At 42.0% G+C, this 72,089-nt stretch overlaps 2 protein-coding genes across 2 annotated transcripts; one reads left to right on the forward strand and one right to left on the reverse strand.

Moving 5' to 3' along the window:
* Positions 1 to 33,484: 33,484 nt before the first annotated feature.
* Positions 33,485 to 35,140, forward strand: LOC311044455 (E3 SUMO-protein ligase ZBED1-like; the record flags this gene model as incomplete). Its single annotated transcript, XM_084056057.1, has 2 exons — positions 33,485 to 34,242; positions 34,504 to 35,140. The coding sequence occupies 2 exons, from the start codon at positions 33,485 to 33,487 to the stop codon at positions 35,138 to 35,140; spliced, it is 1,395 nt and encodes a 464-aa protein (XP_083912183.1).
* Positions 35,141 to 38,792: 3,652 nt separating this feature from the next.
* Positions 38,793 to 45,347, reverse strand: LOC311046262 (uncharacterized protein). The gene is made up of 15 exons (XM_084058475.1): positions 45,293 to 45,347; positions 42,658 to 42,863; positions 42,190 to 42,301; positions 41,953 to 42,047; positions 41,814 to 41,867; positions 41,573 to 41,656; positions 41,428 to 41,481; positions 41,118 to 41,147; positions 40,920 to 40,958; positions 40,700 to 40,759; positions 40,540 to 40,599; positions 40,386 to 40,448; positions 39,880 to 40,118; positions 39,594 to 39,753; positions 38,793 to 39,002 (listed from the first exon to the last, which is right to left on the reverse strand). Exons 2-15 carry the CDS (start codon positions 42,860 to 42,862, stop codon positions 38,878 to 38,880), a joined length of 1,380 nt encoding a protein of 459 aa, XP_083914601.1. The 5' UTR covers position 42,863; positions 45,293 to 45,347; the 3' UTR covers positions 38,793 to 38,877.
* Between the last annotated feature and the right edge of the window lie 26,742 nt (positions 45,348 to 72,089).

Raw genomic sequence — 72,089 nt, forward strand, 5'->3', positions numbered from 1 at the left:
TATAGCTGCAAGCAGCGATAATACGGGGCCAGTGAATAGAGAGAGAGAGAGACATGGAAACGGAATAGATTGAAGAGAGAGAGAGTGACATGGAAACAATAGATTGATGAGAGAGAGAGATGGAAACATAATGGTTTGATTGGACATCTCAACCTACTGCCATTAACAGGATTCGAACTCTCAACCTTCAGACTAATAGGCTGCAACACTACCTATAGTGCTATAGCTTTGTCCGGGCTGATATTGTCTGTTGAAGATCATAAACTCTTGCCTTCTTTCATGAACCAAGCCCCTGTTTCACTAACACTAAGATCACTCGTTCACAAACCATTTACCAATGAAGAAATTGTACATCTCCTCAGAACCAAAACTAGTGAAAGTAGCCGATCTACAAGCTCACAAACCATGAAAAGTTGTGAGATTGTAGATCAGCTATTTTCAGAATGAAGTATGTCATACGTTGAAAAAACGTACTCTCAAATAAGCATTTCAGGTTATCTTTACCATTTGCACATGTATTCATTGATACAGTCATGTTGTTTGCAATTCAACTTAAATTAAGTCTGCATCAAGTGAGGCTTGAACTGGCGACCTTGAGATTGTGAGGCATTCATTTAAGGGAGACGCCATTGGCCCAACAGACAAGTAACTGTGAAAAAGGAGATCAGACAGATGATACAGTTTCACACAAATAGCTGAAAAATCCTGGGTTTAAGTGTTTTTCAAACTGCTCAAAATTGCGGACAATCTAAGGGCGGAGCTTAATGGTCAAATCGATACGTGTGTTCCTCATGAGTCAAGGCACATGTGTAAGCAAGTTTCACGACTTTCGGCCAAACGAGGCATGACTTATGCCTGTTTAAAGTCTGCCTTTTCAAAAAATTGCTATAGCGCCCCCTTTTGGCCAATTGGAGTGAGATTGGTTTCAGTGATATTTGGAATGACCCTGTACATTTCTGCAAAGTTTCAAAGAAATGTGAGTCTGCATGAATGTTTTAGGCACAGATGAATAATTTTCATAAAACTGTAATAGTTAAAATCTATCTCCTCCTGGGAGTTTTGAGCAATCTGCACGAAACATTTTACACATGAACTTTGGACCACTGCCTACAAAAATTTCCAACGGATTTTCCATAAGTGAAAAAATGCAGAAGTTAGGAGCCAATGACTGTTTTTCATATAATTCAAAATGGTGGGCGATCTAAAGGTCAGAGGTCAAAAGTCAGACCACGAAAGTTGTCGGGCATGAAGAGACGCATTTGTGTATCGAAGTTTCATGGTTGTAGGTCAAACAGGGCATGAGTTGTACCTGTTCAAAGTTGGCACTTTCAATTGAGTGCTATAGCGCCACCCTTTGACGAATGAGTGTGAGAATTATTTCTTGGTAGTTTTTCATGAGCATCTACCATATGGCCGCGTTTCGTAAAAAGCGTATGCACGGTTAAGCCAGAACTGGCAAAAACAAGTATTTTTCAAACTGCTCAAAATTGCGGAAAATCTAAGGGCGGAGCTTAATGGTCAAATCGATACGTGTGTTCCTCATGAGTCAAGGCACATGTGTAAGCAAGTTTCACGACTTTCGGCCAAACGAGGCATGACTTATGCCTGTTTAAAGTCTGCCTTTTCAAAAAATTGCTATAGCGCCCCCTTTTGGCCAATTGGGGTAAGATTGGTGTCAGTGATATTTGGAATGACCCTCTACATTTCTGCAAAGTTTCAAAGAAATGTGAGTCTGCATGTATGTTTTAGGCACAGATGAATAATTTTCATAAAACTGTAATAGTTAAAATCTATCTCCTCCTGGGATTTTTGAGCAATCTGCACGAAACGTTTCACACTTGAACTTTGGACCACTTTCTACAAAAATTTCCAACGGATTTTCCATAAGTGAAAAAATGCAGAAGTTAGGAGCCAATGACTGTTTTTCATATAATTCAAAATGGTGGGAGATCTAAAGGTCAGAGGTCAAAAGTCAGAGTGTGAAAGTTGTTCAGCATGAGGAGACGCATATGTGTATCCAAGTTTCATGGCTGTAGGTCAAACAGGGCATGAGTTGTACCTGGTCAAAGTTGGCATTTTCAATTGAGTGCTATAGCGCCACCTTTGGACGAAAGATTGTGAGAATTATTTTTTGATCGTTTTTCATGACCATCTACCATATGGCCGAGTTTCGTAAAAAACGACTGCACGGTTCAGCCAGAACTGCGAAAAGTGGCAGAAGAAGAAGAAGAAGAAGAAGTGACAGAATAATGCGAATAACAATACGTGTCCAGAGCAGAGCTCTGGCCCCGTAATGAGACTCCATTTCATTTAATCACACATGATGTCAAATAGGCTCTATGCACAGCAGCCATATTATCACTTCCTTCACAGGTGTTACCAATGACACTAATGAAGGCTCTGTTCCATTTAGTGTAGCACAGTGGTTCTCAAACTTTTTAATTTCAAGGACCCCCATAACTCTGAGAGTGTACAAATGGAACCAAATGGGTCCATTTGGTTCCATTTGTACACTCTCAGAGTTACACCCTCTCAAGGAACCATGAGGGTCCCTGGACCACACGTTGAGACCCACTAGTATTTCTAGTGTGCCAACATACACAATATCAGCACCCTGACTCTGTTTGACCAGAATGGAACAGAGCCTTCATTAGGGCTTGTTGATTGTTGCAGGTTTTAAGAGTATTTCCCAATGTGGATTTATGTTTTTATGCTACATGCTCATTGCTGTACGCTGCTATCAGATTTGTACATGATGTTGTGTTTCAATATTCATGCATGTTGATTAATAAATCAAAGCTAGTGGATGTTTTAATAATGTAACTGATGCCTGTATGCTGGCAAATCATTTTGTAGACTAATGTATATGTCTACTCATTATACATTATGTTATTAATTTTGATTACAGTGCTACCCACTGAGCCATAGTCGGCTATTAGACCTCCGTCTAAAACAGGGTTATAATTGGTCTAACAGTGTAACAGTGTAGGCGTATTTTAGACGTCTAATAGCCCGAAAAATGCACAGTGGGTAGGCAGCTGCTTACTGGCAGCTTTTGGAAATACTGTTACCTAACCACAACAACACCAGACAATTAACACGTTGATATTAAAATGATTTAATCACATTTTATAGGGGAAGTCATTTTATTGTACACTTACATTAAGCAGAATAGGTTATTTCACATCTCTGAAGCAACTGGTCATTTAGACATGTCAGACATGAACACAGATCACAGAGATTATCATTTTGAATTTATTGTTATGCTTTGTCCATTCTAAAGAGTACATTTTGTCAATTAACCCATTAAGACTGGGAACACATCTGTGTGTCGTTTTTAGATTTCTTTGGCTATTCAAAAAAAGCTCATAGCGCGGCACCGAGTGCCGTGCTATGAGCTTGTAGAGCTGCAATTTTTAAAAAATCCTGAAAATATGTGCAAATCTTTGAATGTATATTCTTTTTTTAAAGCGATTTTTTTTACTCAAATCTTTGCTTCTGGTGGGTCCCTGGAACAACATATTTTGAGATGGGGGTCACACGGCCAAATACATATCATTTTGGGGGTCCTTTTTAAACTGTTAGGATTTAGAAGACATTTGTAGAATCCCCCAGAAGCAAAGATTTGAGTTACACATGTTTGCTTTAAAAAGAAATATTAAAATATTTGCAAACATTTTCATGATTCTTCAAATATAGCAGATATACAAGTATATCTGCTATTTTTGAATAGCCAAAGAAATCTTAAAATGACACAGATTTGTTCCCAGTCTTAAAGGGTTCATGCTAATTAATTGACAACATTAAATATGATGTACTCTTTAGAATGGACAAATGTCTTTGAGCCCCTCAGACACTGATGCAGGAACCCAGCCAACCAAATGTAGACTTTGGTGAGTAAATTATGCAGACCATCTGTCACTCTGGCCGTCACACTGTATTTCCTACATCTACTGGAGAGGTTTTGCAGTCACAATCTGCTAGATGCTGTGCTGCATGTGTGCGTATACGTAGTTTCCTCAGTAATCAAAGTGCATGATTTTTGATACTACTAGAGGAGGGAGAAATGTGTGTGTGTGTGTGTGTGTGTGTGTGTGTGTGTGTGTGTGTGTGTGTGTGTGTGTGTGTGTGTGTGTGTGTGTGTGTGTGTGTGTGTGTGTGTGTGTGTGTGTGTGTGTGTGTGTGTGTGTGTGTGTGTGTGTGTACACGTGTGTCAGTAATATGATAAATATCCATAGTTATGTTTCAGTACATAATAGTTTATGTAAAGTAACCCCCCCCCCCTCTCTTTCAATTAAATTAAATTCAAAGGGCTTTATTGACATGAGAAAACAAAAGTGAAACAATTACAATCACAACCAAATAATGTAAGTACAATTGAAAGGGAATAAAAATGATGTGTACACAGAGCTATTGCATTGCAACTTAGGGCATTCTAACTTCCTCTGAACTCATAAGAATGGTGCATTTGCTGTCAGAAACAGTTTGCCTATATCCACATAGGAAAGGTTATTGTATTTACTCCACTGCGCCCTCTACAGATCTGGTCAATGGTAATTTATATTGACCAGATCTGTAGAGGTAAGACCTCTTACCTCTACAGATATAACTTTTAGTATTTTCTGCCCAAAAAGTGTATTTTACAGGAAAGGTGAGGTGCTGAGAGGCTTTCCACCTCCGAGAATAGACTTTCAACAACAGCACAGCTTTTGCAAAGTTGTGCACAAGTAGCAGGAACTCTCGCTCTCGCTCTCTCTCTCTCTCTCTCTCAGTGAGTGTTCAGATACGGAAACAGAAGTGAAACCAACCTTTATTTAGAGTCTTCAAACAGTCAGACAAAAAACATGCAGTAATCCTAGTCTCTATCCACAAGTGTCCTAGGGCATGGTGGGCATCACTTCCTGTCGATTTGATCAGGTATCAGGGATCAAATCGACAGGAAGTGATGCCCACCATGCCATGCCCTAGGAAACTTGTGGATACTGCGTCCCCCTGGTCAGCCGGGGCGCCTGATGGAGGGGAAAGGAACTGGGTGAAAACAATGGGGTTGCAAAATCGTGGGGATAAAAATGTAAAGGTAAAAAAGAAGTAGGTGGTCAAAGGTCAAGTTCACTGTGACAAATATCATTCATTACATTTCTTCAAAATCTTCATTCACTACATAAACTATGAGTCTGGACTTACACACATGTAAACGGCAAGTTGTTAGAATAGATGCATAGATACACACATGTGTTTCTACTTTTTTCACGGCTTCACAGAGGTATTCACTCCTAACCTTGTAACCTCTTACATGAACGGTCAATGATGACCAGTTCCCCTTGGTGCTTTCCTCGGATACATAACTATCATATGTCGTACTAGAATTCATCTATACTGTGATAATGTGAAAAAAAACTGTTCATGCTGAGTAACAGAGGAATGGGTCTGGGTTTGTCTAGACATGGCTGGCTGTGCTTTTGGAACCAAGCTGAGTTCAATGAGCATCTCTGTGGCAGTGGCGTAGCCAGAAAGCTGGCAGCAGCTGGGCATGGGGATTTGTGGGTGGGCACTCATGCACGCGCGCGCAGCGTGCGTGCATGAGTGCCATGCGCGCGCGCGATTTTTTTCGGTTATTATCGGTTAAAATCTTACTTTTTTGCGCAATTTGCGGGTCTTTTGCGGGTTTATTATGTTATTTAATTCTTATTTTTGCCTTCATTTTCATGAAAATATTGACAGGTCGCAAATAATGCCCCGTTGTCCGCCTCCTCCGCGCGTCCGCAGTCCGCCTCCACTCACAGAGCACAGGCACAGTTCACAAGCAGAAAAATAAAATCAAACTACTCGTTCAGTTGATCATATATCAAAAAAAAATTACAATTTTTTTTTTTTTCTTCTTTTTTTTTTGGGGTGGGCACAACAGCCAGGTGGGTGGGCCCAGGCCCACCTATGCCCACCCGTGGCTACGCCCCTGCTCTGTGGTACAGAGCATGTTTCATATCATTTGAATGCTTTTGAATTAGTTTGATTGGTTTGTAGCTCTGTGTGTTGTCCAGAAACCCACCTGTCATTTTGATTGTTTTGCATGAACAAATGTGTTTTAATACAATCAGTCAACTGCATCATTGATTATTGAAGACTATAAACTCACTGTTTTTAAATCTTTAATTATTGAGTCTGTGTTCTTGAGACTTGAAATGTCATCAACACATGATTGAACAGTCCTTGGCACACATTTTGAGATCAATTAGTTACTCATGTGTTGCCAAGTTTCATCTAATTCAGAAGCTTTGTGTCTGACTGTGAAGCTGCTGTTAATTTATTCAGACTAAAGTTAATAAGATCTCTGAACAGCCTTGCAAACGCTTGGCATTAATTAGCTGTTAATTGGCCTGCTAGCCAACTGTCAAAACATCCTCATGTTGGGACTCATGAAACACTAAGGCACATACATAACAAAGATGCACACACAGCTACAAATAGAGGTATTATAAACTAGAGTCCGACCGATAGGGATTTTTGTGACCGATACCGATAACCGATTTTAGAGAGGTTTGGATTATATCGGTCACCGATAACCGATATGCAACCGATATTGTGAATTTTATTAGCTGGAATGAAAATAGGCCTTTTCTGTTTTGTTTTTTTTACATTTACTCAAGTACTGTACTTGGAAAATTTTAAGTAACATTTTGAGGTATTTTTTTAAATTATTATTATTATTATTATTATTATTAGTAGTAGTAATAGTAATAGTAAAGTATTGGAAAGTATTTCCAATTTTCAACACTTTTACTTCTACTCCACTACATCTCAGAGGCAAATATTATACTTTTACTCCACTACAATTATTTGAAAACTTTAGTTACTAGTTACTTTGTAGATTAAGATCTAGAATATTATAAACAAAACACACATTAACCACTTCAGCCCTATATACATTTCTGCCATTTGAAAATAGCAGATTTACAAGCTTGTAGATCTGCTATTTTCCAATGATTTTTATACATTTGAAATCTTGTTGAACAGGACATTCTGCATAATGAGTAGTACTTTCTACTTTGTACTTTAAGTCAGAGTCCTGCAATCGTTTGACGGGTGAAAACGGGTGTAAAATATACTGACGGGCGGTTCTGAAATAAACGCGGGTAGGTAACGTTTTATTGTGAAAATCAGAGAGCCCTGTCTCCGCAAAAACAACGTCACTTGTGTAACTTAACACAGCACAACGGCATGGAGCACACTGGTCAGTTATCTTAACTCACAAAACACATTGAACATCCTGTTAAACCTTCAAATTAAAACCATCTGAGACGTAAACAATGACACATGCTTACTGCGTATGTGCGCGTTCGCGCGTGTGGCTAAAGCTCGCTCCTCTGTCTTCACTTGTACACTGAATGTAGTTCTATTGTTGAAGGCTGCTATCTATCCTTTTCAACACACTTTTAAATTGAGTGACTGTCTGTAGGCTATTTACATTTACTCTGCATGTAATCATGGGTAAACGGGCGGACAACAGGTCCATTATTTGACGGGTGGACGCGGGGCGGTTCTGGTTCGTATTTTGAAAGAATCACGGCCAGGGTGACGGGTGGGTCTACTCTGCAGATCTGATTATTGACGGGCAGCGCGGGTTCTCAACATTGGACCCGTGCAGGACTCTGCTTTAAGTACATTTTGATACCAAAACTTTTGTTCTTTTACTTTACAGATTTTTACTTGTAACAAAGTATTTCTGTATTACAGTATTGATACTTTTACTTAACCTCAAGCCTCACCTCAGCCTATCATCATTATTATTATTATTATTATTATTATTATTATAGGACAATCCACAATTATTTATACTGGCATGTTTTGGGCTGAACCAGTCATCAGATTTAACTAATTTACCGTCGCATCTGGGAAAAGTATCCGCTGGTTGAAGCTGCTTTGGTCAACGAGTAGTAGAGTATGGTAGGCCCAGAGCCTTCTATTAGATGGCACTGGGTAGGCCTACTGAAAGTAGCAGATCTACAAGCCCAGCGCGCTCTGCTGGACAAAATATATCATTACACCAGTAACGTGCTTTTTGAGCAAACCTTTTTTTTTCATATCGGTCTTTTTTTTCATATCGGTGAGAAATTTCACCGATACGATATGATCCGATATAACCAAATAAGGCCATATCGGGTACCGATATATCGATGACTCTATTATAAACTAACACATTGAAAAATGCTGTATATACACAACATTGTAAACATTGGTGCCATGTCATTGGTGAACCGTCCATTGTTCCGAAGTACCATTGTTCTGCGCATAATAACTACGCCTAACCCTGACCTTAACCTAACTAAAACTAACCCTAACCTCACACTGCATATTGCATCCTCAACTTTTTTCGATGAATAATTGTAAAACTTCTTCACCTTAACACATTACCCGCAAAGATATTAAACATCTGGTCCCCATCTGGTCCCCATGCCAGCGTAATTACCTTAAATTTACGATCTTTCAAACGCTGTGGAAGCCATGTTTTGTACAAAAAGTCCCCGTGGGTAGGCGGAGGGATCCGTGTATCCACTGGGACAATAACATTCCAAACGCGAGCAGCCATTTTGGTGCTATGGTTGAAAACGGGTGGTTTTCATCACAAAAAAGAGTGTTTTTCAAAAAATCCTCTAGTTGGGGCGGATGGAAGTCTGTTTTTTAGGAATGACGTCACATCCGTCTTCTGCTTCTCTGAGTGTCGAGGGATCATTCCAAAGCCGTGTTAGGGCGCCCCGTGTGGAATATATATATTTTTTCTCGGCAGGCAAGTGATGCATTTGAAAGAACGCATATATGCGTATGCGTACGCATATAGCACACCATGATGTCATATCCATGTATCTGAGCAACCAGCATACACTTCAGTTCCTATAGGGAGGAATCAGGTCTTAGGACTTCATCTCATTATGCAATGTTTAAACTCATAAACTATTAAAAAAACAAACAGTACTGGGTTTGGTGATGTTCTATATTGTCTGAATCAGCTTTGTTCGTGTTCGTTTACGTGCTAAAAGAGTGACTTTGAGAGCTGTTTTACCGTACAATGTAAGTCAATGAGGAGCAAATTTAGAATGATCAATTTCTAATCAATGGACGCGTTGCGTTGTGAGCTTCTAGATCGGCTATTTTCTGGGCTGAAGTGGTTAATGTATGTATCATAATGTAATCATTTATATCTGCAAAGTAACTATTAACTAAAGCTGTCAAATAATTGTAGAGGAGTAAAAGTAAAATATTTGCCTCTGAGAATTAGTGGTGTAGAAGCAAAAGTATTGAAAATGGGAAATACAGCAGTAAAGTAAAAAAATCCTCAAAAAGTGTACGTAAGTACAGTACTTGAGTAAATGTATGTAGTCACTGTGTGTGTGTGTGTGTGTGTGTGTGTGTGTGTGTGTGTGTGTGTGTGTGTGTGTGTGTGTGTGTGTGTGTGTGTGTGTGTGTGTGCGCTTGCGTGCGCACGTGCACGTGTTGCCAGCTGCAGCCACCAGATGGACTGGCTATTTAATAGCGTACAACATAATCCCAGCAGAATTCATTTAATCTACACCTGTGTAGAAGCACAGGTGTTAGGATTATTTTCCAGATAATGATCAGGTTTCTGAGTTCATGTCGTATTTACATACATATATAATAGTAGCATATTCCTCATACATCTTATTATCTGTACCATGATATCATAGTTATTATCCTGTAATATTCACTTTGTTTGTTTGTTTGTTTGTTTAAACAAGTACATTCTATATCGCTCTCTACTGTATCTATCTTTTATGGTGGCAGAGATTTTGATCTATTTACAGTATGCCTCTGGCCCTGCTTGAACAACATGATCTCACAGCATGAAATACATGCACACACACACACACACACACACACACACACACACACACACACACACACACACACACACACACACACACAGCCATATCATTCATATAAAAGTTCCTGTCAAGTTGTATTTTCTTTATTGTATTTATATAAAGGAACAAGACATCTCTCTCTCTTCTTTCCCCCAACACGGTCGAGGCAGAAGGCCGCCACCCTAGAACCTAGGGTCTGCCTGACGTTTCTTCCAGTTAATAGGGAGTTTTTCGTTGCCACTGTCGCAAAATTGCTTGCTCAGGGGGTGGGATTGTCGGGTCTCTTCTCTACATGTAAAGTGTCTTGAGACAACTTGTTGTGATTTGACACTTTAATAAAATTGAATTGAATTGAATTGGTGATCATTTCACTTGCAACAATATAAAAACAACTATTGCCTGACTGCCTGAGAGCGCACTCTACTAGGGGTGTATCAACGTCCTGGGCCCTCTTCAGAGGGGTGTCTATTCAGGACGTCTGCATAGCAGCGAGTTGGTCGTCTCCTTCGACTTTCGCTGTTTTCTACAGCCTGGACGTGGCGGGGTCTTCCATGGCGCACGCAGTCCTGGGTGTGGCTTCCACCTGAAGGTGGGTAGGTGCATAGAACGGACGTAGGATCTGTTCATGCCCCTGTGCCTTAGTGTATGATAGGCCGACGTCTGGGCCTTAGATCAATAAGGCGGTCTTCGTCTGTCAGGGCCCTCCACTAATATAAACAGGAAGATACTTTCCGGGGGTTTATGTCTCCCATATGTGAACAACGAGAGAGCAATGCAATAAAACTATGGGTTACTTGCGTAACCCCGTTTTATAAATTGCGAACGAGTTGTTCACAATAACACCCTTCTTTTTGCTCTGCAGAAGGAAGCTGGTGTGAAAGAGAACGATGTCCGCTTTCCGGGTCCTATTATACCCTCTGGGGGTAGGGACTTCCGGACAGCGACTGACGGCCCACCGGACCAATAGGGATTGGCCCGAGGGAGTGAATGTGAAGCTTCTGTATCATCGCCAGAGGGCGCTGATTCCCATATATGAACAACTCGTTCGCAATTTATAAAACCGGGGTTACGCAAGTAACCCATCGTTTTTAATGAACAGAAAATGCATTTTCAGGTGCATGTCCAATTAGTTGTTAATCGTTTTAATAACCTCCAGTGTTTAATCACTAGTTGTTTATCCTGTATCCCGGGGATGAAAATGAACTAATGTTCTGATTAAATAGCTGGAGAGATGAGGAGATCCCTGTAATTAACAAACACTCTATATCAATGATTGCAATCAAAATATTTAACACTTTTTCAATAAAAAAAGATATCACGCATGTCCAATTAGTTGTTAATCGTTTAATAACCTCCAGTGTTTAATCACTAGTTGTTTATCCTGTATCTCGGGGATGAACATGATATAATGTTCTGATTAAAGAGCTGGAGAGATGAGGACATCCCTGTAATTAACAAACACTCTATAGCAATGATTGCAATCAAAATATTTAACACATTTTCAATGAAAAAAAAGATCACGTATACCCCTTTCCATCATCAACACAAGTACTAGTTGAGTGTTGAGCATAGATTGAACTGGGCTGCATGTGTTTTCTGAGTGAAGTGAAGAGGTCTTTGCAGATGAGTGTTTGTCTACTGATTGCTGCAGAAAAGGCTGTGAAGAGGCTTTGCATCCATTAAATTCACAATGAGTGCGTCTTTCTGATCCACTGGGCCCTTTTCTGTTGCTCTACTAAACATGTTGATCCATGAAAGCATGATCACAGCTTCTATGAGCATGCTTTCATTTATGAGCAACAGCAAAAAAGTGCAACCATCCTTTATTAATTTTCATTATCTGTTTTTTGCTTAACCAATTAAGGCCAGGAACGCATCTGTGTAACCACTTAACACATCGGGTGCCAGAGGTTTATTAACATATTATACGTTCAGTGCCTGCTATTCTTCCATCCACTTACGTTGATACGTTTCGTGCTGTAGAAGCCCCGACGCGGAAGTGCATGTAAACAAAGCCTGCGTGCGAGACGGCGGAGGGTCCCGACTAACGCCTGGAACAATAATATTTCTAACACGATCCTCCATTGCAGAGTGATCGCCGATCGAAAACGGCTCGCTTCCACTACGTTAAAAAGAAATGGAGATATTAAGCTTTTAGTCAAGGAGTTAACATTGGAAAGACCGACCGGAAAGATTTTTGACATGGATCCACATCCGGCCTCTCCTTCTCAGAAACTTCTTGGATGATCCCAAAGTTCCGTTAGAGCGCCCCACGTGGGCCCCACGTACAGTATAAAAATAAAATTGGGTCAAAAATGGTCCGGACCGTTTACAGCACTTCTCGTTTGGATTCTCTAAAACGGTCCGGACCGTTTTTGGCACACAATGTGTTAAACCATTATTTTATACTTTGGCTGTTCAAACATAGCAGATATACAAGCTCATAGCACGGCACCAAGTGCCGCACTACGAGCTTGTAGATAAAAAAATCGTAAAAATAAAATTGCAAATCTTTGAATATATATATATATATATATATATATATATATATATATATATATATATATATATATATATATAGTACAGCTTGTAGATCAGTGTATTATGGCAAGCAAGTCTCTTTTATGAATGTGAATAACGTGTTGCTCTCATGTAGAGATGAGGAAAAAAGAGTGAAAAAAAAACACCAACCTCTTCATCCATCTCAATATACTCAGACTAATGTCTGACCTGACACCTGAATCCAGACAATCAGGCCTCTGTGCTTGGCTGAATGTTCATTCTGATAAAGCATTTTAGACATCCATTATCCAGACAAATCCAGATCGATTCATCCTGGCTAGTGTTACAATTAAATATAAATGGATCTTCAACCCTCTGGACTAAATCTTTCTTGAAATGTAACTTCTCAGATGCTGCGGGAGACCTCAGAAGGAAAACACGATAACAGATCCCAAAGAGAGACACAATACATGCTACTTTTTGCACCGTATGTCCAGTGGTGGAAAGTAACTAAGTACATTTACTTAAGTACTGTACTTAAGTAAAATGTTGTACTTTACTTGAGTATTCCAATAGTTTTACTTCTACTCCACTGCATCTGGGATCCAAATATTGTACTTTTACTCCACTACAATTATTTGAAAACTTTAGTTACTAGTTACGTAGATTTTGATTATTATTACAAAAAGGTCATTTGAAAATAGCCAATCTACAAGCTCACAATTGTGAGCTTGTAGATCTGCTATTTTCAAAAGATTTTAAATACATTTGAAAACTTGAAATGGGACATTTCTGCATAACGAGTTATTTTACTTTTGGCACTTTAAGTAGCATTTTTATGCCAATACTTTTGTACTTTTACTCAAGTACATTTTGAATTCCGGGCCTTTACTTGTGACGGAGTATTTCTGCATTGCAGTATTCATACTTTTACTTAAGTAAAAAATGTGAGTACTTTTCCCACCACTGCTTATGTCTAACCTCACATACACCTGCAACTTAAAAAAAAAGAAAAAAAATCTTTGACTTTCCTTTTGACTCGTTTCTTTTCTGTTTTCGGCTTGCTCTCCCTGTCTCTTCCCGCTCCTGTTTTCCTGAAAACCACAAATGATGGCGCTTGCACAGAAATAATTGCACCCACTTACCCATGTAAATCTATGATAATAAAGTTGATTTAATGTAGTTGTAAGACGGAAGATATAAAGGGAAACAAGGTTATTGTGACTGCGGAAGTTGTTTCAGGAGATTACTTATTAAGTTTACTTGAGTTTGAGTGGTGTTGTGGAGCAGATTGTTCCAGTATAACACTGGGAGCTGTGGTGCTGTAGAGCAGATTGTTCCAGTATAACACTAGGAGCTGTGGTGCTGTGGAGCAGATTGTTCCAGTATAACAAGAGAACAAAACATTCATTAATCAAAGGCTCTCAGCAGAGTCACAGAGAATCAACTGGGGCTCCTGTGTGATGGAAGTCACTGGGGCAGTGTCACTAGAAATAGACAAAAGAGCTGTTTATTCAGGACACTGAGCAACAACAGGGGAAACTATAGTCATTAGTATCACTGTGTGAATACTGCAGAGGATCTGTAATTTTACTGTAAATATAACTGTTTTAGAGGTCACAGCGAGATGATGAAACACTGTTGAATTCCATATTTTTAGGATGTTGGAAGGGACATTCTAGAATGTGTCCTCCTATTGGATGGATGACGGCAGTGTTTGTTGGAGTGAAACTGACCTCATGTAGAATAAATATCACCCACGTACAATCTGTGTTCGATTTAAACCCACAAACAAGTTCCTGGCAAATGCAATATGTTTACATCCAATTAGCAGTAAGCAATATTTCCATCAACCTCTCTCCAAATGAAACAGAGTAGAGTAGACACTGTATAGACTTGCTTATTTATCAAATTCAGATAAACTCACACTTTAATGAGAGTGTATTCTCAGAAAATTCACATTTTTACACGGAAAAGACTTAACCACATAATGGTTAACTCAACACCCACTAAAGAATTACTGTAAGTCAACCACATCCCGTGTCTCTTCATTTCTCATTCAATGAGTGAAACACGCACACAAGCACGCACGCACGCACGCACGCACACACACACATATATATACATACACAGCTTTTACTGTCAGACTGAAAACCTGACCTTGAATGATGATCTAAGGATGGTGAATTCAACATTCAAAGATGAGCTGACATGTCAAATTTCTGATTATAATTATGTATGTAAATATGGAATATGTATATGTATATGTGTTGAAGATGTGGACACCAATCTGGTCACTGTTGTACCCTCCAAAGGAGTACAGCTTGTGTCCTACTACCACAGCACTATGGTTGTATATATTTTGTCCTCCTTTCAGATGTACTGTCCACCGAAACAGATGTACTGTCCACCGAAACATTTCACACAGTGCAACTAATTTACAGAGATGCTGGTAAAGGCTGGTAAATGCTGGACACTGTGTTGATACGAGTTGCAAAATGATGTTTAGTTTATTGGACAAATCATTTTAAAGGACAATTAACGTTTGTTGTACTGACGATTTTGTGATGTCATTGTGTGATGATGTCATCTTGTAGAATTGTTACTCAAACTGAATGACCATAAGTTGGCAAAAAGAGTATTTAGAAATGTGTTAGTATAAGATTTGTTATTCAGTAATATGACCGCATTCAATATGCGAGAACAGACGGTATGGAGTTTTGGAGCATAATTACAACGCATATGTCTCATTTTAAAACCAAAGGTTAAAGAGTTTAATATAATAACAATAATAAAATGCTGGTCGTCGGGTCTCGCGGGTCCATACGGGTCCATCCATTTCAAATGAAACGGATCCGACCTGTGCCCGAGGGCCAAGTCAATACCCGGCTCGGTTCTTCGGTTGGGTGCAGTACGTTAGTCCGACAGCGCATTCCTCCGACAGCGCAGCGCTCCGACGTTTCAATACTAAACCCGAACCAAACCCGCACCCTAACCCTAACCGCACGCGGATGCCACATAGTCGGAGAAAAGGTCTGTCAGATTAACGCATGCCTCCCCTTCGGTTGCGGGCGAACCCTCTAGCACACAGTCATATAGATGTGACTGTCTTCTAAACAATGACAGAGTAAAAGTGCATTACGGTGACACAGAGTGAAAGTACACGTGTCCTTTGATGAATGTGTGTCTGCTAGGTGTGGGTAGAGCTCATTGTCGCTTGCGTTTGGACAGATGGACGTACATTTAGCAAAGAACAGTCTTCAGTTGAGTTGTGTGTTATTTGGATGTGACTGATGGTGTCAGTAATGTCGTCAAGTCATTAGCCATGCTAATGTCTCTGACTGGGCTCTCTGTGGTCATTAATGTCTCTGACTGGGATCTCTGTAGTCATTAATGTCTCTGATTGGGATCTCTGTGGTCATTAATGTCTCTGACTGGGATCTCTTTGGTCAATAAAGAGGTGGTGCCATGGTGTTGCACTTTTTCTGTTTTTCATGTGTCTATGAATTGATAGAACTTTATTAAGCCCCCTGGTGGTGTTTTATGTCTTCTCTGACTATTTTGACTTTCTACCTGGAGGCTGAAACCTTGAGGGTCAAACGTGCCAATAGAAAAACAGCGCTTTAGTGACATAGTAAAAACATACCCTCCCCCTCATTATCATAACACAGCAGGGGTGGGCATGAGGAGGAGGAGGGACTAGGACAGGTGGGTGGTGCTAAGGTGGTGGAGGAGGTGCTAAGGTGAGAACCAGGTATACTTAATGAACTGGAGGTGTGTCCACATAAAAACATAATTTTAACACTTTCTGTACACTTTTTTGAAAAAAATCTTCCTCCTAGTATAACCATAATACCTGATGATTATGTTTTAGAGGGGGGGGGGGGGATCATTGAAAATCACGGCACCCCGTCTTTAAAGTCTCTGACTGGGATCTCTCTGAAGTTAATTCATTGGCTTGACATGAATCATCATCACAGAAGGAGATGCACCTCTATATACACACGCACGCTAAGTCAACTCCTCTTGGAGAATCCATCATCATTGTTTTTCCCCTTTTACCATATTCATGTTCAGATAACTCCGCTGACAATATTAAAAGGTTAGCCTATGAGTGAAGAGAATGCCAAGTAAAGAGAATGCTAGCAGAGACCGAGCACCGAGAGAGAGAAAGTCTGTGCGTTTATTCCGTGAATATATTCCTCAGAGAATAGGCATGTGTGCTCAGCAGAGCAGTAAATAATAATAGCATAATTATAACCTCATGAATATCTTCTCATAAGGAGGTCTGGTCTGACAAGTGTTGTGAATTACTTTTACAGGTCCATTTTTCCTACTTGTTTACATCCTGTCCATATTTTATGTTAAACGTCATGTCCATATGTTATGTTAAACCTCCTGTCCATTTGTTATGTTAACCCATTCAATCCGGGAACGCATCTATGTCATTTTACATTTTACAACTTGTAATGGTAACTGCAGATCCTGTATGTAAAATCTTTATTTAAAAAAAGCGTATAAAACAGCGCGATCTGTAGCGGTACATTCAACACTTGAGTGAAACATGGATAGCCTATATGAACCACTGAAGCCTCTGTCTAGTAATTACGTGACTGTCTCCAACTCTCCATTGTCCAAAACACATGGATATCTCTTGACAAACCAATATTATATTATATAAGTAAGCGTCTCCTCTCCTCCTTTCTATCTCACTGCAGCGCAACAAGTGAACACATCAGTATGCTTCACACATGTGCTCGATCCTGCTCTAGTCTACTGCTGCGCAAACTTTCTGATCTAGAAGCATAAATCAGTCGCCGCGTGACACGTTCTACGCTTGTAGATCACACCTGTTTACAAAAACAAGCCCAAAGTCGCTTATAATAAGGAGAGAGAGAGAGAGAGAGAGAGAGAGAGAGAGAGAGAGAGAGAGAGAGAGAGAGAGAGAGAGAGAGAGATTTATTTCATTATTATTAGGCCTAGAGGAGAGAAATCGCTTGGCCAGGCGGACAGTGAAATGCAAATCATCCATTAACTTGAACAATGACAATCTCTGGGTGGTCTGTAGGTGTGAAGCCTCTCTGCCTGGACGAGAGAGGGTGAGTACAGTCAAAATAGCTGCAGAATAACGTCTGAGATGGTATATTTGTAGCTAATTTCATATTTAGAAAACGTTTCAGATGAAAAATAAAAACAGGGATTATTTGAATCGAATATTTAGGAAAAGCCAGCGAAGGGGAACTTCCTCAGAGCTTCATGAGAGAAGATAATCCACTTTAAATTCTCAAAATCGGTCAGATTGACCGGTTAGTCACGCAAGTGTTAAAGAATATACTGTATAAAGATGTGCATTGTTTTTTCTAAAATAGCAGATCTACAAGCTTGTAGCGCGGCACTCGGTGCAGCGCGATGAGCTTGTAGATCTGCTATTTCTGAATAGCCAAAGTATAAAAACAATGGTTAAAGTGGTTACACAGATGCGTTCCCGGTCTTAATGGGTTAAACATCCTGTCATGTATTTCAGTGTAGAGTTTCACCTCCCAGAGGCACTGCTCCCAGAAACCGTCAAATACAATCTGACAGGGTCACACCAGGCCAACCATATAACCTTCTAAAGCTTATAAAACAAGACATGACTCAGTCATGTATACCAACTTGCTTTCTTTTTTCTGTGTGTGTGTGTGTGTGTGTGTGTGTGTGTGTGTGTGTGTGTGTGTGTGTGTGTGTGTGTATATCGTATCGAAAATCTACCTTATATATATCGAATCGTGACCTTAAAATCGAATCGAATCGTGGATTAGGCGTATCGTGACACCCCTACTGCTAGGTCAGAACGCACGCTACGTAGCTCGTATGCAGAGGTGTAAAGTAACAAAGTACATTTACTGAAGTACTTTACTTAAGTTTTGTCCTATATTTTGCCACAGTGATTTGAACCGACGGCAGGCGTGTATAGTAGCCATAGAGGCGAGAGGCGTGTCTAGTAGCCATAGCTTGGGAGGATGAGACCGCCCGTTCAGAGTATGGGAAAGTATCCCCATTGGCTTAAAGGGGGTGCTCCTTCCATTCCGACATCTCACCACTCCGACTAGTGGCTTCCGCGTGCGGTTAAGGTTAGGGTTAGGGTTAGGTATAGGGTTAGTCAACGTCGGAAAGGCGACATGTCGGAAAGGAGAAATGCACCCGGCTTAAAGGACAGCCAATGATCGAAAACCTGTCGATAATATGTCGAACACGTGACACTATAGTGGTCAGTCTCTTCTTAGACCAGCTTGCAAGCTGGTAAAATTATGATTAACCAGCAGCCCAGGTCTCACTCTGGTCTCTTTGACCCTCTCTTATTAACTGTCAGTCCTGGATGCTACTGCATCTGGGAAAAAACATTCAGAAATACTTGTTTTTGGTATAGTAGATTATTCAAATTCAATATAAAAATGTACGTACATTCACTGTTATTCTGTGAACTGAACAATACTACTATGTATGTAAACAATGATATCTCCAGATATCTTCCAACATGTTGAGGTGAAATACATTGATTCTATGAATGGTCTTACTCCTAACAATGTGAATAATCACACTATGATTGTTGTGTGGTCAGATGTCCTTGTAAACATCTAGACAACATTATTCCCAGATATGGAGAAGATCATTTAGATGAGGACTATGACTTTGGACTGTCTTTCTCACCTCATTACATGCTAAACACCACAGATGACATCTCATTACATACAACTTGTTGAATTGTGGTCTTAGTCTCCTCTGTTGGTGGACGATAAGCCATTAAGAAGTTTAACATGGAGACAAGTTTAACCAAGTTGGTTAAAATAAGTCAGTATGGATGATAAATAAACTAAGAAGTTGAGCTCAGCTCCTCCACCTACACACAGCCATGATTAAAATGGAAACAACAGCTGGTGAAAGTGGAGTTTTGACAAAGAGCCATTATGTTATTTTATGCACTGATTGTCCTGTTGAAACAGCTGTGTGATAGACTAAAGACAGCATGCAAAGAAAGGAGATGGAAAAAGGAGGAAAAAACTGTGAATGAAGCAATAACTAATGATTATTATTTCAGCCTTTTAGACACCGTACTGCACCTACCTTAATTCATGTTGGTTACAGCTGAAAAATAAAGCATCAATCTGTAATCAGTCCCAGTCCCATAGACACGTCACTGAACTTGACCTTTTGTCAGTTTGCAGGTTTCCCCTGATGGTTTATGAACCAACAGAGAACTAATAGGTGAAACAATCAATAAGGTAAAACTCTTGAACCTTTCTTCTTTTCTTTTATTTTCTTCTAGCATCGTGGTTGGTCTGTCATCCTCTTTAAATTGACTAGATAGAGTACATTGGACCGCTGGTGGCTGGGGGTGGGAGTGTGGGCCTTGGATGGTGTTTTTGCTTCTCTGTTGTGACATTGAAGGGTACGTAGGTGCGTGGTGGATGGATTCTATTGATCCATCACAAGGGACTGAGACTCCAGTAGTTTGTCTGTGAACCAGTGTACTGCTGTCTTTGATCTCTGACAACTATAAATGAGAGAGAGAGAGAGAGAGAGAGAGAGAGAGAGAGAGAGAGAGAGAGAGAGAGAGAGAGAGAGAGAGAGAGAGAGAGAGAGAGAGAGAGAGACACAGAGAGAAAATCCATCTAACAAAGCAGATTTCCCCCCTTTATTTATCTAGGGCAGGTGAGCACAAATGCTCTTTTTCAGCAATGCCTCAATCCTTCACAATCACACCTGGGAACTGCCCAGTACAACCACAGTCCTTTACTGTTGGCACTGAGCAGTTAGGGGTTCAGTGTCTTGCTTCAGGACAGTGTTGTTGAGGAAGGCCCGAGTATTGGTCCTTCTATCTGACTCCAGGCTAACCCACTGTGTCACATGAAAATGTTTGAAAACCACTGACTTGTACAACAGCAATAAATATGGTACTTTATTTCCTACACACATTGTTTCATATATATATATATATATATATATATATATATATATATATATATATATATATATATATATATATATATATATATATATATATATATATATATATGAGATCTCCATGGTGCTGATTCTCTCTCTCTCTCTCTAAATTCTACACTTGTGTTGTGAACGGGAGTGGTGGTCATAAAGTAACTGTGGCCGGTCAGAAATGCTGAAAATGACCATCGTGTCAGAAATCCAGCGGGGGAAGACGGGAGCAGGATTAAGAAAACCGTCCTGTGCAGGGCTCTGACTGGAGCCATGTCACAAGGACAGAAGCACCATGTCCCTGAAAAGGACAGAGAAGAAGTTTCTAATGACATAACGAGCACATGCGTCATATGCGTGAGTGGCTGTCAGTGAAACCAACAGTAATCACTGCCAGATGTCAGCACTGTCACTTAGCTGCTTCCACCTGCACACATGCGCGCACACACACACACACACACACACACACACACACACACACACACACACACACACACACACACACACACACACACACACACACACACACACACACACACACACATGCACAAGCACACACACATGCACATGCATGCTTGCACACGCATGCATGCACACACACACACACACACACACACACACACACACACACACACACACACACACACACACACACACACACACACACACACACACACACACACAGGAACCACAGGATGCATGACTGGCCAATAAAATAGGCCTTGTTACATAGAATATGATATCAGCCTCAACTTTATGTCCCCGGGGGGCAATTAGATTTACAGTAAGACATCGATACAACACTAAAGCATACATAAACACTGGTCTCAAGTTGACCTTTCCAATCGTTTTGCTTACAAAACCTTTCCAATCCTAAAATATTAAAGTGACAGTGCTTGACATCATTGGTATTCTACTTCAGGTGTTTAATACAAACACATTCTGATAGGAATTATATCACTAGGAATGTTCCCTGGTGAATAGAACTAACAATAGACAGTGAGGAAACAGCAAGAGAGAAATGTGCTCAAACAAAGATAACAAACATAGTCAATCCTGTTGTACCATAGATTAATTGTTGTGTTTGCAAATGGAGGATTATTGGATCTGAAAGACAAAGAAATAAGGCTTTCATGACATGATAATGAGAGGACTCTTCAGCAAACATAAGGAACATTGTATTATAAATATCACAACATATCAATATATTGAGGCTCCTTGTGGAACACACTATTCTAGAAATGTCTTCTTCGCCTCTTAATTTATTAATCTGTCAGAGAGAGAGAGAGAGAGAGAGAGAGAGAGAGAGAGAGAGAGAGAGAGAGAGAGAGAGAGAGAGATCTTTGTCTTTATTAACCACACTGTTGATAATCAGCTGAACCATTCATTGATTGTGAGATAGTGCATTCAGGCTAAGGTGTGCTAATTGGATTGTTATTGGACTTTACTGCAACAACAAGGAAAGCTTCCTGATGGTTGAACGTATCAGAGGAGAATCAGTGAAGATAGATAGATAGATAGATAGATAGATAGATAGATAGCAGAGGTAACTATGGTATAGCTGTAACTATTAATCCTTTAAGACCGGGAGCGCATCTGTGTCTTTCTTTGGATTTCTTTGGCTATTCAAAAATTGCAGATATACAAGGTCATAGCACAGCAATGAGTGCCACACTATGAACTTCTGCTATCAGATCTGTTATTTATTTTAAATAGTGAAAATGAGTGCAAATCTTTGAATATATTTCTTAAAACGAACATTTTAACTCTGTTTAAGGGGTCCATGGAACAAAATATTTTGAGATGCGAGTCCACGGCCAAATACATTTAAAAAAAACCTGTTCGGATTTAGAAGACATTTGGAGAATCCCCAGAAGCGAAGATTTGAGTTACGAATGTTCGCTTTGAAAAGAAAAACAGATTTACACACATTTTAACTTTTTTTTCTCCAAAATTAAGTCCTATTTTCTATGTAATCATCATAACCATATGCAGCAGCATGGAGGTCATTATGTGGTTCCTGTGGGGATGTTTCCACTTCCTGTTGCTCAGTGCTAAATGATGTTCATCAACCTGAAGAATGACAATGAATCTCAGACACTTCAGTCTCACAGGAGGAAAAACAAACATGAGCCTCCATGCATCCTGGAATGCTTCTCTCCATGTGCAGCTCTCATTGGACGGTAACTATCATGTGCAGCTCTCATTGGACGGTAACTATCAGTCACCTCTGTCATGAACGTTTGATGTAGATTCACACTGAAGTAGACATTTAGAAACCCTTCAGAGAGCATTTATGGAGAGAAGGATAGAGACACAACATGTGAGATGTGTGTCTGCTCATTTCATCATTGTTTCAGAGAGCAGCACTTTTCTCCTCCATGGTTCCTGTTTGTCATTTCCTATCAGAATGACTCACCTCTGCTGCAGAGAATTCACATTGAAATAGCTCTTCAATGCTGTGATGATAAACTGTGTCTGGAGGACTGACTCTATAGGTACAGTAGGTGATACAGTATGACTCTACGCGCCCCAAAATAGCCTATTTAATCATCAGAATATAACTTAATTATGTAAGTGGAACCAGAGTTGTGCTTTTTCATATAAATCAACACTGATATAAAAATGCAGCTTAACATTTGTCTTAATATCTCAAGTGTTCTTAATTGAAAGAGGATTGCGACTCTTTCTGCCTTCAGTGTTTTTACACTGACTTGAAGATTCGTGTAAAACAAGACACGAGGATACATTTGACTGTTTTGATGAACATTGAGCAACGTTGTTGACCGTTTTAGTTTTTCTGTTTCTTCTCTTTTTCTAGTTAATCTTCTCAACGTACGTGCGTGTGTGCGTGCGTGCGTGCGTGCGCGCATACAACACATTCTCACAGATAGGCATCATATATTGCCGCTCTGTCATTTCCAATGCTCCATGCGTACTGCATGTATGCGCATTCTCGCACGTGGCTATATGGGAAGCTTGCTCCTCCGTTCTTTACTTGACGTGCAGATTTCTGAACGGACCTGATCACTGAGTGTACCGCTATTGTTGAAGGCTGCTATCTTGTGTTAAAAGACAAGACACGAGGGCACGGTGGCGCAGTCGGTAGCGCTGTCGCCTCACAGCTAGAAGGTCCTGGGTTCAATTCCCGCCGGGGGCGCTGGGGGCGTGTCTCCTCCTCCGCGTCATCAGCGCCCACACCCTAGGTGGGGTTGGCGAAAGGGCCCACTCTGTGTGGAGTTTGCATGTTCTCCCCGTGTCTCTCAGGGTAGTTGATACCCTCACAAAAACATGTAGTAATCCTGGTCACTAAACTCCTCCCCCATGACAGCCGGGGCGCCTGATGGAGGGGAAGGGAACTGGTTGGAATAACGTGTTCCTTCCACGCGCTACGTCCAACCAGGGAAACTCCCTCCTGTCAGGTGACAAGAAGGTCAGTTGGCTCTCATGCATTGAAGGAGGCATGAGCTCGGCCCTGGCCTCCCTAGGCTGGTGAGGGGAGTGTAGTGCCCAGGATCACTTAGAAAATTGGCACCGGGTGAAAAATAAGGGTTACAAAAATCGAGGGATAAAAAAAAAAAAAGACAAGACACAAATTGGAGCTTCAAGTACTACTGGAATCTGGGGTTTGAAAAGCTGCCTCCGTGGCTTACCTGCTAGCAGCGCTTTTTTTTTTTTTTTTTTTCTTAAATTTTTATCCCTCAATTTTGCAACCCTTTTTTCACCCGGTGCCAATTTGCTAAGTGATCCTGGGCACTACACTCCCCCCACCAGCCTAGGGAGGCCAGGGCCGAGCTCATGCCTCCTTCAGTGCATGAGAGCCAACTGACCTTCTTGTGAGTTTCCCTGGTTGGATGTACAGTAGCGCGTGGAAGGAACACGTTATTCCAACCAGTTCCCTTCCCCTCCATCAGGTGCCCCGGCTGACCAGGGGGAGGCAGTATAGTGACCAGGATTACTACATGTTTTTGTGAGGGTATTAACTACCCTAGGAGACACGGGGAGAACATGCAAACTCCACACAGAGTAGGCCCTTTCGCCAACCAGCTTGACTAGTAACCGCAGCCTCCCATGATTGCACCCCACCATGGGTACGACTCTTTTTTTTTTTTATCTCTCTCCGCACAGTTTTTGGGAGGTTATGGTTAGGATTAAGGTTAGGTGTAGGCAAGGGCGCCGATACTGTGGGTGCCTCGGGGCTAAAGCACCCAGGAGGAATGATGAGCACCCATCACAAACTCATCACAAAAAAAGAAAAGACCTCCGACATCTACACTTCATGAAGTCCAAATTTTGCACCAAATTAACCGCATTAAAGTAAAAAAAAAAAACGATTGTGTGCACCCAGTAGCGCGGACATAAATCGGCGCCCCTTTGTTTAGGCATATTTTTGTGAGGTTAGGATTAGGGTTAGGTTTAGGTATAGTTTTGTCAACATGCAACATCGCCATGGCGTCATGTCATGTCAAAACTTGTTGGGCTTCAGGGCTTCTGACAGAGCGGCAAAATGTAACGCCTTGGGAGTGAGAACGGGTTGGCACGCGCTTGTGCGTGCGTGCGTGCGTGCATGCGTGCGAGTGAGTGAGTGTGTGTGTTCTGTGCACACATGAGACAAGTGTCCTGCCTGTTGGTGTAAAGAGCTTCACAAGAAACAATAAGGCTAACACACACACGCATTTAATGTCCTTTGTATGCTTTAAATGACGCTAGGTAGCAGATTAAAATGAGGTAACATTGTTCACAGTCCTGTAGGATCAAGATAAATTATTCTCTTAGCTCCTGTAGATGCCAGGTGTGTGTGTGTGTGTGTGTGTGTGTGTGTGTGTGTGTGTGTGTGTGTGTGTGTGTGTGTGTGTGTGTGTGTGTGTGTGTGTGTGTGTGTGTGTGTGTGTGTGTGTTTGTTAACTAAAAGGTCCTGAGGCCTCGTCTTTGACATTGCTGTCCTTTTATATCCTACCTGGACCATATGGATGTAGGACACTTTTTGGGGGACTAGAGCCCAGGAGTCTGGACTGTAACCCTGACAATATGTGTGAATACATTTGAGTGATGATATTATCTGTGCTCAAAGCAGTGAATACTGGAACACCTGCTGTCCTCCATGGTGTAATGGTACACCTGCTGTCCTCCATGGTGTGTTGGGACACTTTGAAGGTGGTTGAAGAGAACCGAGCTTTCAGAAGGACAGAATACAGCAAAGTATTCCTAGGATTATGTGCTGTAATGAAATACACACTGAGCCTTGGAAGTAGATAAGAAGAGCAGGATAAACCTTGGCTTATGCCTAAGACTTCCACAGCACCAAGCTGCAGTATTAATCTATTAAATAGTTTGACGTAAGAGTTGAGTCTACTGGGATGTTTGTGTTGTTATTCCCTATGATTAATGATGAGCTGATATGAATGTGTTATTCTCTATGATTAAAGATAAGCTGTTATTAATGCTGAATGGATGGTCACTTGCTGTTGTTGCTGCTCCGGTAGCCACAGAGTTTCATATCTCTCTGTCTGTCCATCCCTGACCCAGTCAATCCATACTCTAATGTTATGCATATGCATATTTATACACAAAATACACATTTAACATCCTTACTTTAATACTTTCTTCCTACTTTCTCTGTGCAAGTTTTCCTCAGTTCATTATTATGTGCTTCCCTCTAATGTGAACATGAGTCACACATGAGGCTGCCTAGAACATATTTAACCACAATGCTACAGTAGGGAAATGTGATTAGAATCTATAAAAGCAGCAAGGCAGAGTGCAGGTCTACGTGTTATGAACCCACGTTGCTGCCGCACACACACAGCTCTGAAGTTTATTTCCCGAGACTATGCTATAGCATGATATGCCACCATGCTTACAGCTGTGTACATCTCTGTGTACATCTCATGCTACTGTACGCCATTTCTTCTCATTTTCATGTACAATTAATTGGCCAGAAATTGTTGGCTATAGTTTAATGTCAGTGTCTGGTTGGAGATGAATCTCTCCCTCACACTGTCACTGACAGAACCAACAGTGTATTAAAAGACTATAGCGATGTCTTCAAAGCACCCTTTATTTCATCCTAAAACAGCCACGGTGCCAATATTGGCTACTAATTTGATATTTTGCTGAAGTTATTAAAACTAGGGGATCAATCTTACTGCATTGTTAAAAAAAATCCCTTGGATAGGTACATGATGTTTTGCATTATTAAAGAGGCGGCAGGCCACATTTAATCATTTACACTCATTGTCAATGATAAATGCAGTTACTTACTGCCAGATGCCTTATTGCTTTATTTCCTCATGAGGTCTGCCTTGAAGATTGATCTCATGTTTTATGACCTCCTTTCTTTCTTTCTTTCTTTCTTTCTTTCTTGTATAATATTAATTATTGGCATTTTAAGTTTTATTTCAGATAGGACATTGTAGCGAGACAGGAAACATATCCGATAAAAAAATGTGTAAATGCTCTACAGTTCCTGGCACCATTTAGTAATCTACATATTGTACATGTTCTGCAAGCCATTATAACAGTACACATCCATCCATGTTCAGCCTGTCTCAATAACATCTATACGGACATATAGACATAACATCTATATTTCTCTATGGAGAAATGAGCATTATAAACTTAAGAAACCAGCCATGAGGCTCTATTCACAGCAGCCATATTGTGAAGACATTCACAGGTGTTACCAATGATGCTAATGAAGGCTCTGTTCCATTTAGTGTAGCACAGTGGTTTCCACGACCCCCGTAACATTTGTACACTCAGAGTTACACACCTGTAAGGGGCCATTTGGAAGCCCATGAGGGTCCCTGGACCCCAACTTTAGACCCACTGGTGTAGCAGAGTGTTTCCAGTGAGCCAACATGCACACAATATCAGCACCCTGACTCTGTTTGACCAGAACAGAGCCTTCATTAGTATCATTGGTAACACCACCTGTGAATGTCTTCACAATATGGCTGCTGTGCATAGAGCCCCCTCTGGAGCTAAAGGACATTCAGAGTTGATGGCAGATGAGCTCTCTCTCTCTCTCTCTCTCTCTCTCTCTCTCTCTCTCTCTCTCTCTCTCTCTCTCTCTCTCTCTCTCTCTCTCTCTCTCTCTCTCTCTTCATTGTCATCCCTTCCCCCTTTGTCAGTATCCTCTGCATTCCTCTCCCCTGCTGATAATGTGTGCCATATGGTCTGCTTGGGGAGCGTACTCAAGTTCCCTCAACCCTATGTTCCCTCAGCCCTATGTTCCCTCAGCCCTATGTTCCCTCAGCCCTATGTTCCCTCATCCCTATGTTCCCTCAGCCCTATGTTCCCTCATCCCAAATTAGACCCTATGTTCCCTCAGCCCTATGTTCCCTCATCCCAAAATAGACCCTATGTTCCCTCAGCCCTATGTTCCTTCAGCCTTATGTTCCATCAGCCCATAATATTCTAATGTTTTGTCTTGTCTGTCTGTCTGTCTGTCAGTATCATGTCAGTATCATGGTCAGTATCATGTCAGTATCATGGTCAGTATCATGTCAGTATCATGTCAGTATCATGGTCAGTATCATGTCAGTATCATGTCAGTATCATGGTCAGTATCATGTCAGTATCATGTCAGTATCATGGTCAGTATCATGGTCAGTATCATGTCAGTATCATGGTCAGTATTATGTCAGTATTATGTCAGTATCATGGTCAGTATCATGGTGGTCAGTATCATGTCAGAATTATGTCAATATCAGGAGTGGTTATTTGCTTCAGTCATCAAAACGATTTCTATAAGTTTAGGGTTGTAATGGATAAAATAAAATAATTTACCCATAATTTTCCTATGACTGATAAAAGTATTAAACTCCCTTTTTAATACAGTATCTACTGTGTTAAAACGTTTCTGGGGGAGGACCCCAGAAAACTTTGTTTGTACTCATTTAAATCCCCCTCTATTTTTTTTATTTTTTATAATAAGCTAAGTTTTACATAGCTTATTATACCTTTAAACTCATTTTTTTGTAATATAGTTGTTTTGGATATCTACAAAAGCTCGATATTAGTATAGACATGTATCATTATTATTATTAATATTTTACTTTATTAGCTGTGATAAAAGTTCAATAGTTCACTGCAATGATCAGTAATTCTTTGCAGCTGTTGTTATAGGTACCTATAGGTTTCAAAGCTGTTTGAATTTGAATTGATGAGAAATTATCAATATAATTTAACATCAGTCAGTTTCACAGCTGTCTGAATTTGAATTGATGAGAGAAACTATACATATAGTTTAATGTGTCTCAGCTGACCAGGTCAAAGCAATTAAGTTTGACCAATCATGTTGCCCAAGCATCATGGTCAGCATCATGGTCAGTATCATGGTCAGTAGCATGGTCAGCATCATGGTCAGTCATGGTCATGGTCATCATGGTCAAGTTTTCCTTGTGACATAATGTACACGTATACGTACCCCCAGAACATGCTTTCAACACGTACAATTTAAGGTTACGTGGCGCGGCTCCGACGCCCTGGCCCTTCCCCTGTGTGAAGGGGGAAGCCAGGGAGAAGGGCCGACTGGTGCCATCGGATAGGTAGGGACCATGCCCAGAAAGAGGCACCTTCCTGGGGGAAGCGATGGGGCTAAGTGTCCACATGGAGCCAGGGACCCCCGGGGGTCCCCGGTCCACCTCCATGCCCAGAGACGGTGGCTCCCGAGGCGGGTAAGGGCGGCCGGCGCGGACCCCTGGGGGTCCCCGGTCGTGGGTCTGGAAAAGGGACAAAGTCCTGCCGTGGAAAAAGAGCAGATCCACAAGCCTGGATAGGCCTGTGGTGGCCGAGGGGCGCAATACCGGCCGTGTCCACAAGGCGGCGCCCTCCCCAGTCCATGGTCCCCGGTAGTGATGAGCGGGTCGACCCGTAACCCGCGGGTCAACCTGCGGCGCGGGTGGGTCGAGTCAGAATTTCAGAGGCAATTATGCGGGCTGTGGGTGAGCGGGTCAGCCGCTCTCACACGCAAAAAAAAATAAAATGATCACATGCTCTTGTTTTGTCTTTATTCCTAATAAGAATAAGAATAATAACAATAAAACAGTTTGAATACACTTGGGGATTATTTTCTAACCATGATTTTACAGAATTAAAAAAACATCGCGGGTCGCGGGGTGGGTTGAGCCATAGATTTATATATGGGTTCGCGGGGCGGGTTGAGGCGGGTTGGGTTCCGTCGCGGGGCGGGGCGGGGCATGAAAAAACCCGACCCGCTCATCACTAGTCCCCGGCCCACCTCCACGCCCAGGGACGGTGGCTCCCGGAGCGGGTAGAGCAACCGAGTGTGAACCCGCCAGTCTGCCGGGAGGCCCAGGGCTCCTGGCCTCTCCCCTGCTGGAAGGGGGAAGCCAGGGAGAAGGGCCGACTCTTGCCATAAGATAGCTAGGGATCATGCCCAGGAAGAGGCACCTTCCAGTTCCTGGGGTAGCGACGGGGCGGCGAAGACCCCCAAAATCATGGTTCTTTGAAAAATTTCGATTTTTTTTTCTAAGTGTCCGCATGGGCTCCAGAGGTCCCCGGGGACCCCCTGGAGGACCCCCGGCCTAAAATTCCAACTTTTTTCGGCTTGTCGATCTGCGCTTTTTCGGGCTAAAACGGCCCGTACCTCCCGGTCCGTGGGTCGCTCGGGGCCGGCGGAGGGCTCGTTGGATCCGGGCCGGGGGTGCGCACGTGTCGGTACCCCCCCCCCCCCCGGGCCCCTGGGTGGCTGCCCGGGCAAACGGTGGCCGAAAAACCCGAAGAAAGCTCCGGAAGGCTCAGGAGCTTTAGGGCTCGCTGCCTCTCCCATGCGTGAAATTTCGCATTGGGGGGAAAGTGGCCACTTGTGCCATAGGGTAGCTAGAGACCATGGCCGGACATGGTGCACCATATTCGGGGGCGTCCCCGTGCCTCGCAGGGCCATGGATCCTGGAGGTTGCAGCCTGAAGTGTTGCAGCCTCAGGTCACCCTGGCTCTCCCCTGGTGGAGAGGGGGAAGCTACGGACAAGGGCCGACTGGTGCCATAGGATAGCTAGGGCGACGGAGCCTCGCCCGACGTGAGGCTCCGTCTGTGGATCTCCGCGTCGTACCTCCCTGTCCCCTCCCCGTGGCCCAGGAGGCGTCCCGCTCGTCCCTGCCTCCCTCCTGTGAAAAAGTCTCCCGGTCGGGACGCACACTCGCTCTAGAACGTACCTGTGGAGCTTGGCCGTGGGGAGCTTCGCCGCCGGGAGCTCCCGCCGCCCCTCTCACGGGGGGCCTTGGCAGTCTCCACGGACCGGCAACCCCACGGTGCGCGCCTCACCTGGGCGCGCTGTCTCTGTGGTGGAACAGGAGGCCTACCTGGTTGATCCTGTAGCATATGCTTGTCTTAAAGGGCGCTGCAGACTCGTCTGAGTTGGGCGTGCAGTCACTGCCAAGTGACCACGCCGGGACAGTAACTGATATGGGTGTAGACAACATAGGTGGCGCACGCAGGAGTTGAGTAAACCAAAGTTCCCGATTGTGGACCCACAAGGCAAGTTACCTTGATGGGGTTGGGGGCGGGGGAACTTGACATGAACCTGCGAGCAGCTACGTATCTATGTGGGTTGTGCCCGGCACCGCGGTTGTCCCGCAACTCAGCAGTGGCTGCACCCGAGTTAATCGAACGAGATTCCCACTGTCCCTACCAGCTACCTAGCGAAACCATAGCCAAGAGAAATGAAATCAGCTCAGACCATAGAGGAAAGAAGACAATCTTCAGCGAGGAAACAAGACCCTGCTAATGGGCGTGATAACTATTGCGGCACCCCTTGTACCACCAGGTACCTGCGGTCTGTAGGCCGCGGGACCCCCCCCCGACTTATCGCCCGCCGAGGGGTGCTTAATCGTGGGTACGCGGGACCGGCCGGTGAGCCGGGCCCGACGCGCTAAGTTCAGAATAGTCCCAGGGGCGACTATTCTGGTTTGTACCACCAGGTCCCCGCGGTGCTTGGGCCACGGTCTGTAACTTCACTTAACGCCCGCTGAGGGGTGCTTAACACATCGGGTGCCAAACACGGTCTGAACCGTGTGTTTACATAGTGGCGGTTCGGTGCCGAACACGGTCTGAACCATGAGTTTGGTCTTTTTCGTTTTTCTCCGCGCGGGCGGGGCTAGAGCAGCTCTGGGAGCACCCATTGTAATCCTGCGAAGGAAGTGCCAGATCGCTTACCGGAAACAAACAAAAAATTCACATCCGCTTCCTGTCTATTTCCTACTTTGAAACGCCTATATCTCCGAATCTGTTTCCTGTGGGGAAAACCGGTCATGCGCGATGCGCGATCCCCCCCCGTTGTAACTCGCAAGGGTAATGTTATGGTTCCAGGCTGTAGCCAGGCTCATGGCTCAACATGAATCAATGCTTTTTTTCGTGTGGATTTGCTCATCGCGGAGTCTACAGATTTAAACAGTAAAGCGCAGTCAATGGGGAGAATGCTGGCACCCAACGTAAGTTGTTATGAAAAAACGCTGGCACCCGATGTGTTAAGAGTGGGTCCACGGGACCGCCTGGAGAGCCGGGTGTCCGTCGAGGCCTCCCCGGGGGTCCCCAGGGGTCCCTGGCTGTAGAGGCCTGACCCGACCGACAGACCGGTCGGGTTAAGCCTCCGGAGCCAGGGACCCCCGGGGGTCCCCGGTCCACCTCCGCGCCCAGGGACGGCTGTTGGACTGGTGGGCTTTCGGAGCAGCGGGCCGTCGAAGCTGCACCACGTAGCCACAATTTAATGTTGTGGTCACCATCATCATCGGTGTAAAGAAAACTTTATGAAGTCTTATAACTTATAACTTACTAATAATATATCTATATATAGTCTTATACCTTTGGGGGATACCTTGGGGAGCCCGGGGGAACCCAACAGGTGACCCCAACAGCACATTATGGAAGGGCCATATGTGACGCTGAAGGAACATAGGGATGAGGGAAGATAGGGTCTAATTTTGGATGAGGGAACATAGGGCTGAGGGAACATAGGGTATGATTTGGGATGAGGGAACATAGGGCTGAGGGAACATAGGGTCTAATTTGGGATGAGGGAACATAGGGTTGAGGGAACATAGGGCTGAGGGAACATAGGGACTAATTTGGATAAAATAAATTTGTTAGGGATTGAGGGAACATAGGGCTGAGGGAACATAGGGCTGAGGGAACATAGGCATGACCCCGTCTGCTTGCAGCAACAAGGAGCAGAGATATTATATCATATTAACCCTCTCCAAAGAGCACCTGTTTCGCTTCCTCATAATCGCGGAGTTAATTGGGCAGAGATATTAGTTTGTAGCTTTTGTATTCTCCGTTCTCCGTTCATGCCTGCATGCAGTGGTGGAAAAAGTACCCATTTTTTGGTTCATCACGACACATTGTGAGTAGGGATGTGATTAAATTTCGATTTTCGACTCGATTTTCGACTCCTGCTTATCTCGACTCAAAAAATATTAATCAAAAATAAAAAAAAATAAAAAAATAAAAAAAATATTATTATTTATTTTTTTAATTATTTTTTTTTTAAAACGTTACTGTTTTCCATAATAGCCAGTTCAAAATGTAAAAAATGATGAAATGAAATGTTTTCCAATTGGGAGGTCGGGTGTGTGTGTGTGTGTGTGTGTGTGTGTGTGTGTGTGTGTGTGTGTGTGTGTGTGTGTGTGTGTGTGTGTGACTGTCTGTGCTGCTTAGTGCATGTGTCGTGCACGCGGTTACCGGCTACTAGTTTGTTTACTTCCTGCTTGCGCACAGTGAAAGCCCACGTGAAAATGGCAGCTGCAAATAAGAGTAGGAGTGCGGTGTGGGATCACTTCATTAAGATTGACGAGAAAACTGTGAAGTGTAAATTGTGCAGCAAAAGATATGCTTATCACTCGTCTACAACTGTGATGACAAATCACATTGCATCGAAACACCCACAGCCTTCATCGAAGCAAAGCACCATGGAAGACTTCACAGTCAAACCTCGGCACTGTGATGACCTAAGATCACCGAGCTGACTGTCAAGATGGTAGCGGAGGATATCATGCCAATTTGCGTTGTCGAGGGGAAAGGCTTCCTTGAGCTTATGGCATTTCTCGAACCAGAGTACACCGTACCATGTCGCCAAACAATAACAAAGCGACTGGAGGGACGTTATAAAGAGATGGCCGCCTCACTCCGTAAGATTCTGTCTAAAGCTCAGAAAGTGGCTCTTACCACTGACGCTTGGACAGGGTTGACGACAGAGTCCTACGTGACAATAACCGCTCACTATTTTGAAGGCTGGACTGTGAAGAGTGCCATCTTGCAGACACGAGCCATGCCTGAGCGACATACTGCAGAAAATATGGCCAACGTTCTGCAGGCCGCAGCTGAGAGTTGGGGCATAGCGGACAAAGTGGATGTCTGCGTCCACGACAACGCAACGAATATTGTGTTGGCAAACTCTCGGTACACGGAGTGGGAGTTGCATCGATGCTTTGCACACACGCTTCAGCTCGCCATCAATGACGGCTTCAAAGAGAGAGCAATCACAAGTGCTGTTGGGGCTGCAGCGCGTCTTGTCTCACACTTTCATCATAGCACCGTGGCGACGCAGGCGCTGAAGGTGAAGCAGAAAGACCAAGCTCTCAAGGGTGACCATCGTCTCATCCAACACGTGAAGACTAGATGGAATTCCATATATGACATGTTCGAGCGCTTACTGGAGCAGCGATGGGCCGTAGCTGCAGTACTGTCGGACCGTGATGTCACTAAACTCTCAGATGCTCGTACCCTGGATCTCGTTGATACAAACTGGCACATCATGGAGGAGATGTTGCCTGTTCTACGTTCCTTGAAGACTGCCACAACAGCAGTGTGCGGAGAAAAAGAAGTGTCGATCTCAATGGTGTATCCTATGACAGCCACTCTACTCTCCAGGTAAAAAAAAAAAAGAAGTCAAACTAAAGGCAGCTTATCATTAGACCCCCCCCCCCCAAACTGTTTAGTGCCTTAATTTCTTAATTTACTACTTACTTACTACTCGTGTATGATGTTGTTTTTTTGCATATGATTGTATTTTATTGTCTTAAATGTGTCGATGAATTGAAATAACTAAAAGTATGCATTATGTTGTATATATCTGTGCCACGCCACCATGCTTTTTTTTGCAAACTGTTAATAAAGTATTCAATCAACCAGGTATCTGAAACCCGCAGATGAGGAATCTGCGAAAGTGTCGGAATTCAAGAGAAAAGTGTCAGAGTCCCTCAACTCTCGCATGGAGCTGGACCAGCTCGGGGTTGTAGAGAAAGCGGCCATGATCGCATCGTTTTTGGATCCACGACACAAGCATCTCAGGTTCACTACCGACGCGATCAGAGAAGCTGTCCACGAAAAGGTTACTACTCTGCTGTCAGATCTCCCGGCCTTGGATGCTAATGTTACTGAGGAGGACGAGGACGCGCCTGGGGTCGCTCAGCCAGCTGCGCAGCCCGAAAAAAGAGCGAAACATGCGGATGCAATGATTGACTTCTTCGGGGATGAATATTTCGCCGAGGAGGCGCCTTTATCTATTGAGTTGGAAATGGAGCGTTACCTGGGGGAAGACGGCATCTCTCCCTCACAAGACCCTGGTGTGTGGTGGGAACTACACGAGAACAGGTACAAGAAACTGTCACGCTTGGCTAAACATTACTTGTGCATTCCCGCGACCTCCGTGCCAGCAGAGAGGGTTTTCTCTGCTGCGGGATTGATATTAAATAGGCTTCGTACTCGGCTGACCCCTGATCACGTGGACATGCTTTTGTTTTTGAACAAGAACAAGTCGTTGGTTTAAGTCTAGAATGGTAGGATGTACTAGGATCAAGGTCAAGGATGTTATTTTGACACTATAAGCTGCTATTTGTTTTCATTTGTTAAAAATGTCCAGGACACAGTATAGGCCTGTTTAACTGTGTAACTGTTTTGCAACACGGCTTGCTGACTGAATCGAGTTAATTTAATTTTGTGTTACTGTTTGTAGCCTAGTATTTAATGGTCTACTGATTTATTATTTTATTATTTAATTATGTTATAATTATTTTTTGAAGGCTACCAGATGTGCCACTTCAAAACTTCACACGTTACTGTTCTTTCCCTGAAAGTGGCCTGAAAAGGCATGTTTTCCTCCCTGTTCTGCCCTTAAAATTGCACTGTTTTGCCCCTGAAAATAAGTTGTCACTAAACCCCCCCGTTTTTCCCTTCAACAGACATACATATGCATGAGAACAAAAGAATGTGTGTTGAGAAGGTGTCAGACTCATTATGAGGCGAAAGGTGATTTGAAGAGTTGCTCAAATTAATTAGCATCATAAAAGCAGTGATCATCAAAATAATTCATCATTTTAAATGCCCTTCTTTGTCCCTCTTATTGCCCTGGGAATCCCCTGAAAATGTACTGTCTTGGCGATGGCAGGACATGTGAAGTTTTGAAGTGGCACATCTGTATTTGTTTTGTTAAAATGTCCCGATATAGGGCGAATGTCCACGTTGTTGTTTTGGCCTCGCAACGCGGCTTGGGAACGATAATTGCAAGTGTTGGTTTATTGCACAGACTTTGCACTGTTAGCTAAGCCTTAAGTTCTGGCTGATGTTTTGCTGCTACTAATAATTTATTTAGTATTTTCGCCTATTTTAGGCGTATTTTGGACGCCACGTGTCCATTTATTTTGGAACAGCTGCAATTGTTTTTGTACTTACAGTTACATTACTTTGTAATGCATGTTTATTTTATATATCCAGGCCATATATTGTTTTACAATGTGTGTGTTACTGACAGTTATTATTTGGTATCGGGAAGGAGTGCTGAGTCTGATATATATTATAATTTGTCAAATGTCGGCCTTGTTTGTTAGGCTGCTGTATATAGCCTACGGATTAAAAAAGTGTTCCGTGTTTAATAAACACTCGTTTACAAAATAAAGTCTCATTTTTATTATCATGATGGGTGCAGCTGCAGCTTGTGCGCAGTTTTGGTGCTTATTCTGCTTAAGGAGCAATATGCGCGCTCCTCAACTGCTGCGCAGCATGAAAAAAAAGGGGAGAAAAAAAAAGAGAGAAAAGTCGATCGACACGTCGATTTTTGGCCCCGACACGTCGACTCGCAAAATATGAGTCGTTTAACATCCCTAATTGTGAGCTTGTAGATCTGCTATTTTCAATGGCCGAAATATATATAGGGCTGAAGTGGTTATTGTGTTTTGTAATAATCTACAAAGTAACTAGTAATTAAAGTTTTCAATTAATTGTAATGGAGTAAAAGTACAATATTTTCCACTGATATGTAGTGGAGTAGAAGTAAAAGTATTGAAAATTGGAAATAATCCATTATGTAATGTTTCACGTTTGGTACCTGGATAAAACCCATAATATTCCCAAATACAGGAGGTCACGTTTTTCTTGGATACTTAACCCATTAAGACCGGGAACGCATCTGTGTGTCATTTTTAGATTTCTTTGGCTATGAAAAAATAGCAGATATACAAGCTCACAGCGCAGCACCGAGTGCCGTGCAATGAGCTTGTATAGATCTGCTATTTTTGAAAAATGGTGAACATTTGTACAAATCTTTTTATTTATTTAGTTTTAAGATATTTTTGGGGGCTTTTATGCCAACAGCAAAGGTCGTCGGGATCGGGAGTCGAACCCACGACACGCTGTCAAGCTGGATTACCAGCATACGTGGTATGTGCCTGGACCGCTAGGCCAGCGGACACCCTGAATATTCTACAAACAGCTTTTTGAAAAAACGTTTATGTTGCCATATCAGTGGTGCTCCAACTTTTTCATGTCAAGGACCCCCAAAGTTATATGTAATTGGCCGCGGACCCCCAAAGTCTGTTGTTCCAGGGACCCCCCCCTCCCCCCCCCGATGCACAGATAGGAGTTAACAATGTTCGCTTTAAAACGTATATATATATATTCAAAGATTTGCACACATTTCAAGATTTCTCAAAAAACAGCAGATCTACAAGCTCATGGTGTGTGAGAGAGAGAGAGAGAGAGAGAGAGAGAGAGAGAGCGAGCGCACGCTTTTCACCTTCTGTTTCTCACCTACTTCTGTGCTTATCCCCCCTCCCCCTTATCTTTGCCTCTAATCCATCCCCACTCCTCCTCCTCCAACAGTCCACCCTGCATGGTGTCATCAGTCTTAGTGTCAGACGTGTCATCTTTCACAGAGCTCAGAAGCAGAGAGCAGTGTGACATGTTCATCTTACCAAAGTCTCCTTTTCCATAAATCAGTCTCTGTTGGAGGGAGATCAGGCAGAGAGAGGAACCAGAGGTCTCTGTCACACTGATTCTTCCCGCTGGGTTGGAGGACGCTAACCCAGATAGCAAAAAGTGATTGAATCAACATTGTGTTTTTGTCAGGCTGAAGAGTGGAATCAACATTGATGTCTGACATAGAAAATAACATTGAAAGTGCTCGCTATGATCAACATGGAATGAACATTGAATTTTCAATCAATCCTGACAATGAATCAACCTTGATTCAACTAGGATATGATCAACATTGAAATGATGTAGAATTGCATCAACGTTGATTCAACTATATATATACATTGCATTATACATTGACACAATGTCATTATCAAAGGACCATTTCAACACTTTTTCAACCTTCCTCTGTATGTTTTTTAATATGCCTCATGAATAATAAAATAATCACTTTTAATCAAAATTGTATTATTTGGTGCATTTCCACCGGGAGCATGCTAAAAGTTGTCTACTCATGACATCACATCACAGGTTTGGAGCAACCCCTGCAGAACTTTAAAACACCAAATAGAGTAAAGTGATTTTTGGCTTAAATGAGACATTAAAAACATACAGAGGAAGGTTGAAAATGCTGAAATGGTCCATTAAGAATTTTACTGCTGTTCTCAACCTTTTTATACAAAGACCTCACATTACAGGAAAAACATTTGGGGACCCCAAACTTGATTATAATTATGCCATTCTAGGTGAATATTCGAAAATATGTTTAACAACTGCTTTACACCATGCTCTATGAACAAAGAAAGAGACAATTTATTCATTTAGTTATTTATTAAAGACTTTACAAAAATCTTTGCACATTTTAGCACACACCTCTGTGTCTCATTAGTTGTTGCTACATAGCTACATCATTTCTTTTTAAATCTTTTGAGTAAGAATTTGAACGTTTCATTAAACATTTTTTAGAACCGACCTCGGACCTAATGGGTTAGGGTTTCTGGTGTGCCTTAAACAGAATTATCTGGTCATTTATTTGCCTTGAAAGTCAGCCTGGAGGTCTCCAGCACCGGAGAGGTGATCACTCACACCGGACAAGTGTTCGATGAGAAGGATCCCAGGAGAGCCAGATTTGTGAACAGAAATTATCAACAACATGGCAGCACACATAAGCCTGGCAAACACAAACAGGGTTGTCATACTCAAATAAAGTAATCATTCAGCACTATACGGACCCCAGTTCAACATGAACAAAACAGGTTTCCAATGATCCAACTCCCATGAAACCCACTGTCCTCCAACTCCAAACCATTTGTCCTTTTAACTCTTTGGCTTTTCTTTTCTTGGTACCCCGCCATTCCTCTCTGGTGCATAACGCAGCCACTTCTGCAGTGCATCTCTGTACAGCAATTCAGTCAACTTGCGGTCAAATTGACGAGCAGCCGCTGGGAAAAAAAGAAAAAAAAGAATACTTGTTATAAAGACATAAGAAAGCTGCAGTGGGCACGTTCCATTCCAAAGTGACATACATGTCCAGTGTGCCAGATTGCCAGGTGGCCTTAGGAGTACTTCACCCATTTTCAACCCCATAGTCATATAATTGATTCACACTAATGCTCGTAAAAAATGCCACCATTGTCTACTCTGTCTCAGTCAGAGGGCAGTGGACAGCTCAGAAATCTGCCAGTGACATCATGTTCAATGTCCATTAGCTTGAAATGATGCCACTGGTAGGCAGGTTTCTGAACTGTCCACAGGCAAAGACCACCTCTGAGACACAGAGTGAGTGAGACAGAAACGGTGCCATCTTATTGTGAGCATTACAGAGGACCACTTAAATGACGTTAAGGTTGGAAATGGGTTTAGTATTTCTTTAAGAGTGGATGCATGTTCCATCAGGCTCATTCCATGGTGAGAAAAATGCATCCATTCTTATTTACTTGAGATTACTTCATTAAATATCCATCATCAAAATTACCAAATACACTGTAGTACACTGTAGTAAACCTAGTATTTTGGGGTGCAAATTGACTCACCAAACATGCAGTCCTGCATCAGCGTGTCCTTGAAGGCCCTCTTCTGTCCCTTTCCTGCCCAGTTAAAGATGCTGGCTAGACTGTTCGTCATCGTAGTGGATAGCATTCGCCGGATCATATTTTCTGGATTGGTCCCTCCGACTAATGCCAGGCGAGTTGTCTTAACAGATTAGAGAGAAAATGGTTAGTGTGCTAAAGTGTACAGTGTGTCCACTCCTACAATTCCAGACATTATAAACAGTTTTCAAACAATACAATACATTTAAGAAAGTACAAAAATGTTCACCATCTTTCGACGGACTGTTTCCTCCTTCAGTGCAGCTTCAGCCTCATCAAACTGCTCCTCATTGGTGAGTGGCAGCACGATGGGGAAGTTATCTTCTCTCTGCGATTCAGGTCCAGCTCCGTTATTATTAAAGGTGGATTTAGCCATTTCAGTCTTAATAAACTGAATGTCCCGTGACATTTGCTTCACCTCCATGAGTAGCTCTGTAAGCATCCTGGTGTTTTTGTTGGCAGCAATGTCTTGAAGAAAAACAATTGGTTTTACATTCAATTTCAAGGATAGATTCACCATTTTCAATAATTTAGAATGACACTAAGCAACTCTGTGATAGCGTGAAGTCTTTGCACCCCTAACTTATAGTAACCATTAAGCGCTTAAATATTAAGCTTAAACACCATGACAAATTACATGAAAAAAAAAACGGTGACAAAGACTGTAAAGTCACAAGGGACATGTTTCTCAATGCATCAGTAAGGTTAAGAAGTTGATCAGAAAATGATACTTGCCTTGTAACATTTGACTGGGCTCTCCTCCATGGAATCTTCCCCGTGGCGTTTCAGGACCTGATCCTGAAGAATCAACAACATGGCATCAGCATTGCACATTAGGTCATTGTGTATGGGGGAGGCGGGGGGTAAAGTGGAATAGAGGCATCTTTACCCAGGCCAGGTGATCTGAAGTCAGCTGATCTGGAGCCACGTGCGTTGTTGGCATCGAAGTCTAACAGAAAGAGAAAAGACACAAAATTGTTTAAATTGAACATGGAACAATTATGGAATTTTGCACAAAAAAAACAACATTTAAGATGAGAAATGCATACCATTCCTTGCTTGCTCTGATGGCACAGTGTGGTAGGGGCTGGAGTTATACATTGGCATTCCTAGGGAAAGACAGACAGAACAAAATAAGGCAAATAAGCACCATCAAAGTAGTTCTCAATGAGCACCATATACAGTAGCAAGTGTACCTACCTCCATATACCTAGTGCATGTCTGGTGGTATTAACAAAACATGATTTGAGAATGTGTTAGTTAACTCACCTTGATAGCCTTGGGGGTGGTGATGATTGCCAGCGAAGTCTAAAAAGAGGACAATCAAAATGTTCAAATATGTCAGTCTTTCCTAAGTTACAGTATGTCATGGCACTATAGCCAAGGCACAGCAACTGTTTAGTGATGGCTAATAAAAGTCACAAATGCATAAAAAGGCTCTAGTTGACACAGGGACAACAGACATACCATTTCTTACTTGTCCAGTGTGGTTCCCTCCTGAAATGGATTAAAATGACCGTAATTAGTCACTGTAAAATAGAAGTTCTCATATAATATCATGCCAAAATTAACAGCTCATTGCAAAATAGTGAGACACTGAATAAGCTACTCATATGCACTCAACTTTACATTTCCACCCATTTAACTAACATTTTCAGTCAGTGTAAGTGTAAGTAAGGCAGGACTAGTAATCCAACCGCCACCTATTGAAACATACTAGAGACACAATAAGTGTGGCTGAGAGAATCACATAGCTATATCTAGCCTGTCTACTCACCATCATTGCAGGGGTCCATTGACTCCAACTGTGCCAAGAAGCTTCCACCAAAGCCTAAAATGAGAGAACACAAAACATGAACGCTATCAAAAGCACATTTACAATCTGTCCACCCTGACTTATTAGTGTGAAGTGGTTCACTTACCATTATTAGGCATGTTATCCTCCGAGCAGCTTCCTCCCGAGGCGGAGCAGCTTCCTCCAGCGGCGGAGCAGCTTCCTCCAGAGACTAAAAGAAGGGAACACAAGACATGAATAGTGGACACTGTAACTTTTGAACACATAAACTGATATGTTTGCATGTATTGACAGAGGAACTAAATGCTTGTAAAGCTCTCATCATGCAATTACATTTTGTTCTGCCATATTAGTAAATAATGACATACCACTGCTTGCATTTAGTGTTGGCACCAAGGGGTACTGGCTTGATTCTGGCAGCACTGTATTAATAAATAAGTGGAATTATACATGGCGATACTTAAAGTAGGTGTAGCAGTTAGTGTCATAACTGACAAGTGTCTGTACCTGGAAAATGCACATCGGGTGGCTTGGCAAATCTTCGTTTCACACTGCTGTTTTCTGCCTCCTCATCTGACTCTACTGCGTGCACAGGATTTGCCCTAAAAAAATAACAACATTTAACATTCCCAGGCTCCCAGGATAATTAAATTCATTGAGCAAGCCTTGAGAGAGACACTGTTCAGGAACCCATGGCCCGTTTCTGTTTAACCAAAAACCACATCACAAGGAATTCAACTGTACCTTGCTCTTCTTTTCCGACGTACATCTGCTTCCTCCTCAGATTCCAAATCAGTGGTTAGACATCCAGTATTCACATACTTCTCTTCATGTTGCTTGGCCTTTTCAAATGAGTCTGTAAAAGAACAAGCAGAAAATACAGCATGCTGATGAGGGGAAGGGAACTGGTTGGAATAACGTGTTCCTTCCATGCGCTACGTCCAACCAGGGAAACTCTCCCCTGTCAGGTGACAAGAAGGGCAGTTGGCTCTCATGCATTGAAGGAGGCATGAGCTCGGCCCTGGCCTCCCTAGTTTGGCAGAGGGAGAGTAGCCCCCAGGATTACATAGACAATTGGCACTGGGTGTAAAAAATGGGGTTACAAAATGGTGGGATAAAAATTCAAAATTAGAAAATACAGCATGACATTTTTAAGAAGTATGAGGAACAATTCACATCAGACAACAATAGCGATGCAGTGACTATACTTACCACAAGTAATTAAGAGCCGAATATTCTCATATGTCGTCCATCCTTTACGGGGCACCATGTGTTCTTTAAGGGCCTTTGAATAATTTGTGTTTTTTGGGGGCCATAACAATGTACCTTCCGTTGGATTGAACCAGCTGGCAAGAACTGTTGCAGTTCCGCCATTTGGAAACAGTACAACGCCCCAGAGCACCACCTCACTTTCCATTCTGTGTACAATAAATGAAATAAGAATATTAATAAAAAATAATTATGACAAAAAACATGAATTATAAGATGTCTACTGCAGATGAGCTATTGGAATAGCTATGAGGCCATTTCCCTCCGACTCTGGATACAGAACACATTTACGTTTAATACAGCTAAGTTTACCAACCCCGATATCATCACACAACTCTCTAACCTTGTATGTACCTATGAGGGAGGACTCGCAGGGATAAGTGTAATATAATTCTTGGTGTCTGAACTTTCTGTAGATCACATAGACCTCACCTTCTTCCTGGACTATATTCTGCACTACTGCAATTGTATCTCCCACCTGAATACAATTATCCCCCTGCTTTGTAGACAATGTAAAACGACAACTGGAGACCTTTCTGTACTGTAGAGCAACACTGAAATGTTGAGGAAGTGGACCATCAGTATGAATGTGCTGTAAAACTGGTTCATCTGTTGCTAATGGAACCTCAACATGTGGCATTTCTGACAGCCTTTTGACTACCTGTTGTAGAGGTTGGTGTGGCTTGCGTAAAAGATGCTTTATTTGGCCAAGATAATTCTCAAAAGGGAATCCTGAAACATTATCTAAAGGTCCAAATTGTTTGTATTCATCTGCTAAATGTATAAGCTGGTGAACACTGAACACAATCTCATCCCTACCATACAACTGTCCAAAGTGTCCCACAAAGGAAATCATCAATCTATGTGCAAATTCAACCATTTGGCCAGAAATTCCAGGAGACAAAAAAAAATACATGGCCACTGAAAACAACATAAAGTTGTCATAAAACTCACTGGGAAGGCAATCCTTCAGAACTACAGGACCCCAGTATAACATGAAGGATCGGAGCTCAGTAGCTTTCCAACGATCAAGCTCATTCAAACCTCTTGGCTTGCGATTGAATTCAACAGGGGTGTGGGAATGTAACACCAGCAGTTTGCTTGATATACTGTTAACTGTTTGTGAAGGAAGCCTAATGGCTAGATTGCCCTTTAACCACATATGCAACAGTTTTCTCATCAACCCAAGACAACAGAGGTGCATATAATCTATTGGGAATGAAGAAACCATCTTTACTATGCCTGTTAAAGGACTGAGTTTCTGTTTCAAGTGGTGTTCCTCATCAATCATATCACAATAACTCGAGTCAGTCCTCAGCCTGACATTCGTTTCAGGATATGTCATTTTGTTCCTCCACACACCCTCTTGATCACACTTGTCGCATCCTGAATATCCATTATGTGACTTAATATTCTTAACGTAGGCTCTGGCGGGAGCATCACACACAAATGAGGAAACCTGTACAATCAATTGCTTACCATTATGAACAATGCCATTAGCCAGTACATTTTTAAGGTCGCTAACAAATATCTGCAGATACTCAACAACACACTTTGGCTTGCTCAAACCACAAAATATACCGACAATAAATGGGGACTTAGTGTAATCACAATTCAGGATTGCAAGTATAGGCCAGAATTGAAGTCTTGAACTCCTAAAGAGGGGGAGACCATCTATATTGAACTGTAAAGTAAGAGTTGTGAGGTTTACTGGTAAACTCAAACATTTTAATCGTGAAAGTATTCCTTGCACCAATCCAAAATGATAGTACTCGCCACCTTGTATTTGAGTGGTTGCAACATGAGATTGCGTTCTAAGCAGAGTCCTTCCATCTTTAGGGAGCTTAGGGTGAAATAGCTTTAAGATGGACAGCAGAGCAGACAAAGCAACAAGACTAATGGAGTATGAAGTTGCCCAATATCTTAGGCTCCTTATAAGCAGATCCTGACTAGGCAGATGCTCCTCATCATAGTGACAATCTGATTCATCTTCATCATTGCCAGCTACACTATCATCTACATCATCATTTTCCATTTGCACATGATCTGATTCAACTTCATTTTGAGCTACTACACTACCATCAGCATTATCATTTTCCATTTGCACATGATCTGACTCAACTACATCATTGCCAGCTACACTGCCATCTATATGACCATTTTCTATGACAACATGTGAAGCTGGTAGTGCATCTAGGTGGGAAAAGTGTGAGATTGTGAAGGCAGGTTCCCTAGTCACACAGGGGTAAATATTTTCCCTTTGTACATGCAGAGTTTCCTCATATTCTTTAAGGATATCCTTCTCTATGTCCCTTACAGTTCTAATGACTCTACGTCTTTTAGCCCAATAAGAAGCCATCTTAACCTTAGGCCAATTCTAAAAACACCTTCTAAAACCTAACCTAAGTTCTCTGAAAATATTCAAATTCTTACAAAAAAAATAAACAAATCTATGTTGCCATATGTAAACCAACAACTAATGAGACACAGAGGTGGCTCCCGTATTGAAAGGTATAACAACGTATAGGTTACAACAGGTCTAAATAGAAAAGAGGTGGTGCTGTTATAATTATGTTACTTGGCCAGGCCTTGTGTACTGCAGTGAACCCTCCTCTCCAGTCTTCTTGTAGCACAACCCTGAAAATAGAGAAAAACAATAAAAAATATATATGCATTAAAAAATATATATATATTTTATTTATATGCCAAATTATTAATTTATCAGGTCCTTCCAGCATATTTTTAAATATATTAACATAAAAAAAAGTATATATATATAAAACTGAGATTAACCACTTCAGCCATATTTTAGACATAGGCCATTTGAAAATAGCAGATCTACAAGCTCACGTGTCACATCGTGACGCCTTGTGAGCTTGTAGATCTGCTATTTTCAAACATTTTACTTTGGGTACTTTAAGTATATTTTGATGCCAATACTTTTGTACTTTTACTCGAGTAACATTTTGAACAAAGGCTTTTTATTTTTAACAGAGTATTTTTTATATTATGGTATTGCTACTTTTACTTAAGTAAAATATCGGATTACTTCTTCCACCACTGTTTCCTCACATTTATCCCCAGAATAAACAGCCTCAGTGTAATAAGAGCTTAACTGTGCCTTGGAACGCCTGTTCATATGCTCTAGATCCCGCCTCCTATATCCGGTACATTTTCTCACACACACGCGTGCAAACACGGATGCAGTTCCGTATCCGGTCTGGACCGGAAGTGCTTCCAGCAAAGTGATATCCGTTTCAGTGTGGCTAGCAAGTTTAGCTAACCATGCACTGCCTTGTTAATTCACCATTATTAAATGAACCAACTACTTCACAGTGGTGCTGGTTACAACAATGTTTATGAAACTATTAAAAACGCTAATAATGTATAATTTTATACACACAGATAAGCAAATGAAAGTACATTTTAATCGCGAAACTAGCTAACAACATGGCGGCCTAACGTTAGCTAGCATGCTAGCTACCACTGTAATAATATGCAACGCCATTTATTAACACAAGCTACAAACTCCGGGCGGCGGGGGGGGGGGGGGGGAGGAGGAGGAGGGGGGGGGGCAATATCAGACGTAGAAACCATGTCATTTCAATGTTGGGCATTTCAACATTGAAAAACAATCATCTATACTAAATTGATTCAATGACAGTTTTTCAAATGTTGAAATGGTATCTGTAATTAAACATTGAATCAACATAGCTTTTTCAACCTTAACCAAAAATAACCAATCTGACCAAAATCCAACATTGAATTAATGACTTTTGCTATCTGGGAAGCTTAGCTGTACATTAACCCTTTAAGACCGGGAACGCATCTGTCATTGTCTCCGCCAGGCCGAAAGGCATGGCAAGAGACAGTGGCGTCGTTAGGGGGGGGGCTTCGGTGGCTATAGCCACCAATGTTTTACCCAAAGCCACCAATAAAAAAATAAAAAAATAAAAAAATAAAAAATATATATTTTTTTAAAATTATATATCTATCACCCTAACCTAACCCTACCAATAACCCTAAAACCGAAACAAAGTAACAAAAAACGGGGGGAAAAGTACCCAAATCCGCGAAATCCGCGGAAAAAATCGCCCTTTAATCACCCTTTAATCACCCTTTAAGACCGGGAACGCATCTGTCATTGTCTCCGCCAGGCCGAAAGGCATGGCGAGCGACAGTGGCGTCGTTAGGGGGGGGGGCTTCGGTGGCTATAGCCACCAATGTTTTACCCAAAGCCACCAATACAAAATTTAAAAAATTTAAATTAAAAAAATATTTTTTTATTTTATTATTTTTTTTTAAATTATATATCTATCACCCTAACCTAACCCTACCAATAACCCTAAAACCGAAATAAAGTAACAAAAAACGGGGGGAAAAGTACCCAAATCCGCGAAATCTGCACGTGCGTGCATGTGCCCGTTGCCTGCGGTGCTAAGCCCCCGATCTAGTAGAGACCGCCTGGCGAGCGAGTATGTTTTACCCTCCGTCCATCCGTCCGTCCGTGTGTGTCCGTGTGTCCTGTCCGTGTGTCCTGTCCGTGTGTTAGCAGCTAATCTCTGGCACCGTTGGCCCGGTTGCTGCAAAACTGTGCACACACATTCCCTGGATGCCAATTCAGAACCTCTGCCTCAAATCTTTCACATGGGCCTGTTATAGCGCCACCTGGAGGCCGATTTGTGCAAAACACATTTCTTTACATTACTCCTACATATTTTATACAAAGTCATGCAAATCGGTACACAGTATCTCTATAGTCATGTGATCAATACGGATCTGTCCGATTTCCCATATTCCATCCTCATTGGCTAAGGTTGGCTTCCAAAATTTGCAGGATTGGTCAGTTTTGAACAAAATGCCTCAAATCATGAACGCAGCTTGCGATTTCCGTGAAATTTCACAAATACATTCCCACTAGGCCAAGGAAGAAATGCCACCCTTTTTCACATTGGCTTGTTATAGCGCCACCAGCAGGTCTAATTTAGCAATACACATTTTTGGAACAAAATGCCTCAAATTATGAATGCAGTGTCCGTTTTCCGTGAACGACCTAAAAATAAATGGCACCCTTTTCACATTGGCCTATTATAGCGCCACCAGGAGGCCACAATAACATACCTGACCTGGCAGAGACCTCTGCTCCGAGGAGCACTTTTTCTAGATTTTAGATTGCTTTGGCTATTCAAAAAATAGCAGATATACAAGCTCATAGCTATGATAGCTACTTAGTTACTTTACACCACTGCAGCTCTGTTAGTCTACTAACTACAAAGACACAAGACATCTGACTAAACAGAGGATGAGCGAGAGGGACATTAAGACCCCCCCTGGTCTCACTTGTATTCTCCTTTTGTTCTCTCTCATGGTCTCTCCTCTAGCCAGAGGCACTGAGGAGAGATAAGACGGTTATTTATATGGTAATTATCCAAAGCAACACATCACAGACTATTTGCTGATGCAAATTAGATTTTATGTGTGTGAGTGTCTGTTCAAGGTTCAAGGTTGTACTTTATTGTTACATCTTGTGTACAGGTACAATAGAGCAAAACGCATTTTTGTTTGGCAGTGCAGCAGCATAGATAACAGCGGTGTCTATGCTTTTACTTCTACTCCACTACATCTCTGAGGGAAAACATACATTAACCACGTTAGCCCTATTTTATACATAGGCTATTAGAAAATAGCTCATCTACAAGCTCACAACGTGTCGCATCGCATGAGATTGTAGATCGTCTATTTTCAAACATTTTAGTACTTTTACTTTTGGTATTTAGGTAATTTTTTTGTACTTTTACTCAAGTACATTTTGAATTCCGGACTTTAACTTGGAACAGAGTACTTCTACATTGCAGTATTGATACTTTTACTTAAGTAAAAAAAAAGTACTTTATCCACCACTGATAGATAATAACAATATTAATGATAAAATCATAAAAAGCTTTATAGAAAAGAAAGAGAGTACAAAAAAGAGCCCAAAAATATATAAAAAGAGTGCATCATCATATGTACATGTGCATTTAATCTTGGTATATTGTATACACCAACAGATTTTTTTCCCCCAAAAGCTGCCTAGATAGAAATACTCTGTTAGGGTGCGCTCCCACCGCACTTTTATTTTACCTCTGGGGCAGAATCTGCCAATGCATTGTCAATGCAAATGCATGGATTCAGGCAAGAGCAGATTTTTCCTCTTGTCGCGCAGACCTTGCGTTTATCTGCTCAACACGAAGAAGCATAAAACTGCTGGAGGCAGGAGCTGATTTCCCCCCTCTGTCCAATCGGGTGAGTCGAAGGCGGACCGTCGCAAGACTCAGGAAGCAACATGGTGCTCTCAGTGGACCAACTGGTTGTGGCTGTTGCATCTCACCCAGTACTTTATGATTTGACCATGAAAGAGTTCCATATGACTGACATTAAAGAACTGGCCTGGTTACAAGTCAGTGCGGTCGCAAAGGCTTTAGGTTAGTGTAATAATATATTTAGTGTAATAATATTACTCTAACTATATTTAATAGCCTTGTCAGTTAAAAATAGTCTTTACTTTTGCACTTGGGGTTCGTACATCTACATACACATTCAGATTTAAAATATAAAGTGCTTACCCCGTGGCCACGGATTTTACAATCATGTACGGGCCCTCAGAAGTACCCGTATCTTCCGTATTGTTCAATAAAAAAGCATTTTAATCCGATTGGTGGCCAATTTCCCGCAGAGTTATAATGTACCAACAGTGCAATACACCTCTCAACCGCTAGGGTCGCGCAGTTAAAAGCATACGGAGAAAATTACCACTGATTGGATTAAAATGCTTTTTATTGAACAATACGGAAGATACGGATACTTATGAGGGCCCGTACATGATTGTAACATCCGTGGCCATGGGGTCAGTACTTTATATTTTAAATCTGATTGTGTATGTAGATGTACGAACCCCAAGTGTGAAAGCGCAAAGTTATTTTTTTTGTCTAGTGGCTAGTGTCTTGTGGCGGTGCGGGCTACGGGGACGGTCTTGAATGTGAGTGACAGGTGCGTCACAACGTTTTTTTAGAATCCGCTGGCTGCAAAAAACTGTGGCCGCGCACAACCTGCGTTTAACAGCGGCCAGCCAACTTTTGGTGAGAGCGTCCCTTACAAGTAAAAGTCCGGAATTCAAAATGTACTTGAGTAGAAGTACAAAAGTATTGCCATCAAAATGTACTTAAAGTACCAAAAGTAAAAGTACTCATTATGCAGGATGTCCCATTTCAAGTTTTCAAATGCATGAACATCTTTTGAAAATAGCAGATCTACAAGATCGGTTATTTTCAAATGGCTGAATTGTATATAGGGCTTAAGTTGTTAGTGTATGTTTTTTAATAATAATCAAAATCTGCAAAGTAACTAGTACCCAAATATTTCAAATAATTGTAGTGGAGTAAAAGTACAATATTTGCCTCTGAGATGTAGTGGAGTAGAAGTAAAGGTATTGGAAATTGGAAATACTCAAGTAAAGTACAAATACCTCAAAATTGTACTTAAAGGTAGGGTAAGTGATCTTTTTTGGTTAAAACAAAAAGTATTTTGTTAAAAGGTTAAAGCACTATATTCTGATAGTAATCATTGCTACAGAGTGTTTCTTCAGTAACAGGAGTCCCTCCATCTCTCCAGCTCTTTAATAAACAGAAAATACATTTTCCGGTAGGTGTCAAAATCTCAGCCAATCATTTTTATAGTGTTCCAGTTCCAATTTTGTCAGCTCATTTCTTAGTGTCATCACTTCCAATTTCACTTGTTTAATCTATATCCTGATTGAGTTCTCTATCCTAATTGGATAAAATTGGAAATGAAACTGAAACGAAAATGCATTTTCTGTTTTATAAAGAGCTGGAGAGACAAGGAGACTCCTTTTACTGAACAAACACTAGCAATGAGTACTATCAGAATATAGAGCTATTTAACACTTATTTTAACCAAAGAAAATCACTTACCTACCTTTTAAGTACAGTACTTAAGTAAATGTTAGTTACTTTCCACCACTGGTAATGACCCAGTGTTGGCATTCATTTGAAGGCAAATCATATTAATTACGGGGCCAGGCTTCCAGCATGGACCCGTTTTGTTATTGGCATTATTCCATTTCTTCTTCTTCTTCTGCCGTTTTTGCCAGTTCTGGCTGAACCGTGCATACGCTTTTTATGAAACTCGGCCATATGATAGATGGTCATGAAAAACTATCAAGAAATAAATCTCACAATCTTTCGTCAAAAGGTGGCGCTATAGCACTCAGTTGAAAATGCCAACTTTGAACAGGTACAACTCATGCCCTGTTTGACCTAAAGCCATAAAACTTCAATACACACATGCGTCTCCTCATGATGAACAACTTTCACACTCTGACTTTTGACCTCTGACCTTTAGATCTCCCACCATTTTGAATTATATGAAAAACAGTTAAAACCTATCTCCTCCTGGGATTTTTGAGTAATCTGCATGAAACACATTTACACATGAACTTTGGACCTATGCCGACTCAACGATGCAGCGGATTTTCCATAAGTAAAAAAATGAAGCTTTAATGAGCCAATGAATATTGCAGTTTTATGACAATTATTCATCTGCCCCTAACATATACATGCAGACTCACATTTCTTTGAAACTTTGCAGAAATGTAAAGGGTCATTCCAAATATCACTAAAACCAATCCAATTGGTCAAACGGGGGCGCTATAGCAATTTTTTTTTAAATGCAAACTTTAAACAGGCAAAAGTCATGCCTCGTTTGGTCGACATCCATTAGACCTGCTTACACATGTGCCTTGACTAATGAGGAATACATCTATCACGTTGACCAGTAAGCACCACCCTTAGATTGTCCGCAATCTTGAGCAGTTTGAAAAACACTTAAACCCAGGATTTTTCAGCTATCTGCGTGAAACTGTATCATCAGTGTGATCTATTTTTTCAGGATTTCACGTCTGTTGGTCCAATAGCTTCCCGGTTAAGTGTATGTCTCACAACCTCAAGGTTGCCAGTTCAAGCCTCACTTGGTGCAGACTTCATTTAAGTTGCATTTCCCACAACATGACTGTATCAATGAATACATCTGCAATTGTTAAAGATAACATGATGCTTATTTGAGAGTGTGTTTTTTCAATGTATGACATACTTCATTGTGATAGCAACGAGAGTATGTTTTTTCAATGTATAACATACTTCATTGTGAAAATAGCCGATCTACAATCTCACAACTTTTAATGGTTTGTGAGCTTGTAGATCGGCTACTTTCACTAGTTTTGGTTCTGAGGAGATGTACAATTTCTTCATTGGTAAATGGTTTGTGAACGAGTGATCTTAGTGTTAGTGAAACAGGGGCTTGGTTCATGACGGAAGGCAAGAGTTTATGATCTTCAACAGACAATATCAGCCTGGACAAAGCTATAGCACTATAGGTAGTGTTGCAGCCTATTAGTCCGAAGGTTGAGAGTTCGAATCCTGTTAATGGCAATAGGTTGAGATGTCCAATCAAACCATTCTGTTTCCATTTCTATCTCTCATCAATCTATTCCGTTTCCATGTCTCTCTCTCTCTCTCTCTTCAATCTATTCCGTTAACATGTCTGTCTCGCTCTCTCTTCAATATATTCTGTTTCCATGTCTCTCTCTCTCTCTCTCTCTCTCTGCCTCTCTCTCATCATCATGTAGATCGGCTACTTTCACTGGTTTCTGTTCCGAGGAGACATACAATTTCTCTATCGGTAGATGGTTAGGGAACCATTGATCTAGAGTAGTTAGCAAAACAGAGGCCTGGTCCGTCAGGGACGGAATGAGTTAGAAATATCAACAGACACTGCCAGGGCTATCGTGTCTCTAGCTCAATGAGAAGAAAGGCAGCTTAGTAGTCCGGAGGTCACCGGTTCGATACCCGTCCCCGACGATGTGTTGAGGCGATCATGATTTGGCATTCGTAGTATTGTATTTCTTGAGGTTAGGGGAAGGTATATAGTTGGGTCATTTATGGCACTTCCGTGACCGTGGAGAGCGAAGGTCCGTTTCTCAATGGATTTGTCATCTAGGTGTCTTTTTTAAAACGGCGGGGAAAATGTGTGGGAGACCAAAATCCAAAATGGCTGCCGTGAAAATGAACTTTTTAATGGTTTGACCTACAATGATGCACAATACATGGTTTCAGAGCTTATTTTGGTCAAGGAATACATATATGGTGTTTATATAATGATTTCACCTATTGTCAACCTTCAAATGCAAGATGGCTGCCAAGTATGAGCTCAAAAGGGATTTTTTTTCAAAATCGTCACAGAGCCTTCATATTAGGCTCAAATGAAAGCTCTGCTCATGATGAGTTGAATAATATACAGTATAAGTACACAGAAGTAATCTCTGAGGTCAATAAAGTCAATGTTTGTGTGTAAACAGCAGTTGCTGATTTGCGGTTTCCCATTAAATAGGGTAGGCTACTGAGAATATGGTGTCCAGTTCATCCCATCACATTTTCATAATGAACCAAAAAGTAATTGTGCAGTATAGCCTAACATAAAATAGTATTCTGTATGCAAAGCTAGAAAGGTTAGTTGCTTGAGGTGAATTTAAAGGTCAACTCATTTGTCACCCTTATTTTTGTATTATTGATCCCGGTGTTTCCTGTCTAGTTACTTTTACCTGCCTTAACCAGCCTTGTAATTTTGTCAGTGTTTCCACCTGTGTCCTCCTAGTTCCCCAGCCTATCCCAGTGTTGATTGTCTGTTGAGTGTCCTGTTAATCCCTGTCTATTTAAGCCCTGTGTTTGCATTGTGTTCTTGTTGGTCTGTAGACCTTTGTCATGTGAGGTTTTTAGTCGTTGTTCTTTGTACTCAAGAATCAAGTGATTTTGGATAAGAACCTCTCTCCAGAGCAGTATGCACTGCACGCCCCATCTGTAGTTCTTTCCTCGTAGTGCTTGGTCTACCAACCCCTCCACTACTACCCCTGCTGTAACCAGAGTGTCTGCAATTCCAGAGCCCTTGAATCGCTTGTAGATGGCATAGATGTAGGACATCAGCTGGTGGAAAGGTACGAGGATTGGGAGGATGTCCTTCATTCCAACATTTCTGGATTCTCCGCCTTGAGCTCAGTGAGCGTCTTGTAGGTGGGCAGGTCACCAACAAGAAAGGAGAATGGAATATTCTTCTGCCGCATGGCCTCCACATGTTTCACCATTATGTCATTCACCACTGACTTGCTTGAAGGTTAATTGTATGTTGTGTGGTAATAAGGCTTGCTCTTGTTGGGTGGTGGATGACAGCAGGACTGGGCACCACTGTATCCTGGAACTCGCTGCTCTTCGGGTGGTGGTCTTGTACCATGATTGTCTACACGAGACAGTGCATCACAGAGCGAGCACGCTGCGGAGCTCTGCTATCAACCTGGGAGTAAATGTCCATGGCATGACAAGGAGTAAAGATCTGGTAGACACTCTGCACAAGAGCGGTGTCTGCATCAGCTATGGAGATACACTGCTCCTCTATGACCATTGGGCTCTGATGGATGTGGAGGCATCAGCAACCTGCCCACATGAGATCGCGACAATGACGACTTCAAGATTGACACTATGACAGGTGACTCTACAGGAGTCCATCGAACAAATGTCATGTAAATGCAGCCAGAGAGCAATGAAAAGAAACCAGGCGAAGAGACTGCTGAAATGCTCACCAAGAAGAATGAAATCTCTGCACAGCTAAAGCAGAAGTGTGCAGAACTGACAAAGGTTTGCCAGTACAGATGCCCCCCTGGTAGCAAGAGTGAGTCACCTGCTTGTCCGAGGGTAGATCCACCAGTGGATGGGTCAGCTCCGCAGCGTGCTCGCTCTGTAATACATGCACTGTCTCGTGTAGGCAATCATGGCACAAGACCACCACCTGAAGAGCAGCGAGTTCCAGGATACAGTGCCCAGTCCTGCTGTCATCCACCACCCAACAAGAGCAAGCCTAATTACCACACAACCTACAATGAACCTCCAAGCAAGTCAGTGGTGAATGACATAATGGTGAAACATGTGGAGGCCATGCAGCAGAAGAATATTCCATTCTCCTTTCTTGTTGCTGACCTGCCCACCTACAGTATAAGACGCTCAACTCAGCTCAAGGCGGAGAATCCAGAAATGTTCAAGGACATCCTCCCAATCCTCGTAACTTTCCACCAGCTGATGTCCTACATCTATGCCATCTACAAGCGATTCAAGGGATCTGGAATGGCAGACGCTCTAATGTCCAAGTTGCTTGAGCACAAAGAACAACAACTAAAAACCTCACCTCACAGGACTGCAGACCAACAAGACCACAGTGCAAACTGCAAACACAGGGCTTAAATAGACAGGGATTAACAGGACACAGGTGAACTCAACAGACAATCAACACAGGGATAGGCTGGGGGAGTAAGAGAACACAGGTGGAAACACTGACAAAATCACAAGACTGGTTATACAAGGCAGGTAACAGTAACTAGGCAGACAGGAAACAGGGAGCAATACCACAAAATAAGGGTGACAAATGAGTTGACCTTTAAATCAACTCAAGCAACTAACCTTTCTAGCTTTGCATACATAATACTATTTTATCTTAGGCTATACTGCACAATTAATTTTTGGTTCATTATGAAAATGTGATGGGATGAACTGGACACCATATTCTCAGTAGCCTACAAATCTAGAAAACCGCAAATCAGCAACTGCTGTTTACACACAAACATTGACTTTATTGACCTCAGAGATTACTTCTGTGTACTTATACTGTTATTCAACTCATCATGAGCAGAGCTTATATTTGAGCCTAATATGAAGGCTCTGTGACGATTTTGAAAAAAACTCCCTTTTGGAGCTCATAATTGGCAGCCATCTTGCATTTGAAGGTCGACAATAGGTCAAATCATTATATTAACACCATATATGTATTCCTTGACCAAAATAAGCTCTGAAACCATGTATTGTGCATCATTGTAGGTCAAACCATTAAAAAGTTCATTTTCACGGCAGCCATTTTGGATTTTGGTCTCCCACAAATTTTCCCCGCCGTTTTAAAATAGACACCCCGGCTAAATTTGTTTAATAACCCTCCTAGATGACAAATCCATTGAGAAACGGACCTTCGCTCTCCACGGTCACGGAAGTGCCATAAATGACCCAACTAATAGTTTCACTGAGGTTAGGGTTATGGGTTTAAAATGCTCATTTGTTAATTGCATGGTCTTCTTTCTCTCAAGTTCAGTCTTCTATGTCTCTATGGCTTATTGTGCATATTACTTATCATTGCTTCTTTCTTTCTTCTCTCTGCAATCCCTGGCCCCGTATTATCGCTGCTTGCAGCTATATTTACAGTTTGTTTTCCAGGATGATTTGTCAGAAATAACTACAATGAATACAAAGGAAAGAATATAGCTGCAAGCAGCGATAATACGGGGCCAGGAGAGAGAAAGATAAATGATAATTCCTTTAACAGGTCAGTTCATGAAAGTCCTTGCGATCTTGTTTCCAATGAGGGCCTGTGAGCAATTAGGGGTTAAGAGTCTTGCTTGTGTCGATGACAAATTTCATCGACACATTTGCTGACCTGGCCTGGAATCGTACCTGGGGCAACCAGAGCCTCTGGCTCCCTAACCACTCAGCTATGGCCGCCCCTGAAGAGAGAGAGAGAGAGAGAGAGAGAGAGAGAGAGAGAGAGAGAGAGAGAGAGAGAGAGAGAGAGAGAGAGAGAGAGAGAGAGAGAGAGAGAGAGAGAGAGAGAGAGAGATGGAAACGGAATAGATTGAAGATATAAACGGAATAGATTGAAGAGACAGAGAGAGAGACATGGAAACGGAATAGATTGAAGAGAAAGACATGGAAACGGAATAGATTGAAGAGAGAGAGAGAGAGCCATGGAAACGGAATAGATCGAGTCATGTTTTTTGCAATTCAACTTAAATGAGTCTGCATCAAGTGAGGCTTGAACCAGCAACCTTGCGGTCGTGAGGCACTCTTAGGTAGCTGCAACACTACCTATAGTGCTATAGCTTTGTCCAGGCTGATGTTGTCTGTTGAGGATGACAAACGCTTGCCTTCTGTCATGACCCAAGCCCCTGTTTCACTAACACTAAGATCACTCGTTCACAAACCATTTACCAATGAAGAAATTGTACATCTCCTCAGAAGCAAAACTAGTGAAAGTAGCCAATCTACAAGCTCACAAACCATTAAAAGTTGTCAGATTGTACATCGGCTATTTTCACAATGAAGTATGTTATACATTGAAAAAACATACTCTCATTGCTATCTGAAAAGTTGTGAGATTGTAGATCAGCTGTATGTAAAAAACACTCAATTAAGTATTTCATGTTATCTTTAACAATTGCAGATGTATTCATTGATAGTCATGTTGTGTGAAATGCAACTTAGATGAAGTCTGCACCAAGTGAGGCTTGAACTGGTGACCTTCAGGTTGTGGGGCACACATTTAAGCGAGAAGCCACCAACAGACAAGAACCTGTGAAAAAGGATATCACACAGATCATACAGTTTCACGCAAATAGCTGAAAAAAATTCTGGGTTTAAGTGTTTTTCAAACTGCTCAAGATTGCGGACAATCTAAGGGCCGTGCTTACTGGTCAACGTGATAGATGTGTTCCTCATTAGTCAAGGCACATGTGTAAGCAGGTCTAATGGCTGTCGGCCAAACGAGGCATGACTTTTGCCTGTTTAAAGTTTGCATTTTCAAAAAATTGCTATAGCGCCCCCGTTTGACCAATTGGAGTAAGATTGGTTTCAGTGATATTTGGAATGGCCCTTTACATTTCTGCAAAGTTTCAAAGAATGGTAAGTCTGCATGTATGTGTTAGGGGCAGATGAATAATTGTCATAAAACTGCAATATTCATTGGCTCATTAAAGCTTCATTTTTTCACTTATGGAAGATATTTTGCAAACGTTTTTTGGTATAGGTCCAAAGTTCATGTGTAAAAGGTTTCGTGCAGATTACTCAAAAATCCCAGGAGGAGATAGGTTTTAACTGTTTTTCATATAATTCAAAATGGTGGGAGATCTAAAGGTCAGAGGTCAAAAGTCAGAGTGTGAAAGTTGTTCAGCATGAGGAGACGCATGTGTGCATCGAAGTTTCATGGCTGTAGGTGAAACAGGGCATGAGTTGTACCTGTTCAAAGTTGTCATTTTCAACTGAGTGCTATAGCGCCACCTTTTGACGAAAGATTGTGAGATTTATTTTTTGATCGTTTTTCATGACCATCTATCATATGGCCGAGTTTCATAAAAAGCGACTGCACGGTTCAGCCAGAACTGGCAAAAACGGCAGAAGAAGAAGAAGAAATGGAATAATGCCAATAACAATATGGGTCCATGCTGGAAGCCTGGCCCCATAATTACATGCATCAGTTTCAGCATAAAGTATGTTTAGTGTTGAGCTGATAAGAGATGGTGAGCTTGTCTCTGCTGGGATGTTTCACTGTTTCCATAGAAACAGCACAAACACTCAAACACTGAGAAATCCTGGAGAAATCCCAGGACTCTCAGTGAGTGAAGAGTGGTATGACCTCTGAGCAACAAATAGATCAATACTGTGTTAAGTCTGAAAACCCACTGGAATGATGATGTAGAAACACTGTGACTCAATGAGAAGCAGGTTAAACACTGTCTGAGTGCACACAAAAGCAGAGTAGATGTTAAAATGACCCCAGAAGAAGTGTTTCAAAGTGAAATACCCCTTTAAGCTCACTGGGTAATCCATGAGGATGAGTTAAACTTACAGAGCAGTCAGAGAGTTGTGATGGAAGTGAGAGAGAAAGGAATACAGAGTAGGAGACATGAATGTCACACATAGAGATGTCCCGATACCATTTTTTCCTTCCCGATCCGATTCCGATACCACAACTTGTGTGTGGGCCGATACCGATACTGATACCGATACCAGCGTGCTTAAAATAATTATAATAAAATATGATTATTATAATTTTAACAGCTGTATACTAGTACTAACGACTAACCTTACATGATGTGATTGCTGTCATCAGGTTAAACCCTTTGTAAAACATTAAATAATAAGAACATACAGAGAATGAATGCCACAGAACCTGTTTCTTTTATTATCCAACTTTTGAAAGGCATTTAAAATGTAAACATTAAGTTTTAAAGCTGTTTGTTTTGTTGTAACAGTTACAACAAACAGTAGTGCAATGGCATTTGTAACATTCAAACTTTAAGTGAGCATCTACTCAGTAAACAAAAGAAATCTGTATCTGTTTGCTTCAAACAAGTTGGCTGCACATACTGTAGAACTTAGTACAGGTCAGAATACAGTTACTTAGGTCAACAAATAACAATAAAGAGGTAACTGTAAGTTCACTTTGAACAAGTAGGCTACAGACAATTGAATTAGCTGTACAGGAATAAGTGCAACTAAAAGTAGTTTCTTTTTTTTTAGAAACACTAACATTCAAAATAAATAAAAATCACAAAAATTACAGGGTAAAAAGAAATAGCAGCATCTATGCTTGTTCACTGTAAAAAACAAAAACGTCACTTCAAGTAGGCTTACACATTGTGTGTATAAAGCAGTACTGCTCACAATTCCAAGAGCAATGGCAAGTTCTTCTTCAAGAAGATGATCATTTCTGCTCTCTCTCCATCTAGCCTGTTTCTCTTAGCGTCGATAATGTTTGAGGCTGCACTGAACAGCCTCTCACTATCCACACTGGTACATGGAGCACAGAGAAATTTAGCAGCAGTGGCAGCCAGGGTGGGAAACTGTAGTTTGTTTTCTTTCCAGTATTGGAATGGGCTGTCTGATCGTGGGATGGTTTGCTGTGACAAATATGTATGTATTTGAACCTGGGAGCTTGTGCTGCTACTTGCCCCACCTACCTCCCCATGCTCCTGGAGGATTTCGTCAAATGCACTCAGCAAGCTGCTCTTTCTGCCACTGCTGCTTGCCTCAGCCTGTGCTTCCATACGTGGGGCCTTCTGTGCTGGCTCTGCTACCCCAGTTGTCCTCAAAGACTCAGACTGCTCCATCTTCTCCTCCTCTTTGGTCAGTGCATCCTTTGCATGCTTGATGCTGTCTTCACTTGTGAAGTATCTGAAATGACAATAAGAGATACTAAGTGTCTAAACAAACAATAACCTCCTTCTAAGTGTAATGATTCATTTTGTTGTAATTGTTTTTATTCTGTCCAGGAGGGGGCACTCATTTGCTTTGGAAAATAGCTGATCTACAAGCTCACAACAACAAGCATTGTGAGCTTGTAGATCAGCTATTTTCAACAGATTACAAATGTTGACACATTTTTATCTTATGGGGGTTGCTGGCACAACATCTATTCAATGGCCAAATACATATCAATGTGGGGGTCCTTGACATGAAAATGTTTGAGAACCACTGGTGTGGGGCATTATTATGAGTGTAATTAGATTTAAAATGCTTTGTTGCAATGGAGTTTGATTTCAGAATTCAGAACTTTATATACATAGCTAGTATCTCTTGATGGTGACAAATAACTTAATGCAATATGATGCTGTTTAGCCATTACTCATGTGTTAAATAAATATTAATATTAATAATAATTACATACATATTTAGACTATTACATTATTGTTAGACAATTGACATACCGGTCTTTGTAACGTGCATCCAAGAGAGTGGCAACTGCATACAAGGGCTCCTTTTCCACGTGTCCAAATCTTTTGACGACAGCCTCAAGGAGGGTGGTCTTCATCGTCTTTATACCACTGTCCTCCGGGGTGTCTCGGGCAAGCACCCGTTTTAGCGCGGTAAGGGAGGGGATAACGTCAGCTGCAGTTGAGGTGGAGAAGCTAATCCGTTTGGTCAGTTCTTCAAATGGTGCCAGAACGATCGCGGTTTTCTCCAGCAATGCCCATTGGTTGGCTGTGAGGGTCACTGGCAGTTCGTAGTCAGCTCCATAAGATGAAATGGATCTCTTCTGCTCCAACATACTCTCGATCATATAGAACGTACTGTTCCACCTCGTTGCCACGTCTTGGTGCAGACGCTTAATGTCCATTTTGAGCTCTTTCTGGACCCCCGCGAAACGTGATGTAGCCAGTGGCGAGTGTTTGAAATGCCCAATAATTTTTCGAGCATTCGCCAGCGCATCTTTAACGCTCCTCTGTGACAGCAGTCCTTCATTCACCACGAGTTGGGTCGAATGGGCAAAACATCCCAAACTCGCCACTTTCATTTCCTCCATTGCTTTCTTCATATTGCTTGCGTTATCTCGCAAAACAACGTGAACTTTAGCCTTGATGATGTTCCATTTCACAAGCATCTCTTCCATTTTTTGGGCAATAGTGATGCCACTATGTGACCCGGGGAATTCACTTGCGTGCAGCACAACACTTTTAAGTGTGTATGTGGAGCTGTCCACCCAGTGTGCTGTCAAACTAATCATAGAAATTGGGCTGACGCCTGAGCTCCAAATGTCGGTGGTAAAGCTTATAGCCTGTACATTATTTAGTTGATCTGCAACGTATTCCCTAACAGTATTAAACAGCTTTGGGAGGTAAGTTTCTGTTAGATAATGACGACTTGGTAAATTGTACCTTGGCTCCAAATGTTCGATTAAACGGCGAAATCCAATGTTTTCAACAACCTGGAGGGGCTGGTCATCTAGAACAATGAATTCTATCAGTTTCTCGGTTATCTTTGTTGCTTTTGGGCTGTCTTTGGCAAGTTTCTCCCGTCGTTCAAATGAGGCCTCCAAACTTTGCTGCTGCTCTGGTCCTGGATCCTTTTTTTTCTTCGTGTTCTCGAGGTAAACATCGTGCTCTTTTGCGTGATTTTTCTGCAAGTGCTTAATCAGGTTGCTGGTGTTAAATTTGGCGACATTTTTGCCACCCCTCGGAACATCTTTCTTGCAGACGGTGCACTTAGCTGTTGTGCTGGTGGGGTTTTCTACTGTAAAATATTGCCAAATGGCCGACATTTTCAACTTTTAACGACACTCTCCAGTCTCCACTAGCAGCACCGGCGAGACCGCATGCTGCGTTGCATTTGTTTACTTTTGGTGGCGCAGCAAAGGCATCACGTGAACAAAAAAAAGGGGGATTGCTTTGCTGGCGCAGCATAGGCATCACGTGAACAAAAAAAAGGGGGAATCGGATCGGTGCATAGACTGGCGTTCTCGCCGATTCCGATATGACCAAATAAGGACATATCGGCCACATTGCCGATCTAGGTATCGGTATCGGGACATCTCTAGTCACACACACACACGCACGCGCGCGCATACACGCGCACACACACACACACAAGTGTGTACACATGCACGCGCACGCACGCACACACACGTGTGCACACACACACACACACACACACACACACACACACACACACACACACACACACACACGGGCTGATGAATAAAGATGTACAGGCAGGCTGGTGACCACCACATGGCCAAACCCACACGGGATGAGGAGGAGAGAGAGTAAAATGATCTAAATAGGGCCATGTATTCTCTCCTGGTATCTATTTTGCAGGACCTCTCAGGACCTGTTCTCCTCTCTTCCATCTAGCCGTCTTTAGTCACAGCATGGCTGAACATAAATCTAGTTAAGGTGAGATCTGCTACATCTGCACACTTTTTAAATCCCAAGTATGGCAAAACTTTATTTACAAGATACTGTAAAGTGGACATTTAGACATGTGCAATGCTGTGTGCAAATCATGCCACAGAACAGTATTGTGGTAATACAACTAACATGTGGGCTCAGACTGCTCAACACCATCCTGGGTTAGTCATGGCAACAAAGGAAGGAAAGCAAACTGTGGCAGGCAGCCAATAGCCAACCCTGTTTACAGGCTCATAACAATGTCAATCACTCATTATATACCCAAAGAGCTTCTTTCATGCAGCGTGGTGGAAGATAGCAGGCACGTGCACACATATACATCAAAGGGCCCCTGCCCTTTTACCCACCTGTAAAAGTACGCTCCTCTCCAGACCATGAATGTAGCACTTACTATTTTGAAAGAAATGCAAATGCACCCTTTCCATGCCGTACCTGATTGCAGCGTTCAAGTGAATTGCCTTTTCCAATCTTGAATGCAGCATTTTATGTTGAAAGAATTGCATCTCCAGTATTGGCTCGAATCTTGATTATACCTAGTTGAGTGCGGCTTCACGCACCGGGAATAGCCAATCTCCAAGCTCACAACGCGTTTGGAGTTTGGAGATTTTCGGGATTTTTACCTAAAGTGCCCTTTTGGACATTTCAGCCCCTGCCCCTCTAACATTCTCTGCACAACCCTGGAAGATACAGGTTTTTGTATCATGCTTTACACTTTGCAGCTGAGGTCCAGTACATAATCTGACTGACTTCCCTCTCAGCAGATCACACCCCCGGGTCCTCAGCGATACACACGGCAAGTAGGAAGGCGATCTGTCGGGGGGGTTCATGACTTATTGCAGGGAACAACACACACACACACACACACACACACACACACACACACACACACACACACACACACACACACACACACACACACACACGCGCGCACGCACAGATTCCATGGTGTCGACAATGTTATGAATCTGTGTTTAACTCGTTTTTGACCTACAGCATAAATCTAATAACACATTTTATTACTACGTGTTCACAGCCTCAGGATGACCATCTGTTTGCTGCACTGACTCACTAATTGAAGCATTTGAACTTTATATCACAGCTTTACTGAACTGTGTCCAGTACGCTTTATATCACAGCTTTACTGAACTGTGTTCAGTACGCTTTATATCACAGCTTTACTGAACTGTGTCCAGTACGCTTTATATCACAGCTTTACTGAACTGTGTCCAGAACTCTTTATATCACAGCTTTACTGAACTGTGTTCAGTACTCTTTGTATCACATATTTACTGAAAACACAGGTCTGCTGAACAGAGAATGTCCCAGAGTCTTTGCATAGGAATAAACACCTTTACTTTTATAAATCAGCTCTGGAGTCATGGTGGCAATGCTGACATTGTTACCATGTGTGTACATACATATTCTGCTGGGTGTCCAACAGTGTGACATGAACTACGCACGCACGCGCGCACGCACGCACGCACGCACGCGCACTCGCGCACTCACACTCACACTCACTCACACATACACACACACACACACACACACACACACACACACACACACACACACACACACACACACACACACACACACACACACACACACCACTCATCAACAGGCATGTGAGAGGCATTCTAATGCAAGGTGTGAACATCAGACTGTCTCTGGTGGATCTGGATACAAAGAGGATTATCTGGGCAAAAAAACACCATCGAACAGGGTGTGTGTGTGTGTGTGTGTGTGTGTGTGTGTGTGTGTGTGTGTGTGTGTGTGTGTGTGTGTGTGTGTGTGTGTGTGTGTGTGTGTGTGTGTGTGTGTCCATGCAGCTCATTTATAATCTTATTAGTCATTCATTGAGTCGTCTTCATCCTCATTGTGTTGAACAGGTTTTAATGCCTCCATTCACAGCCTGGATGAAAGGCTGGCATTAGTAACTCACTCTTTATTCCTTCTTTATGTTTCTTATTCCTCATCTCTGTGAGAGTGGTTTGTAAAATGAAGACTCACTAGACCATACCCGTCGGTAGTATATGCATGTTGGGTTATGCACTGTGCACAGATAGTAGGGATGGAAAGTGACTGTTGGAACAGTTCCAACAGACACGCGCGCGCATCCCGTCGCCGCTTCCTCACACAAACACACACGGCCGGACGTCCGGCACTCGTCCCGTCGCGGCGTCCCCACACACACACACACACACACACACACACACACACACACGGCCGGACGGACCCACGCGCGCACGCGTCCCGTTGCCGCTTAAGCACGTTGTCTGTGTGTGCTTGTGGCAGACGGCAACAGTGTAACACAGTGGGTCTATGGATTCGACGCATACGCAGTTTGATCATTCATTCCATAGGTCGGAAGGCCATGGATGGGAAGCCGTAACCATGGCGACATTGTTTTACATAAAAACGCTAATAAACAGCTGACAGTTGTGGAAAGCGAAAAACTGGGTTCGGTGTTCCGTGCACATGGTAATGGTCAATGGCTGTGTGAAAATGCAGATAAATTGCTCCCGGCACTGAGGAGAACTGGGTGATTTTTTGCACACAGAACAGACAGACAGACCTACAGAGGCACAGAGCTACAGGCGCGAGCTTTGTAGAATTATAGGAGGATTACATGTTATTTGAATACAAAACATGCATTTTTCTCCAGTCCTGGACATTACTGAGAGGATGTTATTCCTCTATTGTTAACTTCAAGTCCTCCAACAGTTGGCTGAATATCAGCTGGACATAGTTATACATTCATTGAGTTGTACCAGGTTCCATTTACAGTACCCATGTTGTTGTTTGCTATTTTACTTGTCTAATATGTTACATTTGTCTGAATGATTATTATTGATTGTATTTTTCTGTCTCTCTGCTAGCTGTGTGTGTGTGTGTGTGTGTGTGTTTGTGTGTGTGTGTGTGTGTGTGTGTGTGTGTGTGTGTGTGTGTGTGTGTGTGTGTGTGTGTGTGTGTGTGTGTGTGTGTGTGTGTGTGTGTGTGTGTGTGTGTGTGTGTGCTGTCCAGACGCAACCTGCTAACTCCAAAACACTCATTGTTCAGGAAATGAAACAAAATATATTTTTTTCAGGAAATGAAGAAAACCTTATATTTTTTAAAACAAAGCAGTACTGCCTCATCAAAGTTGGTATAGTGACTTTATATATTGTCAGACACTTGCATATTATCACCACTTTACCCAAATCCAGCGCAAGTGGAGTACGTCCGAACAGCTATAGTACTAGATGTATTAATAATAATGTATTATATATTTAATTTTATACATATATATATTATTTATATTTTTATTAATTTGATTTATTAATACTAATACTCTGCTGCTGATGGAGAGGTTTCAAATGGATATAAATTCCTAAAAGCTAACAATGGATCTCCAAGCTCACAATGCATCACAATGTGTGAATTAATGCCCTGATGCATCATGACACTTCATATATCATCATATAGGCCTACAATAATAAATAGGACTTTAAATATTACAATCATTTCTGCAAAGAGGGGTTCACAGAGTTGGAGTTGGAGTAGAACTAGCGCGACAGAAATGCTATGAACCTCTTTCTTCTTGTCAAATTGCTCTCCTCATTAAACACTTCATACATTTTAGAAATATAATTACTTGTTTTCATAACATTAGTGTCAGTGCTAAGTTTGATAAACAGGTAGACTGCATAATTTTAACAGACTACGGGGAGAAAAACCCTGCCGTTTAGTTTGTTTACGTGCTGTTCCTCCTCTCACTTCGCAACGCGCTCTGCATGCTCTATGTGTGAAAAGGCAGCAGGAGAGGAGAGGGGGGGGGAGTTGCGTGGTGTTGACGGACAGTTTGAGGATCCAATGGAGTTGGGAGGTTTTGTCAGAGGCGCTTTTTAATACTTTTCATTGGTTCAAATGTTGTTGTGTTTTACACAGACGTAAAGGGAGTTCAATATCGTTGATTTATGAAAAAAATAAAAAAGCTGAAAATGGAGTTAGGTGGTTGGTCCTGGACACCGACAATATATCTATATATATGTATATCTATGTGTATATATATATATATATATATATATATATATATATATATATATATATATATATATATATATATATATATACCCATTATTATATATATATACCCATTATCGGTAATGATTAGTCAAAAATCGGCCCCTGCTATACATTTCTGAAAGGATTTATCATCATTGTCACTGAATTGATCAGTATTCAATACTCAGTGTCCTAAGAGAGGAGATGACACAGCATAATGTGAAATATAATCCTGAATACAGGAGTAGATAAACACTGTGCTGCTTATGGTTCAATCACACTCTGTAACCTGAAGGCTTCGTGAGTTATTACTTTAGCAGAGAACAGTTTAATGTAAAGCACTAAAGGTTGTGATTTATGAACCTATCTGGCTGCACAGGGAGCTGAACTATAAAGCATTTACACTTTAATAAAGATTATTTCTACAGTATTCATAATCTGTTCGTTGATAGGGGGAGGTATCAGGAGGTAACCAGATGGCTCCCTATTCAATCCCTGGCTCCAATATCTAGGTGGTCCTCAGACCAGCCCTCCATTGTCACCTCCAGTCATTCCGGGTCTCCGTACATCTGGCCAGCTTGTTAGTGCTTTGCGCTCCTGCATCTTTCTTGAGTATATATATGTGTATACAGTACACACACAGTCGTGGAAAAAGTATGTTTTACTTAAGTAAAAGTATCAATACTTTAATGTAAAAGTACTCTGTTACATTTAAATGTTCGGAATTCCAAATGTACTTACGTACAAGTACAAAAGTATTGGTATCAAAATGTAATTAAAGTACCAAAAGTAAAAGTACTAAAATGTTTGAAAATAGCAGATGTACAAGCTCACAACGCGTCGCATTGTAGATCGGATATTTTCAAATAGCCTAGGTATAAAATAGGGCTGAAGTGGTTAATGTATGTTTTATACTAAATCAGAATTATCACTGATCCGGACGACGTGGAACAAGCACAGGAGCTCCTGAACAGAGGGGAGTCAGAGTGTATAAAAGTTGGCATTCGGCTAAATGCCAAGAAAACTGAGATTTATCACTTGACTACACTGTCTCTATGCATTTAAATGTGTTTACCTTGCTCACTGTAAATCACTCTGGATTAACTCTTTCACTGCCAGACTTATTTCAGAATATTTATCTCCAGTATGATCGATCCTCTGATGGTTGCTAATCACAGAGGGCTGTCGCTTTTATACGCCTTTGAAAATAGCATGGCCAAAAATACATAGTAAAAAAAAAGTACACAGGAGCCAAGATACAGGATTTTTAAAGAGGTGGTGCCATGGTTTTGCACTTTTTCTGTTTTTCATGTGTCTATGAGGTTGATAGAACTTCATTAAGGCCCCCGCTGGTGGTTTTATGGTGTTTCATGTCTTCTCTGACTATTTGGATTTTTTTCCTGGAAGCTGAAACCTTGAGAGTCAAACGTGCCAATCCAAAAAAAACAGGGGCATAGTGACATCACAGAGCCCCCAAAAAACATACCCTCCCCCTCATTATCATAACACAACAGGTGTGGGCATGAGGAGGAGGGACTAGGACAGGTGGGTGGTGCTAAGGTGGTGGAGGAGGTGCTAAGGTGAGAACCAGGCATACTTAATGAACTGGAGGCGTGTCCACATAAAAACATTTTTTTTAACAATTTCTGTACACTTTTTTTTTTGAAAAAAATCATTACATAATAATAATACCTTATGATCAGGTTTTAGGGTTGAAAAATATCATGGCACTCCATCTTTAAGTAATAAGTTAACCAGGAAGTGAATGGAGCAGTACATCTTCAGATCACGTTATCTTCTGGTTCTTTGTGAGAAAAGTCCTTGGCAGAGAAGAGAATGTAGAGTGTCTGCTAAATGGCCTAATTGTAAATTGTAGACATTATTGTCTCCGCCAGGCCGAAAGGTATGGCGAGAGAGTATGTTTTGCTTTGGCACCCTGTCTGTCCGTCCGTCCGTCCGTCCGTCCGTGAGCATCTAATCTCCGGCACCGTTGGCTTAATCACATGCTTAATCTTACACATGATCTCTATAGGCTAGTCATGTGATCAAGACGAATCTGTAAAATTTTTCATATTCCATCCTGATTGACTAAGATTGACATCTAAAGTTTGGCCCGTTTTCAACAAAATGCCGGAAATCATGAACGCAGCGTCCAATTGCGGTGAAACTTTGCACGCACATTTGCACTACGTAGAGGAACAAATGCCACCCTTTGAACATTGCCCTATTATAGCGCCACCAGGAGGCCAATGTTTGCAAAACCATGATCTCTTTTGGTCATGTGATCAAGACGGATCTGTCCACAATAACCTACCTGACATGGCCGAGACCTGTGCTCCGAGGAGCACTTTTTCTAGTTTCTTATGTTACGCTGTGGCCTAATGCATACAGTATCAAACTATAGGGGTCCCTGAGAATAAAAAGGTTTAGAACTAAACTATACTGGAACCCCAATCTACACTGTACAATCCTCAGTTTTCATTTAACTTTCAATTCAATTCAATTCAATTCAATTTTATTAAAGTGTCAAATCACAACAAGTTGTCTCAAGACACTTTACATGTAGAGAAGAGACCCGACAATCCCACCCTGAACAAGCAATTTTTGCGACAGTGGCAACGAAAAACTCCCTCTTAACTGGAAGAAACGTCAGGCAGGCCCTAGGATCTAGGGTGGCGGCCTTCTGCCTCGACCGTGTCGGGGGAAAGAGGAGAGAGAGAGGAGAGAGAGAGAGAGAGAGAGAGAGAGAGAGAGAGAGAGAGAGAGAGAGAGAGAGAGAGAGAGAGAGAGAGAGAGAGACAGACAGAGACAGAGACAGAGACAGAGAGAGATACTTTGAGGGTCCATTTGTGCAATCTCAGTCCATTTGGACCCCTGGTGGACCCCAACCCATGTTGAGAACCAGTGGGCTAATAGTGCGCATCTGAGTGTAAGGGAACATACACAACAGTCTATTTTAACCAAACATCCCTGTTTGTCGGTCGCATCAGTCTGAAACATTTACCAACTATGGAGTCAAACTCAAGACTGGTCACACTTCCTGGCAGAGATGTGCGCTCCACTGAGCATGTGAAACTTTCTAGTGGTTTTTAGTCATCGCTGCCAGTTCCCACCTGATGTCATGTGGTAGTTCTGACTGCTCCACACCGTACTGAATAACTGCTAGCTTGCATAGTGTCTTCAGTGTTGGACTTAAATCTAAGATATACAGATCTTCAGAGAGTTGGTTGTCTACTATGCATTCTCCAAAGAGGATGATACGATCTCCCACCATGCAACAGCGCATACAATACATCTGAGAAGGACCGTTTCCCTTGAATTCAACTTTCTTCCAGGTGAAGGTCACTGGGTTGAATTTCCACAGATCGTTGTAGTACTGGTTCGAGTTGTAGCCACCATATATGTACAGCTCTCCATTGTAGGCAAAGGCTGAATGACCCCGGCGTCGTTCTAGGGGAAGCTGTGTGCTCAGCCAGCTGTTGGTCTCTGTGTCAAACACTCTGACCTTGTTGTAGACGACCCCATGGCTCCCCCAGCCCCCAAACACAAACATCTTTGTCCCGATGAAGTTGGCAGAGTGACCTATTGAACCAGGTGGAGTTCCTCTAGTGTTAATTAAAGTCCAGACCATTGTGGTGGTGTCCAACTTGTAGATGTCATTAGTCAGCTGGGTGATTCCTCCATAGATATACATGACCTTCCCCAAGACACAGGCTGAGTGGTTCTGCCTCGCCTCTGGAACGGTTCCAGAAACCCTGGTATTGAACCATCTGTGGGTGTCGACATCAAATGCATAGAGCACGGTGCTGTATGGGTAGCCCCCCAGATGTAAATAATATCTTCTACCAGTACAGCTGTGTAACCGTAGCTCATGTAGGGAACCTCAAGGGGAAGGTCTCCTCTTCCAGTCGTCACTGGAGGCAACTTCCTCCAGCGCAAAGACACTATATTGAAGATGTGGATTACAATCTGATCACTGTCATACACATAACTGTTCCTTCCAAAGAAGTAAACCTTGAGTTACACAGGAACAGCATTAGCATATGGTGGTATTCCTTTCAGACATACGGTCCACCTCAACATTTCACAAACAGACGATGAAGAATAAAAGCAGCCTCTTCAAGTGTTGTCGAATACAGTCATATTGTCTGCCACTTATATTGGTCCAATTACTGATGTCATGTTGATGACATCAGTCTTGTCCAATTATGGAGTTCCACCCGGAACTCCATATAGTTATGAATTAGAACAGTTTCGTCTTTGTGCAATTTTTGTGACGCACGCACGCACGCACGCACGCACACACACACACACTCACACACACACACACACACACACACACACACACACACACACACACACACACACACACACACACACACACACACACACACAGTCTGGTGCTGGAGAGGGTAATGAGGGCAGTGTGTGTTCTGGGTCACAGGGGCAGGTGTGGCTTCAGGAGAGGATGTGATCCAGAAAGACTGAGGTTCAGACACAGCAGGCATAAGTCCAGGGGACCAGTGGAGAGCAGGGAACATGACTGCCTGCAGACCAGAATAAACATATTACCCACACTGTACAAGCCACTGTGGTTTTAACATTTTCCATCCATTTGATCTATTTGTATTTGAGAGTGTATAAAATCTTACCAACTACACTCTCAGAGTTGTTATGCGTTCACACTAGATCCTGCAAAGTTAGCATGCTGAAATAGAAGCCATTGTTATTGCATTAAAGAGCTGGTGCCATGTTTTTTGCACTTTTTCTGTTTTTCATGTGTCTATGAGGTTGATAGAACTTCATTAAGCCCCCCCCCCCCCCCCCCCCGGTGGTGGTTTTATGGTGTTTTATGTCTTCTCTGACTATTTGGAGTTTCTTCCTGGAGGCTGAAACCTTGAGGGTCAAACGTGCCAATAGAGAAACAGCGCTTTAGTGACATAGTAAAAACATACCCTCCCCCTCATTATCATAACACAACATGTGTGGGCATGAGGAGGAGGAGGGACTTGGACAGGTGGGTGGTGCTAAGGTGGTGGAGGAGGTGCTAAGGTGAGAACCAGGTATACTTAATGAACTGGAGGCGTGTCCACATAAAAACATAATTTTAACAATTTACACTTTTTTGAAAAAAATCTTCCTCCTAGTATAACCATAATACCTGATGATTATGTTTTAGAGGGGGGGGGGGTCACTTTCTAATGAAAGATACAATGGTTTGAAATGACCAAACCTGCCCGTGGATCAGCTATTTTCACCAAAGAGATTTGGTGTAGAGCAGAGTTGGTTTCGTCGACTAAAACTATGACGAAAAATGTTTGTCGACTACCTTTTTTCACTGACGAAAACTAAATAAAACTAAATGTGTTGACAATTTTGTCAACAAATAAAAACTAGACTAAAATGTTAGTGTTAGTCATTTTATGTTTGGTTGCGCTCGGGTGTTGCGCTCTGAAAATAGCAGATCTACAAGCTCACAACGCGTCGCACTGCGACGCGTTGTGAGCTTGTAGATCGGCTAGGTATAAAATAGCCTAGGTATAAAATAGGGCTAAAGTGGTTAATGTATGTTTCATTTCATCATAGTTTATGTAACCCATATGGAATATGGTGTCACTAATTCTGTTGTTATTTTATGGTGTCACAGATGCATGTTGCTGTCACTAAAGGGTTAACTTGAAATGTACATCAACACCTATACACATGTTGACCAGTAGAGGGCGCATCTGCG

Source organism: Gymnoscopelus microlampas (genome assembly GCF_963454915.1).
Source record: "Gymnoscopelus microlampas genome assembly, chromosome: 1".
NCBI classification, from domain to species: domain Eukaryota; kingdom Metazoa; phylum Chordata; class Actinopteri; order Myctophiformes; family Myctophidae; genus Gymnoscopelus; species Gymnoscopelus microlampas.

Excerpts from the sequence above, each read along its gene's own strand:
- LOC311046262 (XM_084058475.1), bottom strand. The coding sequence starts at position 42,862 with ATGGAAAGTGAGGTGGTGCTCTGGGGCGTTGTACTGTTTCCAAATGGC. Across the intron at positions 41,482-41,572 it reads GGATAACATGCCTAATAATG|GCTTTGGTGGAAGCTTCTTG; the intron begins GTAAGTGAACCA and ends CTCTCATTTTAG. Across the intron at positions 40,760-40,919 it reads CCACCCCCAAGGCTATCAAG|GAATGCCAATGTATAACTCC; the intron begins GTGAGTTAACTA and ends GTCTTTCCCTAG.